Source organism: Gastrolobium bilobum, unplaced genomic scaffold (assembly GCF_033153095.1).
Source record: "Gastrolobium bilobum isolate Gb01-03AN ecotype WA unplaced genomic scaffold, APGP_CSIRO_Gbil_v1 utg25627, whole genome shotgun sequence".
Lineage (NCBI taxonomy): Eukaryota > Viridiplantae > Streptophyta > Magnoliopsida > Fabales > Fabaceae > Gastrolobium > Gastrolobium bilobum.
The window spans coordinates 17,358-89,446 of record NW_026899681.1 but is presented as its reverse complement, the minus strand read 5'-3'; the positions used below and the strand labels follow the sequence as shown (position 1 = coordinate 89,446).

The 72,089-nt window shown below is 39.3% G+C and overlaps 2 protein-coding genes across 2 annotated transcripts; both read left to right on the top strand.

Annotated features, from left to right (window-relative positions):
- The first annotated feature begins 4,458 nt into the window (after window positions 1-4,458).
- On the top strand, window positions 4,459-5,223 carry LOC133292547 (secreted RxLR effector protein 161-like). The gene has a single exon (XM_061490965.1). It carries the CDS (start codon window positions 4,459-4,461, stop codon window positions 5,221-5,223), a length of 765 nt encoding a protein of 254 aa, XP_061346949.1.
- A 21,898-nt stretch (window positions 5,224-27,121) lies between these two features.
- On the top strand, window positions 27,122-31,902 carry LOC133292546 (probable leucine-rich repeat receptor-like serine/threonine-protein kinase At3g14840). Its single transcript, XM_061490963.1, has 5 exons — window positions 27,122-27,502; window positions 28,216-28,672; window positions 29,425-29,685; window positions 29,799-30,647; window positions 31,328-31,902. The coding sequence occupies exons 1-5, from the start codon at window positions 27,122-27,124 to the stop codon at window positions 31,798-31,800; spliced, it is 2,421 nt and encodes an 806-aa protein (XP_061346947.1). The 3' UTR covers window positions 31,801-31,902.
- The last annotated feature ends 40,187 nt before the right edge of the window (window positions 31,903-72,089 follow it).

Genomic DNA, 72,089 nt, shown 5'->3' with positions numbered 1-72,089 from the left:
TAGAGTTCACAGGAATAAAATTCAATCGATGGATAAGTATGGGATAAAATGTGTCAGAGAGTGATAGTGCCTGTGAGGCACGAATTGTATTAGACTGGATATGATTCTATGTGGATATTTGTTGATAAGCTAACTAAGTTAGCACACCTTCCAAAAGAAATGATGGGCTCTATATGTAATATAACCCAACTTGTGAAAATGAAAAGGTAAAGCAGAGGAAATTCGCAACTGCGACGTATGCTCCGGATGTTCACATGTGGTGACACGGATGATATTGAAATTTGGGAGGACTTGAAGACTCCCATTGGGCCCTTTGAAATGCTGGGCCATTGTGAAAAGAGGCTGAGAAGCAAGAAAATTGCAATGTTAAATATTAAGTGTGGAGCCCGCACACCTGGGGAAGCTACATGGAAACGGGAGGATGAGATTCTCCGGCTGTATCCTGAGCCAACGTATGAGTATAACTTAATTTTGAGTACAAAATTCCAAAAAGGTGGGGTGAATATAACACCTCACATTTCTAAATATATATTTTATGTGATGATGTGGGTTAAAATGGTAGGATTAGCGAAAATCCTGAAACTGGGGTCAAAATGTGTACCAAGGGCAAAATGGTAATTTACCAAACACGTAAACCGGGGCATGAAAAAATGGTGTAGGAGACCTCAAATGACAAAAATAATGCCGGAAATGGATTCAGGACGAAAAATTGAGTGAATAGGCAAGTTTTGAAAATTTTGATGAATAGTGATTTTTCCCGGTGCGAAAATACTGCGGTATAATTGTACCGATAAGAGTGAAATTGTTATGAGGATTTTTAGGAAACAAAAATATGTCATGAACCAGAAAAATATGTAGATTATGAATTTATGATCGAAATTAGGTGATGGATTAAAGTTAAATGCGTGTGGGACCCGCCCCACCAAAACCCAATTAAGTCACTCTTTTTCTTTCCTCACCCACGGCTCTGTCTCTCTCTCTCTCTCTCTCTCTCTCTCTCTCTCTCTCTCTCTCTATCTCTCTTACCTCTATTCTTCTTCCTTCTCCCGTGAGCGTACCCTCCATGGAAGTTTGGGCAAGAAATTTTCTTGCCCTTTTTCCACACATTTGAGCCACCAAATCAATAAAGTTCCAACATCAAAGTTGTTTGCATTGAGATTGTGAGTATATTTCCGTTCTTGAGAGAGTCATGAAAGTGAGTGTGTGATGAGATCTTTTCCCACCTATTTTTTTGCGAATTTGAGGTGTTTGGGGGCCGTTGGTAGTGCTTTGGCTTGAATGGACACTTGATCATCAACCATTGGAGCCTTAGGAAGCTATTGGTTGTAAGTATTCCTAGTTTCATGGAGTTTTTGTAGAAATCATAAAATGGGTTTTGTGTTGAAGTTGTGTTCATGAATGTGATGTTTTTGGTGCTTTAATGGTGTTGCTCCTTTGCAATTAAATGCTTAGAATGATGTATTTGAGCTTGAAATGCAATAAAAATTATTGGTTAAATTATATTCATAATTTAGGAAAATTGAAGGATGCCATGAAATTGTGATTTTGGGATTGTTGTTAGTATGATGAAATTGGTTGTTTGTGTGTTGGTATATGTAAATGATAGGATTATATTATTAGTGTAAGTGTTAAATTGGATTGAGAACCTTGTTGGATGGTTCCTTGTAAATTTTGAACCATGTGATGTGGGAAGGAAGAGTTGAAGTGAAAATATGGTTTTAAATCAATGGTTGATACATTGGAAGATGAGTGAGCTAGATTGAAGATTCTAATGGTTGGAATGGTTGAATAAGTTATGTGATGGTCTTTGAACCTTATGGATTATTATTGAGCATAATTAGTATGAAATTGACGTGCTATTGCAAATGGTTTGGTGATCATGAGTGTTGATCATGCAGGTTGACTCTCACGGAGGCTATGGAAGCGGATTAAGCTTGGAGGTTACGTGTGGAGCATTGGCTTCGAAGTTGAGGTAAACCTTTGGAACTTGGGTTTAGTCCCTTGTGTGCTCCACCACACCTAGTGGAAGGTTGTGGTTGGATTTTGTGTCTTTGAACATTGTGTGAATATGTATGTTCATGCATTATTGCTTGATTGTGTGACATGCATGGAGAATGTTGTGTGTGAATTGTTTGATCTCTGGCCAGTAGATGTGTGTTGGTTTGGACTTCCGCTGGAGATATCCTTTTGGGATTCCGGTCGGGTTTTGCCGTGGGGCCGACTCTGGGAGCGGTACCAGGATGATCCAAATGTGGGACTTCTGCTGGATAGGGTTCATGAGGAGTTCCAGTTGGGTTTTGCCATGGGGTCGTCTCATCCATGGGAGAGGCACCAGGAAGATTCCGGGAGTTATACGATGGGGTCCTTGAACGGAATCCTGATGTCGATGTTCTTGGATTGTCCCCAGTTGTTGTGATATTGTAGGCCATGCATTTCATACTATGTTATTTGTTGCACATTGCGTGAGCCGTGGGGTGGAGTGATCCTCTAGTACCCTTGGTTTACTGAGATATATTTGTATATCTCACCCCGCGTTTGGGGCTATCATTTCAGGTTAGGTTGAGCCTGGAGGAGTGGAGCATGAGGCGCGCATGGAGGTCATAGCATGTTAAAGGATTTTATTGAATACACCTAGCATAAAGTTTAATGTTTTGGATTTAGGTCATGAACTGTGCATGTTAATAATGCCATGCTTTTGTATATGCATGACTATGTGTAAGTCTTTCGATAATGGATGTATAACTATGCTTTGATATATATGTATATTCTGTGTGAGCATGGGATTTTGTCCATAGCCACCTATGATGTATTGGAAGCATGTAGATGTAATGTGAGAGGCTTTAGGCCTAGTTTTTGAATTGATTATAATTATGGTTAACAAAAGCATGCAATGGAACTTTGGTGATTGAAACATAATGAATATCATATATGTAAATGGACTGTGAAGGGTTGTAAGTGCCCCAAGGCATTGTTGGTCCTTGTGTGTGCCACCCATACGATTTTACATACCTTGATGTCTTAGGTTGCCTTGGCAAATTGGGGATTTTTGTAAAAACAAAGGGAACTCTGGCGAATTTTCGGGAATTGTTGGAAATACAAACAGGGTGCTGCCCAATTTTCGTCTCCCATATGATGGAATTGGACCCCTTAGCCTTCTTGGAAGTTAGAGATCTTTCTCTTCGCTTTCCAATGAGACCGAGATTGTGTAAATCGGAGTTGTATAACTCAAGTTATGGGGAGAACACCTTAGGGAGGTCAGATTTCATGTTTTGAGTATACAACCCCAGTACCTAGGCGTTGTTGGCGCCAATCTGGCGCTGTGGGCGCCGTTGCCACTGTCTGCTGGCGCTGTCAGCGCGGGGGTCCCGCTGTTTCAGCACCCATTTTCTTTGAAATGTCATAACTTGGGCTACGGTACTCCACATTGGGCGCGGTTTGAACCCACGCGTAGCTAACATAGAATTCTATCACGTACTAAGAAATAAGAGGCATTTGATAGGCTTGAAAAATTTGAGTAAATAAAATGGTTAAGGCATTTAATGTAAAAATAATGGAATGTATGAGTCTTCAGCTTTGTTGGTTTATGGGAACTACTTAGCAACCTTTAAACTAAAAAGTGTATGGTATTAGGATATGGTATTTATTATTCCGCATAATGTTTTGGGTTATGATCACAATTAGTATATTGTCGGATACGATTATTTAGAAAGGCAAACGTTATGAAAAAGAAAAAGTTTTCCCGTAATTACAAATAACTACTGTGATTGTAACTGCGTTTTATATTATAATTAATGTTAACAATACCGGTGTACAATGGGCTGTTGCAGACACTCCAGCTTTTAATGGAGAAAAATATTTCATTACCTTTATTGATGATTTTTCACGTTATGGTTACGTGTATTTGCTTCATGAAAAATCTCAATCAGTAAATTTTCCAGAGACATTCATTAAGGAGGTTGAGAGGCAGTTAGATAAAAAGGTGAAAATCGTAAGGTCAAATGGATGTAAAAACATCCTTTCTTAATGGTGACCTAGAAGAGAAAGTTTATATAGATCAACCGGAAGGTTTTTCCATGGAAAGTGAAAGAAAGTTAGTGTGTAAAAACTCAAGAGGTCAATATATGAACTTAAGCAAGCATCCCAACAATGGTATATCAAGTTCAATACCATTATTACATCTTTTTGATTTGAGGAAAACATTGTTGATCAGTGTATTTGCCAGAAGATCAGTGGGAGTAAGTTTTTTTTCTTAGTTCTTTATGTTGACGACATCTTACTTGCAGCAAATGATTTGAGCATATTGTGTGAGACTAAAGATTTTCTCTCAAAGAATTTTGAAATGAAAGATATGGGAAATACATCCTATGTGATTGGAATAGAAATATTCTGTGATCGATACAAGGGTTGTTGGGACTATCTCAGAAAGGATATATTGAGAAAATTGTAGAGAGATTTAATATGAGTAAATGCTCACCTGGGGTTGTTCCTATACATAAAGGTGATAAATTTAGTCTCATGCAATGTCCAAAGAATGATGTTGAACGGAAAGACATGGAATCAATTCCATATGCCTCTGTTGTGGGCAGCTTAATGTATGCTCTAACATGTAGTCGGCCGGATATCAATTTTGCAGTCGGGATGTTGGGCAGATATCAAAGTAATCCAGGAATGAAACATTGGAAAGATACAAAGAAAGTTTTAAGATACCTTCAAGGCATGAAGGATCACATGCTCATATACAAAAGGTCCAATGAATTAGAAGTAATTGGATATACTGATTCAGATTTTGGTGGATGTCTTGATAGTAGAAAGTCAACCTTTGGCTACTTGTTTATGTTTGCTCAAGGAGCCATATCATGGAAAAGTGCAACATCCACTATGGAGGCAGAATTTGTGGCATGTTTTAAAGCCACAACTCATGCATTATGGCTGTGGAACTTTATTTCAGGACTTGCGGTTGTTGACACCATTAGCAGACCGCAGAAAATTTACTGTGATAATTCTACAACAGTATTCTTCTCTAAGAACGAAAGATACTCTAAAGGTGCCAAACATATAGAGTTAAAGTATTTTTCCGTTAAAGAGGAGGTTCAGAAACAGAGAGTGTCAATTATGCACATCAGAACTGAACACATGATGGCAGACCCTTTGACAAAAGGGTTACAACCAAAGCTATTTAAAGAACATGTTGAAAGTATTGGCCTTGGTTGGATTAAAGATTAATTATGTGTGATAGTCTGAGCTCACCTATGTATTTCTAACATACATTATGTTTTCTTGTTATTTTATAGTTGTATACACATTATGAATTTTGCAAGGAAGTCTTTGTAAGGCATTATATGGACCATTATGTTTCCTATATTATGAATTTTATATGATGGATTGTTGGTGAATGTACTGAATTAATAGCGCACTACCGCCATAACTCACACTTGACAATTTATCTTTTATGATGACTAACATTAGAGATGCATGTATATTAAGAATAATTGGGCCAAGTGAGAGAATGTTAGAAATATTAAGAATCAATTATAATATTAAAAATATTTTATTATAATTATAATATTAAGATTCTTGATATTACCCATTAAACGTTATATGGCCAAATTAATTACTAATACATTTAATCTCAATTATATCATTGATTTGGTATATGATGGACTTACTAGATTATAAGTTATAGAATATATATATTAGGGATGGTCCTCTCTCTCCTTCAACCCTAATGCCATTCTCTCCATCAGAATACATATCAAAGTAAAGAAGGCTTAGAGAGAGAAACTACCCCAACACAATTGCTCACAAGATGATGACTACGGTTAATCCTTCATCATCGTTTCCGGGTATATCTTTATCTCTTATGTGTATGTGAAAATCATGTATTCCTAAGATCCTTTATCATGTTCTTATTTTATGATTTATGAACATGAAGCAAACTAACATTTGAAGCTTGAACAATACACATATCCATTTACCTTGTGCTTAAACTCAACTTTTTTTATTAAAAAAATAGAAATAACAAGGATCAAACATGACATCAGAAACTCTATATATAACCACATTGCAATATTATGATAATGTTACGAATAAAAGAAGATGAATCATAGAAGTCAGATAATTATGACTTAACATGGTTACACTTGGTTAGGATGTTACGCGGTAGTAGGCTAGTTGAAAAAGGGTTTTATCAGTTCGTCATAATAATGGTCATATAAGTTAGTAGGAATAGGGTGGTTCAAGATATGTGTTTGAATCTCCCTAGTACCACCTTTGGGAGGGATTAAAAGACTTAATCCTGGACCCGCCCCGAATTGGATTAGTTGCGAAGCAATGAACCGATTGGAATATTTCCAACAAAAAAAAAGATTTGTGGTTATAAATAGTCATAGTGCATTAATATATGTCATTCATGTAAATTCGAAAAAAAAATTCATTCGCTTCCGCAAGTTCTTGATCTCGGAGTAATTGGTGCTTTCACTTCGAACCAATAATCACCTTTGGTGACCATAATCCGAATAACTTGATCTTCAAGGCAGAGATTTATTTTCACGTTGCCGACCAATATGTACTAGATAAGTTTGAGGTTCAACTTGCAGAATTAAAAATGGACAGTCCAACCAAAATGATAATAGCTCAGCTGGTGTATGGGAGCTGATCTAGTAGGGGTGAGAACATGTGTTCTATTCTCTTCCGTATCATTTTTGTGAGGAATTTAAAGCCTTAATCTGGGACCCGCTTAGAATAGGATTGCCTTTCATGGAGGATACCTTTGGTTTATCCCCAAAAAAAATAGATGGTCCTATAGCATGGTGCACGGTACCTATAAGAACCCGCACCGTTAAATTAGGAATTTAAATAATTAAATTATGAATTTAAGAAATAATTCCATAATTTACTTGGGATAAATATAGAAAGATTAGAATAGTTATTGATAAGCACAAATAATGTTTAAATCGTTGTTTTGATGAAAAGTAGAAATACCTGTTCCGCTTCACGGTATAAGTGCATACTGGTGAAGTATCTCGAAAAATTAAAATAAGTATATGAATATTCCTAGAATAATATCTAGGTCAAGAATACCAAGTTTAGAGTCATAATAATGAGTTTTGATGTCAGAACTTATACCGACTACGTATAAAACGCGCACCGGCAAAGTGCTGCGAAAATTATAATAAAAATATGACAAATCATAGAAAAATGGCTAGGTTCATAATATGAAATTTGAGATTAAAATGATTAGCGAAGCTACTAGAACTAATATCGACGGATTAAGTAAGTGCACCTATAAGTAGAAAAGTTGGCACAATAACCTAGGGCAACTGATTTGTCTACGTAGAGCTTCCTTGTGTTCTTTGCTTCTGAACTGTCCTCTCTTCTTGGAGACTTATGTATATGCACAAAACTTGAGCAAAACTTCAGCTTCCTCATTGATTCTTCCCATTTGGTCTTGTAAACACCTAGTTGAGTGCTTAGGGAGGAATGAAGGCAACCTTTTCTGAGTGGTAGGCTGCTGTTGGTTAAGGTTTGGGGCTGTCCACTTTGGTTGGGTGTTGTGGGAGCCATTTACATGTAACTTGTGGCTTCAAGAAGCCATCTTTTGGTATAAAAGGCCAAGCTTGAGGATCATTTTTGTGGCCTCATATTTGTTGCACAGTGGAGAGAGATAGAAATCACCAAGTCACTTCCTTTTTCTGTTTTCACAAGCCTTCGGGTAACCTTTGATCATTTCCCTTGAAATTTCGTGATTTTATCTTGTTTGAGTCATTAAAAAGGGGAACTTTGATTATTCAAGTTAATGGTTGATAATCTATGCCTAATAAGTGGTAAGGAAATTTTGTTTGTGGAGACATTGGACTCAAAATCGTTGGAGGACCCGTAAAATGGAGTTTATGCAGAAACTGCACGATTTTTTGCATTTTGTCCGAAAAGTATTCGAATACTTTTCATGGAGTATTCGAATACTTGATTGTTGTATTCGAATACTCATCAAGAAGTATTGGGATACCTTTCTTGGAATGGAAGTATTCAGATAATGTTGGGTCAAAAGTTTGTTGGGTGATCTCCATTGAGGATTATGGTTATGATCTTTCACTATGGTTCCTCTAGGATTCTGATTATTGTTGCTTCCTGCTTGCTGATTGTCTCTGGATTGGGTGAAGTTTTTGTTCCCAAAATTTTCTGCATAACACACCAAGGTAGTGGATGGGCAGTCTGCTGAATCATGGAGATCACCACAGGCTGAGCAAGGTTCACTCTCAGTTGCTGTGAGTTGTAAGACTTCCATCCTTGGTTGTTCTTGATCAGCTTTCAGATTCTTCACCTCAGTCATCAGTGTGGCCAGTTAGGACTCCATGGCAGTTTGTTTGTCTAATTCTAGCATGCCTGGCTTCCTTACTGGGCTCACCCTGTCTAGTGGCCATTGGAGACATCTTTATGCAGTGTCTTCTATGATTTCGTACTTGGATTCAAGAGTTCCTGTAAAGAAATATCCTCCTGCAGCAAAGTCTAAATGTGATTGAGAAGTATGATCAATCCCTTTATAAAAAGACTGTAAAATTCCCCAACATTCCACCCTATGGTTTGGACATTTTCTGATGATGTCCTTATATCTCACCCCAGCTTCATAGAGATTTTCTCCATAAAACATTCTAAAATTAGACAGCTCTGCTCTAACATCAGCTTGGCGAGACATAGGGAGAAATCTTTCTATGAACTTATTAGAAATTTCCACCCAAGAGTGTATGGAACCAGGGGTGAGGGTTTTCATCCATGTTTTTTTTGCTTTTGAGCCCAAGGAATGAGGAAACAGCCTCATTCTCATACTTTCCTCTATTACACCCTCAATTCTAAAATTATCACAAATATCTTAGAAGTTTGTGAGGTGTGTGTAAGGATCTTCTACAGGGAGTCCATTGAAGACTCTTGCTTCCCTAATCATGTGAAACATGATAGGTTTGAGTTCAAAGTTGGGAGCTAATGGGGGAAGGATCACTCCCTTTTTTGGTCTGTTCCTGAAAGGAGCAGCCAAAGCTCTAAAAGTTCTGTTCAGGAGGAATTTCATCATTATTATTGTTATGATCAGCCATATTTTCACAAATATTTTCCCTGAGACCTCTTCTTCTCCTATGCAAAGTACGTTCTGGTTCAGGGTCAAAGAAGAACTCAGGTATTTCAATGGAGTTGTGAGAATCTGTTTCAGACTCTTCACTCATAAATCATAAAACACAGATAATATGAACAGAATAAAATAAAAAAATAAAAATGAAATATACAGAGTATGTACTTAAAACAGTAATAAGGACAAAATTTAGTGTGTCATTCCCCGGCAACGGCGCCAAAAACTTATTGGGTCAAAAGCTTGTTGGGTGAAAAATATATTATGATGAAGAACGTTCTAGTTCGGTAAGAGAAAACACTCGTGTTCTCTCAACTTCAACCCAAGTGCGCAAGTGCATGCATCAAGTAATAAAGGGACTATTAGTGCCCATATTATCGTTCCCACGAAGATAGAACTCTAATTAATGCCTTAAACTATTTTTAAATAGAATGAAAATGAAAAGAAAATTTAGTAATTGACCTGTTTGGTCAAACGTTCCCTACTGTCTTGACAATGTTCCTCAAGAACAGTAGGTTCAATTTGACGGCAAACAATTCTTCGCTCTGTTATGTATAATACCCTTCTTATTGAGAGAAGGAACAACAATATTCATGAGAGATTTATAGATACAAGATTGAATAAAGAGAAAAATAACAAGAGTAATAGCAGTAATTAAGAGACAACAGTGTGGATGGTTTAAAACAGTTTTAACACAAGGAACAGATTAATCGTTCCATTCTTAAATAGTTATTTGCTCTACTCAAGACTTAACACTTTTGTCTTTGTTCCAGTCTCTTCACTGCCAACTCTGATTCCTCAGCTCATGGACTAAATGGCTCACAAGTTTCCATATTCCTATGGCTCCCTTGACTCCAACAGTTACTTAGCACAAGACCTTCAAATGAACGAGATGGTCCCTTATTCCTAAGGCAACCAGCAGTGTTGTTTCCACAACACTACCTTCCCCCCTCTGGTTAAGCTGTCTGAAATCCCTTCCTTATGGAAGATTCTTTCTCAGTATGTGTTCAATTTCCATTGATACACAATGAATATAGCTTACCTAACCAGAGAAACGCAAAAGCTCAGTACAAAAATTTTGAAAATAATTCTTTAAGAACTTTGCAGCTTTTTCGTTCCACAAATAGTTTAGCCCATGGCTACTACTTTAAACATAATTATTCTAAACTGAAATCCCATAGACCCGAGATTCAATTCAGAGATAACGAGTGGAAAGGAGAGAAATAACACTTATATTTAACTGGAAACAAATTAGGTTACAAAAAAATAGAAAGTGGAGAATATGGTTGCTTCTCGTGAGCAGTCTCAAGTGGGTGATACATAATAGAGAAAAAGTGTTGTCACTTAACTACAGCTAAAACTATACAAAAGAAAAACTACAAAATAAACTAAGTGATCTCTTCTTAAGGAATTCGATGATGTTCTTCGTGCTGGGACGTCCTATTTATAGCAGAAGAGTGAATGACAAAGCTTGTAATTTCCTTGGAGTTATTTTCTTAACTGCATGGAAGAGGCGGTGTGAACAATGCTTTGAGGGGTTGCAACTTGCTTGGATGGGACACTTATTGTTGAGAATTGTCGTTTCTTTGCAGCTCCCCGTGCCTTACTTTCCTCTTAGCCAATGAGAACTCTTTATTCTCTGCTGTGCATGTTTCTTCGTGCTAGATTGCTGCACCGCTTATGCTTTATGGAAACTTCTTTTCAACGTTTCCTGCAAAGTGGTCAGAGAGATTGAGTGAGTGGAGCAGGTGTATTTAATGTTCCCAATCCGTTTCTATTTTTATATTTTCCAAAGGATTACGTCATCATCCGTTCCCCACTGTGTTTTTGTCATAAAGATATTAAACATGTGCTTTTAGTGCTAAAGTTGCTCATCAGATGAGGGAACGAATGGTATTCTGCCATCAAAATGGGCTTAGATGGGAACGAAGTTTCGTCCCATCAGATACCTTAGTAAAAGTATTGGGATACTTGTGGTATTCGAATACTTATCGGAGAGTATTCGGATACTTTGTGGTATTCAGATATTGTAGTAAAAGTATTCGGATACTTTGTGGTAATTGAATACCTCAATGAAAGTATTGGGATACTTTCTTGGAACACGAAGTATTCGAATACTTATTGTGGAGTATTCGAATACTTCTGGCAGTTTGAGCCTAAAATCACTTAAAACAAGTTGGGAAGTCTTAAATACTATGTAAGACCTTAATGAAACTTTGGGCTATAAATATTAATGATATTTCTGGTATGAACAGACCGTGACCTTGCTGTTTGGTGATCCGAGGTTTTTAGCTTGAGATTGCTAGCTTGACAGGTAAGCTTCTAGTCCTCGGATTGATCTATTGCTTGTTCCACCGACCTCCAAGGAAGGGTGGTTTATGTGCATGGTATGCTTTTATGAAAATGAGATATGCATCGATATATGCCTGAGATATGTTGATATATCTGTTGATGTAATGTATGAATGTAATGTTAGTACTTGTATGATCAGGCAGCAACCCTGGTGTGCAAGGCATGAGGCAGCACCCCTCATGTTTTGTAGGTAGCAGACGTGCATAAACCCTATCCTATTCCCTGGCCAATTGAACCGCACTCGCATACATCACATGAGAAATGAGTCGTAGTACTTAACTTGGTGAGCATTCATTTATATATGGATATGTTGCCATGATTATACTGCTTTAACATGAACATGCATCGTACTTATCTTTTGAACTTATATTTATATACTTGTAAGTGAGCTTGGGGAAGAAGAGTCTGGAGAACCCCTTGTCTTACTGGGATTTCTTTTTAGAGATCTCACCCCGTGTGGGGCACATTTTCAGGTACAGGTACCTCTGGGGTCAAGACCTCTTGTGGCAGGAGGCCAGAGTTTAGCTAATTATGCTTTGCTATTAACGTATTGTTAGTTGATTTGAGATATTGTTTGGCTATGTTGCCTTATTTGGTGAGCATGTGGGTTGTCCATGCCACATTGGTATCAGTTATGTTTGTTTTATATTTGAGCTGTAATATTGTATCAGGATATTGTCCGGCCTACGAGTTGTAGTTCCGTGACTAGATACACAGATATTTATACCATGAGGTTATTCAGTGTAGTAATTGTTGTAATTTACATACAGGCTATATTTTGAAAAGGAATAAGTAAATCAACTTGGTTAATAATGAATGATTCATAATTGGAAAAAGTTAGCTTCCGCATTCAATTAGTTGCGCTATTACCATATGTATGTTTAATTCATCGGGTGCACACATGTTGTTACATTTTATGGTATCAATGCACTTTATAGGGAAAAAGCATGTATGTATTGCAATAACTTAAGATGCTTTGTTGTGTGATCCATCTTGTGAGTTTCTTTTAGGTTTTGCTATGATAATGCATGCAAGACCACATTTTGTGGGCCAGATCAACTCATCCTTTGTGTAACATTTGCAGTGTTACGGTACTTCCTAGGAGGACTCGAGAGATGACTGAGGGTTAGCCTGAACCGATCCTGACTGCATTAGCTGAGATGCAGGCGGCTAGACAAGCCGATCAGGAGGCCACTAGAGTTGCCAATTAGGCTATGATGGACGCTGTGAGAGAGGCAAATCGAAAAGCTACGGAGGACGTGCTCGAGGCAAACAAGATGACGAACATGACCATGATGAGGGTCATGTTGGAGGAGATGAGGGCTGGTCGCAACGAGGGCCAGTTTCCTCCACCACCGCCACCTCCATCTCCTCCTAGTCATCATGATGGGAATGGAGGAGGAGGAACACATATTCTTGACCACGATGGTCTGAGCCACATGGAAGGTGTGAGTCACCTAACAGGACTGATGCAACCTTATTACGAGCCAGTAGGAGACCAGGAGGCGAGAGACCATCGGCTGAATGCTTTCCGTAAACATAAACCACCTTCATTTGATGGATCCCATGATCCAAATGTTGCTTCCAGATGGCACCTATAACACCTCGTATGTTGTAAACGTATATTTACGTATGAAAATGTGGATTTAAGGGAAGGATTAGTGAAAATACTGAAATTAAGGTCAAAATACAAAGAAATGGCAAAATGGTAATTTACCAAACATGTATCCCTAGGCATGAAAAATTGAGTAGAGGGTCTCAAATGGTAAAAATAAGGCCGAAAATGGATTCAGGACAAAAAATCGAGTGGATAGGCAAGTTTCGAAAAATTTGGTGAATAATGATTTTTCGGTGTAAAATATTGCGGTATAATTGTACCGATAAGTGCAAAATTATGATCAGTATTTTTAGGAAATAAAAATATGACGCGAACGAGAAAAATACATAGGTTATGAATTTGTAGTTTAAATTAGGTGATTTATTAAAGTTAATTCGCATGTGGGACCCACCTATGGTCTTAAGTGACTTAAGTGGTTCAAAATCAGAATTTTTCCTCACTTTTCTCTCTCCTCTCTTTCCTTCCCCGTCGAGCAACTCCACCATTTTAGAGGGTTTGGAGCTTTGAATTTCCAACTTATTTTCTAGCCATTTTTAGCAAAAACTTCCAACTACAAAGTTGTTCCCCACACTCTTGTGAGTGACTTCTATGTAGAGTGCGTCTTGTGGGGAGCATTGTGGAGGGAGATAATGCCCTAAAACAGCCACGAATTTTGAGGGTTTATGGAGAAATTTTGATTACTTTTGGGTTGGTTCATTGCTTGGAGATCATTCCTTTGGATCCCAGGAAGCTATTGGTGGTAAGATTTCTCACTCTCACTTAGTTTTCAATGAGATCATAATTTGGATGAGGGTTTTGAAGTTGTAAATTGAGTTATGGTAGTTGGGAGCATTAAATGGTATGTCTCCTTTGGAGTTAAATGCTTAGAATGATAAATGATGATGATTGATGCAATAAAATTTATTGTGATTTGGAAAATTATAACTTAGTGAAAATTGGAGTTGATATTGAGGATTTTGTGAAATAACATGGATGTGGGATCGGATGAATGAATTATGGAGCATTGATATGAATTAATTGTATGATTATATGATGTGTATAAGTGTGGAATTGGATTGAAAACCTTGTAGTACCATTCCTTGAAGAATTCGAACCATAAAGGGTTTGGAGGAAAAATGATGTAAAAATTGTGTAGTTGAGGTTGTATGATTGTAAGTGGTGTTTAAAGGGATGGTAGGTTGGTATGATGTTGTGGAATTGGAAGGAAGAATGTTGGATGTATTGAGTATGTGGTAATTTGACCTATAATGATGTATAAGGAAAAATAAGTGTAAATAGCCCTTTGGCCTAAATTAATGAGTTTGTGTATGAGTATTTTGAAAGTGAATTAGTTGTCTTGAAATTATATCGATGATCATGTTGTTTGATCATTATAGGTTTCCTCTCTCGGACTCTATAGAGGAGAATTAAGCTTGGAGCTTACGTTATGGAGCATTTTGCTTCAGAGTTAAGGTAATCCTTTGGAACTTGGCGTTTTAATCCCTTGTGTGCTCCACCACACCTAGTGGAAGGTTGTGGTTGGATTTTGTGCCTTTGGACATTGTGTGAATAGGTATGTTCATGCATTATTGCATGATTATGTGACATGCTTGGAGCATGTTGTGTGTGAAATTGTGTGATCTCTCGCCAGTAGATGTGTGTTGGTTTGGACTTCCACTGGAGATATCCTTTGGGGATTCCAGTCGGGTTTTGCCGTGGGGCCGACTCTGGGAGCGGTACTAGGATGATCCAAACGTGGGACTTCCGCTGGATAGGGCTCATGTGGAGTTCTAGTTTGGTTTTGCCATGGGGTCGTCTCATCCATGGGAGAGGTACCAGGAAGATTCCGGGAGTTAAATGATGGGGTCCTTGAAAGGAATCCTGATGTGGATGTTCTTGGATTTGTCCCCAGTTGTTTGTGATATTGTATGTCATGCACTTTTACATAATGTTATTTGTTGCACATTGAGTGAGCCGTGGGGTGGAGTGATCCTCTAACATCCTTGGTTTACTGAGATATATTTGTATATCTCACCCCGCGTTTGGGGACACCATTTCAGGTTAGGTTGAGCATGGAGGAGTTGAGCACGAGGTGCATATAAAGGTCATGACATATTGAAGGATTCCATTTGATGCACACAACATAGTGTTTAGTAATTGGACTTAGGTTATGAACATATTGCCATGCTTTTGCATGTCATGACCATATTTAAGTCTTTGGAAATTGATGTATACATACATATATATATATATATATATATATATATATGCATCTTGTTTATATTTGTACTTTGGTGAGCATGGGACTTGTCCATGGCCACATATTTTGTGTTTTGAGGTATTTGGAGTCTTATGTTGTAAAGTGCCCATTTTGATGTTTGAATGGCCTTGGAATTAAGAATTATTGTAATTGATGCATTGTATAAAGAATATGCATGATGGAAGGGCCTAAAGCCTACATTAGTAATGGTACATGGGTTATAGTAAGTATTAAAGTGATAGGAATGAAATCATGGATCCCTTTTGAAATGAAAAAGCTGTCAAAACTGGTTTTTCACAGTAGGGAATCGGTTCTCTTCTGTTGGGAATCGATTCCCTGAAACAGAGCACGTGAATTTCAGCCACTGTGAAGGTTGGGAATCGATTCCTTGAGGTTGGGAATCGATTCCTTAAAACAGGGGAGCAAAAATTAAGCTTCTGTGTGTTACTGTAGCTGCTGGGAATCGATTCCTTGAGGTTGGGAATCGATTCCCACTGTGAAAATTTGGAAAAATTGTCGTTTTACAACCTAGACTTAATGATATTGCTTAGTGGAGTTATAATGAATAAGTTTTATGCTTCCGCGTGTCTTGCATTTACAATTACGGAGTTGTTTTAATTGATTACGGAAAGGTTTAATGTTTTAAAGTAATGATGTAATAAAAGAAAAAAAGTTTAACCGTAATTTAACTAACTCAATTACTGTGATTGTAACTGCGCTTAATACCATATGCAATGATAACATTTCCGGTACGTAATGGGCTGTTACATTTTATCGTATCAGAGCAGTTTCTTAGGGAACTCTAATTGTTGTATGATTGTGGTAAGTGCTGTATAGTTGGACGTAGACTCTTATTGATTATTGCACATCTGATTCCTTAGTGTGGGTCTGATCAGCCCATTCTTTCGTGTTATATGTGTGGTCATTATAAGATGCCTTTGTGGCAATCCTGGAGCACCTAATGCAAGTCGTAGGCTTGAGGTTGTGGCGGTAGTGTTGACTGCTCCATGGATAGAGATGTGGTAAGTAAATTATATGTAGTTGAGGACTTAGTGAGAACAGTTGAAGATATGTCTAACCCGTTTAGGTAGAATGCTACCCTAAGTGGATATGTGGTCGTATGGTTAGTAAGTATAATTGAAATGAGTTGATATCATGATGATAGTGTTGGTAAATACTCCCTATATGTATGGAGTAGAAAAAGTCATTAGGTACATATGGATTTAATGGTATAACTTTGACATGGTGGGTGACTTGGAGCCCCGATGAATTCTTGAAAATTTGAATAGGTATGCTTATATGTAAGCTTAGACATATGAAGGTTAGATAAGAATGTTATAAGTCCCTTGTGAGGGCATACACTTGAATGAATTAAGATGTTTGAATGTAGAATTAATTTGAATCTTCGAAATCTGAGTTGAGGAATGTGAGTACCTTGGAAATAATGTGACAGTGATGTGTTAGGTACTTCAATGTTGGAATATGGAATTTTAGTCCATGATGATTCAATATTGCTTGGACATAAGTGAGAATATCATAATGTATCGAGAGTACAATGTAGGAAGTTAAGAAAAATTGCCATGGATGGCATTAGACAAGGTTTATTGAGAGTATGGTGGTCCATAATGGAATAATGGTTTGACTTGACAAATGTGTCAAGAAGGAAACAAATGTGGTATAAGGAATTATGACTAAGAATTATGTACTACTAGTGGTAGTGTGTTTTAAATTTGGCAAGCAAGGCCATTTTGCTAATGAGTGTATTGTTAGGGCGGAGCTTGCTACAATGGTCCGAGTGACTGCAGAACCTCAGGAGGGAAATCAAATATATACCCTAGAGTCATTGAATAGAGGGGAAACCCTCAGACTAGAAAAAGGTATGAATTGATTGCGTGAAGTATATTATGTGATGGTTCATCTAGTATATTATGTGAATATAATTGCATGAAGTATATAATGTTTGTAAAAGAGCTAATGTATGTAAAATCGATAAACTTCATGTTAGTCTAAGTAATGTGAGTTGTTGCTTTAAAACAACGAAGTGAAAATGTTATGATTAATGAATAAGCTAAGGTACCATTAAGGGAAAGAGATTGTATGATTAGTGTATGAGCTAATGTGCAATAGAAATTAAAATTTCCATGGTTAGTGAAAGAGCTAATGTGCAATAGAGTGTGAAATTACGTGGTTAGCGAAAGAGCTAATGTGTAATGCAAATATGAAAATGATAAGATTAGCTAATGAGCTGATGTATAATTGTCAGTGCAAGGACTTACGTGTAATTATCAGCGCAAGAACTGATATATAAATGTCAGTGCAAGGAATGACGTGTAATTATCAGTGCAAAGACTGATGTGTAATTGTCAGTGCAAGGACTGACGTGTAATTATCAGTGCAAGGAGTGATGTGCAGTTATCAGTGCAAGGACTGAGGTGCAAATAGTTCTATGTGATTGGACGGTTGGGTTTAAAAAAAAAAAAATTCTCGTGTGATGGGAATTATATGTGGGAAATATGATATATTATATTAAGAGATGTGAGATGTGTACAAAACTTTAAGAAAGATTATGGAATCATGAGATATTGGTTGTGTTATGAACTAGGTCGGATGACTAGTCAAGATAAATGAGTAGACTGTTCATTGAAAGAAAAGTACACAGGAAGTCACAGTGAATTGTGCAAATATGAGATATAACTAGTATACCACTATTCCTATAATGAGGGTAGCCTCATGTGTTTATACAAAACACATTTTGTCGTTATATAAGGATATGTTGTATTGTTATCTCTGTGCGGCTTATGTGCCCGGAGACGCTTGTTATCTCTGTGCGGATTATGTTCTCGGAGACTCTTGTCATCTCTAGGCGGATTAAGTTCTCGGAGACTCTTGTTATCTCTGTGCGGATTATGTTCCCGGAGACTTCTGTTATCTCTGTGCGGATTATGTTCCCGGAGACTCTTGTCATCTCTGCGCGGATTATGTTCCCGGAGACTATTGTTACCTTCTATAAGGACTATGATTGTAACATCCCGAGCGCTGACGAGGGCGGGGAGTGATCGCCGGTGCGAAAGGGCATGGACAAGGAGCGACTCCTGGCAGGCTTCTAGGGACGGGGGTACATGAATGAATCCAATCCACACCCGAAAGAGAGGGATTCCAGAGACTGTGCTGGTATGGGACGGTATAGTTGGGAATGACTTATAAGAATTAATTGGTACTACCTATACTAACAAGATGCATCTACTTTTCGGTAGCCCGGAACGGAAGAACTCCACAGTTAAGCGTGCTTGACTTGGAGCAATTCTGGGATGGGTGACCTCCTGGGAAGTTTTCCCGGGAAGTGTGCGAGTGAGGACAAAGCACGCTGAAAAGTCTCGTGTTAGTGTGTGGGGACAGTCGTTAATCCTTGCAAGTTGCCAGGCGTTACTAGTGGTATCAGAGCAGGGCCTCTCATCCAGTACGGTGTGGTTCGAGGACGAACCAGGCGGAAGCTGGTGGGCATGTAACATCCCGGGCGCTGACGAGGGCGGGGAGTGATCGCCGGTGCGAAAGGGCATGGACAAGGAGCGGCTCCTGGCAGGCTTCTAGGGACGGGGGTACATGAATGAATCGAATTCACACCCGAAAGAGAGGGATTTCAGAGACTGTGCTGGTATGGGACGGTATAGTTGGGAATGGCTTATAAGAATTAATTGGTACTACCTATACTAACAAGATGCATCTACTTTTCGGTAGCTCGGATCGGAAGAACTCCACAGTTAAGCGTGCTTGACTTGGAGCAATTCTGGGATGGGTGACCTCCTGGGAAGTTTTCCCGGGAAGTGTGCGAGTGAGGACAAAGCACGCTGAAAAGTCTCGTGTTAGTGTGTGGGGACAGTCGTTAATCCTTGCAAGTTGCCAGGCGTTACTAGACTTCGCTTGACTTGGAGTTCTTCCGTTCCGGGCTACCGAAAAGTAGATGCATCTTGTTAGTATAGGTAGTACCAATTAATTCTTATAAGCCATTCCCAACTATACCGTCCCATACCAGCACAGTCTCTGGAATCCCTCTATTTCGGGTGTGGATTCGATTCATTCATGTACCCCCGTCCCTAGAAGCCTGCCAGGAGCCGCTCCTTGTCCATGCCCTTTCGCACCGGCGATCACTCCCCGCCCTCGTCAGCGCCCGGGATGTTACATGACTGCGGAGTTCTGATGGGATCCGGTGCATTAGTGCTGTGAACGTACACTTCTGGCGTGATATTCGCAATATGATATTATGTTAGTGATACGTGCACCGTAGTGCTATGAACGTACACTTTTGGCGTTATATATGCACTTTGATCATGATTAGTATTTGATGGATCTGAACTGATGATGCGACTGTTTTGTAATTCTGTATCTGGTTAGTACTGTTGCATTTGGTTTTGTTATCACACTACTGAGATTTTTCTCACCCCTTTGGGGCTGCTATTTTTATCTAGTAACGCCCGGCAACTTGCAAGGATTAACGACTGTCCTCACACACTAACACGAGACTTTTCAGCGTGCTTTGTCCTCACTCGCACACTTCCCGGGAAAACTTCCCAGGAGGTCACCCATCCCAGAATTGCTCCAAGTCAAGCACGCTTAACTGTGGAGTTCTTTCGTTCCGGGCTACCGAAAAGTAGATGCATCTTGTTAGTATAGGTAGTACCAATTAATTCTTATAAGCCATTCCCAACTATACCGTCCCATACCAGCACAGTCTCTGGAATCCCTCTCTTTCGGGTGTGGATTCGATTCATTCATGTACCCCCGTCCCTAGAAGCCTGCCAGGAGCCGCTCCTTGTCCATGCCCTTTCGCACCGGCGATCACTCCCCGCCCTCGTCAGCGCCCGGGATGTTACAATGATCCTTGGAAGTACCCTAAATTGATGAGATGACTGGTATAAGAGAAATGTTGTATATGAAAGAAAATGGCCTTGAAGGTCGATGGCACGTGAGGATGAAAACAAAAATTTTTCAAAGCGGAATCACACATGCTAATCAAGATACGTGCTTTAAGAAAGTATGATGTACCTTGTTCGTGATTCAAAACTCCAAGATGATCAGTGTTAGGTTTGAAGGTTCAAACCCTCTAACGTTGATCCACACCACCCTACGTCAAGATGCAAGAACCCTTCTTGAAAAGCCACCAAATAAACACCACAAGGAAGGCACTTTAGGCATCCCAGTAGGAGAAGAATGAGGCAAGGTTAATGTATTTAGATGAGTGAATTTTTCAGCATGAAAAACTCACAAAGTGGCGCACGGATTCTATGAGAAAAGGCTAGGTAATTTTCAAAAAACCCTAAAGAGAACCTCACAAAAGGAAGCACACTTGGAGATGAGAGAATGATTGAATTGAATCAGATTTTTCTCCCAAAAATCTGACCTATGTAGCGCCCAATGGTGGAGGAATAAGTGGAGTTGTTGCAATTCAAATCTAGCCAACAACCTCCCATCATATCCTCATGAGACTAAGTCTATACCAAGTCAAAAATCAGACTTAATAACCATCGTATGGCCAGCCATATGGTGCGCCCTTGTTCAGCCCAAAAAGAGTCCAAATACATTGAGTAGTTGCATTCAAATTTGAACCAACTCACTCATTTATTCTCTCAACCAACCAAATCTGATTGGAGCTTATTTGGTTGATCATATGACCATCATAAAACCCAAAATCAGCGCCCCAAATCAGCCTTGGATGATGCCCAAAGATCTCCTCTTGATACTTGGGATTTGTTCCAACAAGATCTTATCTTATCCTTTTGTTATGAAACAACTTTTCATAGCCAATTCAAATTCGAATTCAAACATTTAAATTCAAACGTTCAAATATTTAAATTCAAATTCAAAATTTAAATATTTGATAATTAATTTAACTAATTAAATTAATTAATAATGTCTTGGACCATCCAAGTCCATTACCATGCGCCCTTTCCCTTTTAGGTGGGCTTCCAAACTTCTTCTTGGGCTAACAACCTTTATTAGACCCAATACCTTTAATGCTATATTCATCAACACAATAAGGTGTTAGTGTGTGACCCATTAGGCCCAACATAGCCACTGACATAAATGGGCTTGGGCCCAACAAGCCCACAACCCATTTAATGACATCACAGAGCACTAACAATGCTTTGTTGCCCCAGAGCTAGTTAGGTTAATGATATGATCATCCTATTAGATATATTTGGTTACCGTATGTATTTCCTTTTATCTCAGTTACCTTCCCTTTAAACCTAGGGTGAGGAAATGTATAAACCCTTGCGGTTTAGGGTAAGCTTTAATTCGAAATAGGGAATCTTCAATTTACTGACTCTAAAGGCAGATCATCTCATGATCTCTTTTAATATGCATAGATTCCCGAGTCCTGTAAATGTCATCCCGATTTCTCCGGTTTAGAGATAACCTAATCCCTTACAGAGATTTGACGAATTCCTTCAGCCTATCACCCTAGGCCTGTGCTCTTTCGGGACATGCCCAAAAGTATACCTATAAGTCTCCATGTTTCAGGCAGACGAGGTATACAATCAAAACATGCCTTCTAGAACACAATCTAGGTGACAACTTACGGTCTAAGGAAAGACATACCCAAATATTAAGAGAACGCTCTAATGATACTTTTGTAAGATTTCCTCATGGAGTCTCTTTGTGGGTCTGTTCAGTGCGAGCTATACCCTTATACATCTCCATATCTGTAGCTCATGAGGTATTTACCTTGTATCCGAATACAAGTAGATAAGTCGTGCTAGTCTTACCCGAGATTACTGATCCCCATTCTCAGTGTCTCTAGGCTAGGAACATAAAATTATGAATAAACATCTGCTATGCTTAAATCCTCATGATCGTGATCTCATCACAGATACTCAAGAGATACCTATTTATTCCAAGGGGTTTATCCAGTTACTCATATAATATATTAACAATAATATTTAGACAAAATATGAAACAGGATAAAGAGTGCTTATTATTTATTTGTGACAATATAAAAAGGTCCACATATGTCCTAATCTAATCAAAAGATTGTCTCTAGGACATCCATATACTAACAAACTCCCACTTGGCCTAGAGCCAATCTGACCTAAGTCGTATACCTAAAGCCTTATAATGACTATCATGTTTTCTCTGAGAAACAACCTTCGTCAGAGAATCGGCTAGGTTATCATCTTTGGGAACATAATCCATCTTTACATCCATTCTATCAATGATTTCTCTAATCAGGTGATATCTACGGAGCACGTGCTTAGATCTTTGATGAGACCTAGGTTCCTTTGACTGCGGAATGGCTCCTGTGTTGTCGCAAAGCAACTGTATGAGCTCATCCACGCTTGGAACCACCCTTAGTTTAGATATGAACTTCTTGATCTACGCGGCCTCCTTAGCCGCTTCTGAAGCAGCTATGTATTCAGCTTCTGTCGTTGAATCTGCTGTTGTCTCCTGCTTGGAACTCTTCCAAGATATTGCCCCACCATTTAAGGTGAATACGAATCCTGACTGTGACTTACAGTCATCTTTGTCACTCTAAAAGCTGGCATTAGTGAATCCTTTCACTGAAAGCTCATCAACCCCACCATAGACCAGAAACGCATCCATAGTTCTTCTCAAGTACTTAAGGATGGTTTTGACTATTGTCCAGTGACCCTCTCTAGGGTCAGACTGGTATCTGCTCGTAATGCTCAAAGCATATGATACATCTGGTCTCGTACATATCATGGCATACATGATGGATCCAATAGCCGAAGCGTATGGAATTTCACTCATGCGATCCTTCTTATGTTGTGACTTAGGACACATAGCCTTTGAAAGATATACCCCATGACTGACGGGAAGAAAACCCCTTTTCGACCCTTTTATGCTAAACCTCTTTAGCATCTTGTCAACATATGTGGATTGAGATAAACCCAGCAGCCTCTTGGATCTATCTCTATAGATCTTTATACCAAGTATAAAGACTGTTTCTCCCAAATCCTTCATGGTGAAGCTTTCTGAAAAGCCAGTCTTTCGTTGTTTGTAATGTGGGGATGTCATTTCCTATTAGCAATATGTCATCTACATAAAGTACCAGGAAGACGACATTACTCCCACTAACCTTCTTGTAAACACAAGGTTCATCCTCGTTCTTGATGAAACCGTTACTCCTAACGACTTCATCAAAACGAATATTCCAACTCGAGTGATATTGTGGAGTTTGTTGGGATTCTTGCTCGATGTGTAAGAGATAATAACTTGATTAAGTGTTGATAGACTGAGTAAATGTCCTTCTAGGAAGGCTTGTGGTGATCGCGATTTAAGTTAAGGTGGTGAACCGTTAGCCTTTAATGAAAGGTAAATTGTGTCGGAGCCATCTACGAATCTATGATAATAGCTGGTACCTAGAAAATGTGTTGGTTAAATAAAAGGTTGAGAACGTTGCCTTAAGGGTAGAGTGACTTGTGGAATATTGTATATTGCATATGCAACTTATGGCGAAAGATGTGTTGAAAAAGCACAATGTTGATGTAGTTTTGGCTAGGTACTAATGATGTATGGTCATGTACTTGTAGTAGCCTTGAATATGTTGAGAGACCGGTATATCCACCGATGTCGAATCTTAAAAGTAATGGAAATTATGGATTTAGTTCCATATGATAGGATAAGTAAGTTTCGAAAATTCCTTTATGATGAGACTTGTAGGTGAGAGATATGATATGGTACCTTCGAATGGTACATCATGGTTAAATGTAATGATTATGAAATTGAGGTATACAGGAATGAAATATATGTGGAAATTGATAGCATGAGTATGGAACGATATGTAAACATAGTTGTTGGTGGAAATCTTAGGCATTGTGCCTTTAATGTGAAAATCAATGATGAATTGTATGTTAAGCCTTGAGATGGCTAAGTTAAATTGTAGGTATGACCTTGTATATAGAAATTCATGAGTGGATTCGTGGTTGAAGGCTTTGAAATGGCCAATATGATATATGAACTGTAATGTGTGGTCCATTAGGTAACAATGAAATGCTTTGAGAAATTGATTCACCGATGTGTTTTGGTGGAATTGAGTAAACATGTAAGGTTAGATGTTGTATTAAGGTACAAAAAAGGTGCCTGTCCTGTATTGAGTGCAGAAGAGGAATTGCACGTTCTTAGATCAAGAACATGGTTAGAAATACATGTAGGTACAACCTGGGGCTAAAGGCCGTAAATGGGAATTATTTCATCTGCGTAAACTATGAGCGTAAACTATATGACTAATCGGTAACATTGCACTGATGAACTGTTGAGATACCGCAAGGGTATTTAATGTGGATTAAGATAATTACAAACTGGGGTTGTATATGTAAAACTTTGTGATAAGTGGTACTGAAAAGGATTTAATGATGAAAGTTCTAGAGTTCGCAGGATTAAAGCTCAATTGAAGGATAATTACTGGATGAAATGTGTCAGAGAGTGATATGTGCCTGTCAGGCACGGATTGAATTGAACTAGATAAGATCCTACGCGGATATTGTTGACAAGCTAACTAGGTTAGCACATTTCCAAAAGAAATTATGGTCTCTATAGGTAAGATAACCCAACTAATGAGGATGAATTGGTCAATCAGAAATAGTTCGCAACTACGGCATTATGTTCCGGATGAATCACATGTGGTGATACCGGATGATATTAAAATTCGCAACTACTGCACCTGTGTTGGTCTTTCCTGATCCTGCGGAGCAGATTGAGTGTTATTGTGACGCCTCTGGGAAGGGGCTGGGCTATGTGCTGATGCAGTTGGGCAGAGTGATTGCATATGCTTCGAGGCAGTTGAAGCCTCATGAGGAGAACTACCCGACTCATGATTTAGAGTTGGCAGCGATTGTTTTCGCTTTCAAGATTTGGAGGCATTATCTGTATGACATGAAGTTTTCCGTGTTCAGTGACCACAAGAGTTTAAAGTATCTGTTTGATCAAAAGGAGCTAAACATGAGACAATGGAGATGGATTGAGTTCTTAAAAGACTACGACTTTGAGTTGAAGTACCTTCCCGACAAGACCAATGTGGTAGCTGATGCTTTGAATTGAAAATCTATGAGCCTATCGAGTTTAATGATGGGTGATTTTGATGTCATTGAAAAGTTTCGAGATCTGACAGTGACCTCTTTGTTTGGGGGTGCACTTCTCGAGATGGAGACTGTGAGAGTCGAGAATGAGCTGATTGAGAAGATCAAAAAGGCGCAGGTACAAAGATAGTGCCTAGATTATGTGAAGAACCAATATGGTGTGTCTTGGAATGAGGATGGTTTGTTGACATTCTAGAAGAGGTTTGTGATTCTTCGAGGTCCATTGACCGAAGATGTGATGGTAGAGGCTCATAAGGGCCAATTCACTGTCCACCTGGTGCGATAGAGATGTATCCGGATTTAAAGAGAAATTTCTGGTGGCCGGGCATGAAGAAAGATATAGTTATTTATGTGTCCAAGTGTTTGATATGCCAGAAAGTGAAAATAGAACACCAGAAGCCGTCTAGTAAGCTTCCACCTCTTCAGATACCGCAGTGGAAATGAGAGAGCATTTCTATGGACTTCGAGGTGGTTTTGCCTAAGACTCAGGCTGGTTGCGACTCTATATGAGTCATTGTGGACAGATTGACTAAGTCTGCCCATTTTCTTCCAGTAAAGGTGAGCTTCACTACTGAGCAGTTGGCCAGACTATATGTTCGCGAGATAGTGAGGCTTCACGGGGTGCACTAGAGTATCATCAGTGATAGGGACCCAAAGTTCACATCTCGGTTCTGGTAGGCGCTGTAGGGAGCTTTTGGTACTCAATTGAGATTGAGTACAGCCTATCACCCTCACACTTATGGACAGACTGAGCGGACCATCCAGACCTTGGAAGACATGTTAAGGGCTTGCACTTTGGAGCAGGGTTCAGCATGGGATAGGTACCTGCCATTGGTTGAATTTTTTGTACAACAACAGTTTTCATGCTAGCCTGGGCATGACACCCTACGAGGCATTGTATGGTAGGAGGTGTCGGAATGCTACCTATTGGTCTAAGGTTGGAGATAAGGAGTTGTTTGGCTTGGATTTCGTCCAAGATACCACCTAGCAGATCCAGATGATCAGGGAGAAGCTGAAGCAGGCGCAGAATCGCCAGAAGAGTTGTTATGATGTTAAGCATCGACCACTGGGGAATTGGAAGACCTTGTGATGGGGGAAGAACCCGGTCAATTTACCAGAATTGGTAAGACCGTTAATCCCAGTATCAAGGAAGAATTAAATCAATTTCTTAAAAACAACACGTATGTCTTCGCGTGGAAGTAATCCGAGATTCCAGGCATTGATCCAACATTTTGCTGCCATAAGTTGGCAATTTATCCTGGATCAGCGCCAGTAGCACAAAAGAAAAGAAAATTGGAGCCAAAAAGGAAATAGGTCTTCGAAGAGCATGTCAAGGAGTTACTAGATGCTGAGTTCATACGTGAAGTCCAATATACGACTTGGCTCGCCAACATCGTTATGGTGAAAAATCCTAATGGAAAATGGAGGGTCTGCAGGGATTATACAGACCTAAATAAAGTGTGTCCGAAGGACTCCTACCCTATGCCTAACATAGACTAGCTAATGGATAACTCGACTGGATTTCAATTGTTATCTTTCATGGATGCTTATTCCGATTACAATCAGATCCCAATGTACCCGGAAGATCAAGAAAAAATAGCCTTCATTACTTCGGGCTCAAAAACTCTGGGGCTATATACCAGAGGATGATGAATAAAGTGTTCAAGGATCAACTCGGCAAAAACATCAAAGTATACATAGACGACATGATTGTTAAGTCGTTTGATATAGCGAATCATGTCCAATATCTGGAACAAACATTTCAGAAGCTCAGAGACTACCGTATTCGTCTGAACCCGATAAATGGAGTCCCAGTAGGAAAGTTCCTGGATTTTATGTTGACCCATAGAGGGATTGAAGCAAATCCTGACAAATGCAAAGCGGTACTTGATATGAAAGCTCCTCAAAGCAAGAAGGAGGTTCAGCAACTGACTGGTAGACTGGTTGCTTTAATCCGGTTCCTACCCAAGTCGGCTGAAAATGCCCTGCCATTCTTCAAGTTGTTGAAAAAGGAAGTTGTGCAAGGTTGGAACCCGGAATGCCAATCCGCGTTCGATAAAATTAAGAAATGTTTGGAAGCATCACCAGTACTATCTAAGCCCATTAGGTTTCTATATATTGTAGACACATGTACCTATTCAATATACAGATTATTTCACAATTCCTTTCGTCTCTTGTTATTCAATACGATTATTAGGTTATTTTCGCCGGAATCTATTATTCGGAACAGTAACCAAAGTGCCACATTTTTTATAATTTTTTACTCAAATGCCACGCGAATAATATTTTTTACCAGACTACTGCGCGTCGAAGTTCATTACAACTTGTAGCTAATTTGGTTAGGCCATATGGCATGTTTCTATTAGCGTACAACATACCAAATTCGCTATCACTAGTAGTAAACTTAGTCTAGTCAACTTTTCCTGTAAAAGTATGTCACTTGTCATGAAATTATAGACTAACCAAGTTCACTACCAGTCCTAATAAATTTTGACGCGTAATAGTCTAGTCAAAAATACTGTTCGTGTGACTTTTAAAAAAGAAAATTAGAAAAAATATGACATTTTGGTTAGTGTTGCCCGTTATTTTGCATTGATTAAAGATAAAATATTATTTAATATATTTTCTCCGTATATTAATGTACAACTAAATCCTTATAAGTTTAACCCGACGTGCCACTTCTTACACGCTTTCACACGCCCTTATGAGTCTTAAGACTACCAAGACCTCCCTAGTCCCTACTCCAAAGAAGCACAAACCTCTGAACCATAACACATCAATATTAAAATTTACTGGGAAGTTCACAGCATTATCTCTTGAACCAAACATGTCTTTGTTCCTGTACCTCTTTCTGAAAGTGCAAATCTTCCTCATCTGTGCTTCTCCATCTCTTTCCTCTATCACTGAGCTTGACACTCTGATGGCAATCAAAGACTCCATAGACCCAGAAAACCGTGTGTTGATATCATGGACACCCCATTCTGACCCATGTAGTGATGCTTTTGAGGGTGTGGCTTGCAATGAGCAAGGTCTTGTTACTAATATTTCATTGCAAGGAAAGGGTCTATCTGGGAGGATACCTGCTGTCGTGGCTGGTCTCAAGAGCTTGACGGGTCTGTATTTGCACTTCAATGCTCTGAATGGGATATTACCAATGGAGATTGCAGGTTTGACTGGATTAAGTGATTTGTATCTCAATGTGAATAATCTGTCTGGTGATATCCCTCGTGAGATTGGCAATATGTCAAATCTTCAAGGTGGGTTGCTGATTTTTCTTGTAAATTTCTTATCTATGCTCTTTTCTTGTCTCTCTAGCCTTGTGCTTATGTTTTTGAGTATGTATATTCTATATTTTTTTGACAATTTAGGTCCTATAAAATGGACTTTTATAATTTTTTAGTTTCATTCTCTGCTTCTTATCCTGTCCATGAAAATTAAATTATTAATAGAGGAGGAACTTTTTAGTACTCAAATTTGGTCCTTCTTTGGCCATGTGGGTATTTTGGGTCACTCTACATTTTATCATGACTGGCCATTTCAGTACTCTCTGGAGGTAAATCTTCATTTCTCTCTCTGTCTGTGTCTTCTTAATGTATTTCATTTTACTTTTCTCTTTTGGTTGAAGTTAAACTCATGAACTTATATTTACTTGTTTGTTATTTACTCTGTCATTTTGAACTCTGTAGCTTGGTGGATGAAAGAGGATGCCTTGTTTACTTGAGGTGAGAGAAGAAAGATGAAATGATAACAGGAGCGAAAGAAAAAGAGAGGGTAATAAAAGATTGATTGCTTTAGAGCAAAAAAACTCCGAGGAACTGCATATGTATTAACATATTCTATTCTATGAGACGGATCATTTGTTTTTAATTTCTACACTCTTTGTTTTCTTCTTGTGTGAATATTCTCGTCTCATCTATTTGAAAGTTGTAACAATTGTGTCTTGCATTTTATTTTTTTATTTTTTTTTGAAAATAGCTCAAAATTGTTCTAATCTGTTAGGAGCTCGCAGTTTTGCAGCTTTGTTATAACGAGTTTACTGGGAGTATACCAAGAGAAATGGGAAAGTTAAGGAAGCTGAGTGTTCTTGCTCTGCAGTATAATCAATTAAGTAGCGCAATTCCTGCAAGTTTGGGTGAACTGGAGACATTAACACGACTGGATCTGAGCTTCAATAGCCTTATTGGTCCTATTCCAGTGACATTGGCTAATCCACCTAAACTGGAGAGTCTAGATATTCGAAACAATTCTCTCTCAGGCAGGATTCCTATTGGTAATCAATTTTATGGGGCTATGATGATTTTTGGCTTTCTATCTTGATTTATTTGTGGAAAACTCAAGATTTTTATGTTAATCTAATTTGTATCCTTTTATGTATTAAAACAGCTCTAAAGAGACTGAAAGGTGGGTTCCAGTACATCAACAACCCTGGTTTATGTGGGACTGGATTTTCCAATTTAAATCTTTGTAAAGTAGTAAGCAGTTCAGACCCAGTTAGACCTGAACCATATGTACCTAGTAATCTTCCAGCATCAGTTGAACCAAAAGCTAATAACTGTAATGATACTCATTGTAAAAAGGAATCAGAATCTTTAAAATTTGGTTTGGCTTTTGGGGTGATTGGAGTTATTGTTCCTTCAACTGTTTCTGGACTTTTTGTGTTCTTATGGTACCGTCATCAGAAGCAGAAAACTTTAAGCACTGCTGACGTTTCTAATAGCAGGCTTAGTTCTGACAAGATGAAAGAAGTATGCAGGAAAAGAGCATCTCCTCTTATAAGTTTGGAATATTCTAATGGATGGGATCCATTAGCCAAAGGTGGAACTGGTTATTCCCAGGAAATGTTGGAAAGCTTTATGTTCAATCTTGAAGAGGTAGAACGAGCAACTCAGTGCTTCTCAGAGCTTAATTTGTTGGGAAAGAGTAATTTTTCAGCTATCTACAGGGGAATCTTGAGAGATGGATCAATTGTGGTTATAAAATGCATCGCCAAGACAAGCTGCAAGTCTGATGAGACTGAATTCTTGAAAGGTTTGAAGATATTGACCTCATTAAAGCATGAAAATCTAGTTCGGTTCAGAGGCTTTTGCTGTTCAAAAGGCCGCGGGGAATGTTTTCTGATTTATGATTTTGTATCAAATGGGAGTTTGTTACAGTATCTTGATGTGAAGAGAAGCTATGCTAAGGTACTTGAATGGTCCACCAGAGTATCCATCATCCATGGTATTGCCAAAGGTCTGCTTTTATTTTCCTTCTTTGTTGAAAATTTTATTAAATATATTATTGAACCTGGAGACTATGTTCTAATTCTCCTTGATACATTTACCTAAGCATACTTATTTTCCCCTTCATGGAAGGAGAGCAACTGGTCCATGGAAGCCTACCATGATTAAACCATAGAAGCTCATAGTTGTTAGTGATTCATGAGGGCCTTAGATGAGATTAAGTTAATTGGCCTTTGCCCTTTTAAGCACATCCCCTTTCAGTGATCATTTGTATGTAAATACCTATTTTACTTATCAAATTTCATGTTCTATTAAAATTTAAAAACTAAAAAAAACATAAAAAGAATGTGAAGTACTCATTTTTTGGATTTCATGACCCTAATTATTCCTTTAGGTCTAGTTAGGTTCCCCCTGTATTCCCAGGACCTAGCAAAGAAAGGGACCTGCACGCCTGCATAGGTATGAGATTAGTTCCGAGTCAAGTTGCATGTCAATTATCCAACTCTAGCCCCATTGGTCCTCTCCAGGATTTAAACCCCTTCTCTTTTGGTAGTTTGTCCCTCATATTGCCACTTGAGCCAACCCTCGGGTTGTGAAGTACTCATTTTTTGTGCTATTTGGGTCACTATCATGCAACACTTTTAGTGTCGTCTGCAGAAGTAACACATTTTCTGATTCTTTCCTATCCAGGTATTGGTTATCTGCATGGAAGGAAAGGAAGAAAACATGCTCTAGTTCACCAGAATATATCAGCTGAAAAAGTACTTCTTGATGCTCGGTATAATTCCTTACTTGCAGATTCAGGATTGCACAAACTCCTTGCAGATGATGTTGTTTTTTCTTCCCTCAAAGCTAGTGCAGCCATGGGATATCTGGCTCCAGAGTACACATCAACTGGTCGTTTGACCGAAAAGAGTGATGTGTATGCATTTGGGGTGATAGTTTTCCAGCTTCTTACTGGAAAGCGTAATATCAGTGAGTTAAGTCACCAATGGGTAGAAAATGCTAGTATTAAGGATATAGTTGATGAGAATCTTGAAGGGAAGTTCTCAGAATCAGAGGCAGCCAAACTGGTTACAGTTGCTTTGCTTTGCACCCATGAATCACCCCATCACAGACCATCTATGGACAATGTAATGCAAGAGTTGGATGATAAACTGTAGCAGTTCTTTACACGAAGAAATGATATTTTGCCTTGCATTTGTGGTTGAAATGGGTATAGATGGAGTCATTGTAAAATATTATGATTTCCTGAGAAGTGAAGTATGTTGAAGTTGCTCTGTATGATAGTTGAGAACATGAACTGTAAAGGGGAATTAATTCCTCATGTAAAAAAGGAAGGTTGTCTATAGTATATTAGAGTTGTCTCAAAACAATTCCGTTTTGCAGTTGATAATTTAGTAGCATATGTTGAAGTAATATGAAATTACTACGTGGAAAATGAAGAGTGATAAAAAAAAGGGGTTGTTGACACATCTTGGAGGCTATAAAAGAAGGCATCTTGAAGAAGAAAGAGATCTCCAAAATTACAAAAAATTTCCAAATTTGTTTATTTCTTTTCTTTCTCTTTTAGCTTTCTTTGTTCTGAGATTTATTTTTCTGTCATATTTTCTTCGTCATTTCTGTTTTTTCTTTGTTGTCATAAATGGCAAGAGTTAAGCTTCTTTTTGGTTGAGGAATACAAGTATCCAAGTTGATATTTTTAGTATTCTATTTTCTAGGTTTGTAGTAATGAACCGTGTGTTTATTTGAGTGACAATATGTTCGCTATTTTGACTAGTGTTGGGTAGTAATCTTAGGGACTTGTTTACAGAAAAATATTTTACATAACTTGATTTAAACTGTGTGTTCTGATTTTTGTCTTTACAATTATTCATAAACATCCTTTCGAAGGTGTTGCAGCACATACTCACAAGGGGTTTTAAGCTTTGAACAAAGAATTGATGGAGATGGATCTAACATAGAAATGTGTTAAATGGAGTTCTAAGGGATTAAATTAAGTTGCTTGGAAAAATTTGCATTTATGCTACTGTAACCTGAGAAACGATTTCATTGTTATGACACGGCACTGAAAATTCTTGTTCATTTTAGCAATAATATTGTTGCTTTCTAACTAACTTTTTGTAGCATCATCTTGGGAATTTGTTTGCTGAAAAGTAATAAGTTTTGTAACTCGAGATTGAAGTGTGTGTAGTGGTATTTGTCTTTGCACTTATTTCACTAAATGAGTTTAAGTCATAAGGTTTGAACTTGAATTGAATTCCTGGAGTTGAATCTAACATATAAATGCGTTAGATAAAGTTTAAAAAAAGTTAGATAGGAAACTGAATTGAATCTAACTTGAATTTCTGGAGTTGAATCTAACTTGAATTGAAATTCTGGAGATGAATACCAAGAGGTTAAATTTTTTTTTTACTAGAGAAATGTAATTACCAGGGATCTGCAGAAAAACTGAGATAGATAGGAAAGTTTAAAAAAAGTTGTTTGGTTGGACAAAATTTTATGAAGAAAATTGAGTGAAATTTCTGAATCTGTGTTTGGTTGAAGAGAAAATATTGATGAAAAAATTTATTAAAATTACAAAATAACCCTTTTAAAAATATCCACATAGCCACATAACCCTTTTGAAATTACAAGCAAGTGTCCCAACCACAATATCCACATATCTCGTCTTTGACTTCATATCAGGAGCTCCCTCTTGGACCGGCATCTAATATGCACAAGAAAAATACAGTCAGAACTTAAACATGACAAAAAAATGGATAGAGCGGAATGAAAGAAGCACACACATTATTGGCATATCCAGGTTGAGATAATGGACCACCACCAGATGGCTGGCTGTTGGGATTCTCTATATCAAGGAAGTTATTCTCTATATCAAAGGAAGTTAAATGTAGATCCAATATTCCCAATATGTTGTTGTGTGCCTTGTTGATGTGGAAGATGATTGCTAATTGTGTGAACAGATACAATAAGATACAATATCACGTATGACGGTATTCTTGTCAATGTTTTGTACCCCAAAATAACTTATTCGGTTTTCAGAAAAAATACCACCTTCCAAGTTGTTTTCTGGAACAGTGTTTTTGTTGCTTTTTACATGCAATTGTCGATAGCTAGACAATTGATATTGATGGGTAAAATTCATGACATCCGTGAACCAAATGTGGAGAATGGAAAATGCAGGAATCACTTTGCTGGGAAACTGTAAGAGCCCAATGTGAAGGATCAGGCCCACTTCCACTACTGGATGAGACCTCCAAACGTAAATGCAGGCAACCCGGCTATTTGAAGGAGTATGAGACAAACTAAAAATGTTATTGGACTTTAAGAGATTTCTTTTAATACAGTGTTTGTAACAGACCCTTTTCAATTTCTATGTTTACGTTAGTAAATGGGTGGCCCAATAGGAATAGGGCACTATATGTAGCATGAACTGTGAATTAAATGCAAGAAGAATTTGACCCACTTCTCTCTCTATTCTCTCTCTTCCTTATCTCACTCTCTTCTCCGATTTCTTCTCCTCTTTTTTCCTGAGATCTGGGTTTCTAAGCATTACATTTGGTGCTCTCGTTGCTTACTCCACCTCCTTTTTCCATGGCGGAAAACACCCGTATGAGGGATATCAATAAAAGATTGGACACATTGGAACAACAGACACATCGCTTGGACATCCTTGAATAGCAATTGCGCTCTGCTGAACTGGTACGTGAACAACAACATTTGGACCTTCAAGAGTCCAATGCCAATCTCCATGAGTTCCAAAATCAAATTAAACAAGCTTTACAGCGGATTCTTGACGGACAGCACATTGGGGGTTACGCTAATTCAGGCATACTGGGTTCTGGACTAGGTTCAAAATCTGGCACTAGCAACTCAGATCTGACTAGGAAACGTCCATTTAAACTTCTTTTCCCCAGATTTTCCTCTGGTGATCCCACTTCATGAATTTTTGCTGTAGAAAAATACTGCCAATATTATCAGATCGGTGATGATGAACGTTTATTAATTGTTTCCTTCCATTTAGATGACCCCGCAACTTGTTGGTTTAGGGGTCGGCTTCTTTTCTCACCGCCATACATAGACGATTTGGTCCGTCTGAGTTTGAGGAACCCATTGGTACCTTAGCCAAACTACAACAATTGGGTTCAGTTATTGATTATCAAGCTGCATTTGAAGCTTCTGCAAACAAAGTTCCTGGATTGTCAGCCACTATGAAACGTGGTCTCTTTATTTCAGGAATCAAACCCCGTATTCGTCGTTCGGTACTTACACAACGACCCCTGGATTGGCATGAAGCCTTAGCCTTAGCCAAAGTTTTTGAAGATCAGCTTGCGGAAGACAAACCTTCACGACAGTGGGCCCCAAGACAGTCTACCCCCACATATTCCTACCCCCAATCCCAAATCCAATTCCCCTCACAACCTAAACCCTCTAATACTTTAACCCTATCAACCAATACTCAACCTAAACCTATCCCAGCCATCCCTATACGTCGTTTGTCCCCAGCTGAGATGCAAGTACGGAGAGAAAAAAATCTCTGTTTCAATTGTGATGAGGATTGAAGCCAAGTGTCCCATACCCTGGTACCGGAGGGATGCCTATATAATGCGTGCTCATTCATATGATTACTTATATTATAATTCGGTTTCCAAACTGGATGCACAATGCTGTATGCCATGATATGCTTCGCACACACAAAAGAAACAGATGAATTATGTATTTATGCATGACTAGATCATCATCATAATAGCATATACTTCATGTACTTTTAATACCAAACTGCCGCATAACAATTACTTATCATAACAGAAGTTCCATCATATCAAGTCCATAGGCAGAATACATATAACATATAACAGAGTACACATCCAAGGCACATGTGAGCAACAATTCACAATTCCATACACTAGCTAATAGTCACAATAGGTCTCACCACCAAACACTTACCTCGCGTGCCACAAATATTACCAAACAACAACAAAATAGTCCATGATCTTAAGGGTTTAGTGCACCTAATATACCATTGTACCAAGTCAGAATTTTATATAATTTTTACTATAAGTCACAAATAATTTCAAGGCTTCTAATCCTTGTACCATAATCGAGTTATGATGCTACTAATGTCAATTATTTTTCTGCCCTTAATGTTACCTCACCCATGTCTAGCAAATAAAATTTCCCAAAGTATCATACAAGTATATAGGTGCGGTCCTTAGCATACCAAAGTGTTCAGGATTTTATTTTCATAACTCATACCATTACTTGCTAACACATAAGAATTTTCCAGGGTCCCCACACACACACGCAGATTCGGTTTTAGCCAACAATTTGATGCTTTCTATTTTTCCTTTACCCAAAATCCTACTCACATCATTTATGCATGAAGGTTAACATTATAACATGCTATTTTCAATCTTTCAACACATACAAGGTTGGATATTATTGTCTATTACAAGAAACGGTCCAAAACCGTTGAGGAGCACTATTCCAAGCTCCCAAAGGGATCAATTTCAGTTTACCTATACTACTTTCATGACTGTTCACACAATTTCATTTTAAGGCTTACATGCATTACATCCTAGGGCTGTTCTAAAAGGGCAGAATCCAATGGAAGTAAATGACCAAAAATAATATGTTCCCTAACATGCATATGCGGCTGAACGGATAATAAACAAGGAGAGGTTATTTGCCTGACTTACATCTACTTGTAAAGAACCCAAGTTTTACAAATCGATTATAGAGGGCAGTGGCTCCAAGCTGCGCAAGTTCTCCCTTTTCTACTGCTCCAAGGAACCGAGTTCTGTGGCACGCCATGGAAGGAAAGACCCAATCAAAACTGGATTGAGGACATGCAATGGAAAAATTCCTTTAGAACCAAAAGGAGCAAGATGAGACAGAGAGGTAAGGAAAACACCCTACCTCCTCGCATGAAGTCAGACTCTGTGCACAAGGGAGACGGAAGAATGATGCTGGGTTCTAGTCGCGGTCTGCATGCAGTGGAAGGCAGCACCAAATCGGACTAAGTCATGTGTATACAGGGAAACTTGGTCAGCACCTATCGTGTAGGAAGGAATCATAAAATGGATGAACATCTCACCTCCTGGTTGATGACTGCTCGGCCGAAAGGGGAAGGGAATGGCAATGGGACTTAGGTGATAATTTCCCTCTCAAGGGACTCACGGTCGTGGGGGAGATGATGGAGTGGCTGAAACGGACATGCAAGTTTGGCAGTGGTTAATCTGGTCGAAAATGTGGAGGAAGATGAACTCAGATTAGGTGTTAAGGATTGTCTTGGGTTCTGAATGGTTGAGTACTGTTTCTGGTCGTACTCCTTAGTATTATGCGCAAGGGAGAATTAGATTCCTTGTTCAAGAGAGGCACTTGGCCGTGACATAGCATGAGGGATCAAAGTGTTTTCTTAGCTTAGGTGTCGAACATGCAAGAGGATAGGAGAGATTTTGTTTGACACTTAATAAACATGCATTGGCTGAATTTGGTTTGGATTGATAAAACATGAAATCAGAATTCTTCCTCTATACTATGCCCATGAAAGGAAGTGTAAGGATAAAATGAGATTTGGGCTACTTGATTTCCATTATCGCCCTTGGACCGAGTCCATTAAGACCCATTGGTTCCCTAAAATTTATTTCCTAAGAGATCATTTATCTCACTTCATATAGTAATAGCTATTATATATATTTTATATCCACTAGGTATCAACTAAGATTTTTACATATTTTGTACCTAATATTAATCCCATCCTCTTAACTAGAATTTCAATTTCTTAAAACACATACTCACACATAATTATAGTTGACATAATTTTCATGACTTGAATTAAGTCCACCCTATACATGTATATTTCGAATTCAAGGCAAGCTTCCATGTTCCTAGCTAACTTATATAACTTCCTAAATTCGCGGGATTTTGCATTGTTTATGACCATAAATGCAAAGGTCGTGCGTCCCTATTATTTTTAGAAGGAATTGAAGAGGATGAACCTCTTGACCCCAGTGATTTACCTACTGCACTTGAATCACCATTGGAGGAACATGAGGAAGCCCCAGAGATAAGTTTCAATGCTTTATTTGGTACTTATTCTTCTAAATCCTTTCGTTTGTTAGGTACGATATTGGGCCAATCTGTCCAAATTCTTATTGATGGAGGGAGCACACACAATTTTATCACCCCAAGAGTTGCTACTTTTTTGCGCTTAACTTTGCTGGCTATTTCACAATTTAAGGTGCAAGTAGGGAATGGTGACTCATTAACTTGTGCGGCCATGTGCCAAGCTGTTCCTTTAGACATTCAGGGTCACAAATTTCCATTGGACTTATTTGTTTTGGAATTACAAGGAGCTGATCTTGTATTGGGTGTTCAATGGTTGGCTACCCTAGGCCCGATTTTGACAGATTACCATAACATGACCATGGGCTTTACACACCAAGGCACAAAAGTTATTCTTCACAGTGATCACCGTATTACTCCAGCCTTAATCACACCATCCCAACTCCACAAAATGCTAGCCCAAAAGTCACTCGATTCATGCCTCATATGCCTATCTGTTGAATCTACACCAACTTCCACTACTTTGCCAACACCAAATTGGTGGCCCATACACCAGAAGTGCAGCACTTATTAGCCCAGTATGCAGATGTATTTTCCTCTCCAACATCTTTACCACCTAATCGACCCAATAACCATAAGATTCCATTATTCCCTGATGCCAAGCCTGTCCAAGTTAGGCCATACAGATACCCGCATTTCCAGAAAAATGAGATAGAAAAATTAGTTTCTGAAATGCTCCAAAGTGGTTTAATTCGACCAAGTCACTCAGCTTTTAGCTCTCCGGTATTATTGGTAAAAAAGAGAGACGGCACTTGGAGTTTTTGTGTTGATTATCGTGCCTTAAATGCAGTAACAGTGTGTGATAAATTTTCAATCCCCACGATTGATGAATTGATGGATGAATTACATGGTGCAACCATATTTTCTAAGCTGGATCTCCGTTCAGGCTATCATCAGATTCGGATGCATCCAGATGACATACATAAAACAGCTTTCCGCACTCATCATGGTCACTACGAGTTTTTGGTTATGCCATTTGGGCTGTCGAATGCACCTTTGACCTTTCAGACTACCATGAACCAGGTCTTTTCTGAATTTTTACGTAGATTTGCAGTGATTTTTTTTATGACATTTTGGTGTATAGCTCTTGTCTCCAGGAACACATTAACCATCTCACACAGGTTTTATTAATTTTACGGGAGAATTCCTTGTTTGCAAAGCTGTCCAAGTGCCTCTTTGCCCAATCCTCAATTCAGTTTTTGGGGCACATCATTTCGGGTGAGGGAGTAGCATCTGACCCAGGCAAGACGCAAGCTATTAAGGAGTGGCCTATTCCCCAATCTGCCACACAAGTACGAGCCTTTCTAGGCCTCTCAGGGTATTATCGTCGGTTTATCCGACATTATGCTTCTATTGCGGCACCGTTAACGATCTCCTCACAAATGAGGGTTTCCGATGGTCTCCAGCCACTGAAGATGCCTTCTATAAACTCAAGGCTACTTTAACAGCATCTCCACTTTTAGCTTTACCCAATTTTAAAGAACCCTTTATTGTGGAGACTGACGCTTCTGGAATCGGTGTAGGAGTAGTTTTGATGCAAAACAGCCACCCCATTGCTTTTTACAGCAGAAAGTTAGCACCAACTATGCATACCAAATCAACATACATCCGTGAGATGTTTGCTATAACATCTGCAGTGGCCAAATGGAGGCAGTACCTGTTAGGGGTACCCTTCATCATTCGCACTGATCACAAAAGTCTGCATAACCTCATGAAGTAGGTTATCCAAACTCCGGAGCAACAATCGTTCTTGCCAAAGCTCCTCGGCTTTGATTTTTCCATTGTCTACAAGGCTGGTAAAGCCAACACTGTGGCATATGCCTTATCAAGACATCCAGACGGGGCCCTTAACCATTCTTCAACCCAGTTGGCTGCTTTTAGCGGTCTAGTTAGTGATTACAAGCACCTACTGCTACAATAATTACATACAGACTCATACTATGCTAACATATTACAAGGGTTACAAGTTGAACCAACAAAATGGCCACTATGGAAACAGAAAGAGGGATTGCTATTTTTCGCAACAAAATAGTCCTTCCGGCTGCTTCTTCCATTATTCCTCTGTTGCTAAACAATCTCCATGCTTCAGTACAAGGAGGTCATTCTGGCTTCATGGGTACCCTGCAGCGGATCAGCCAAAACTTCACCTGGAAGGGAATGAGAAAAACAATCCGTGAGTACGTGGCTAACTATGAAATATGCCAAAACTTCACGTTTTCATTAGGGTGAGGGGCATCACATTTATGCTGGCACCAAGATCGCATAAGACTTTCTCTATGGTCGTCTTGTCGATGGTGCATGGAATACTGAAGCTCCCTGGATCCTTCAACTTGGGAGGAAAGTTTTTCTGTATGATTGCACTGCACTCCTCTGTTAGTGTAATAGGTTCATCCTCTGTGAGCTTCCGCTTCTTAGATAATGTCTCCTTCAAGAACTTTGCATACGAATGCATTTTCTCCAGAGCTTCTGCAAAAGGAATGTTAATTTACAATTTCTTAAAAATATCTAAACATTTAGAAATTTGCTTCCTTTGCTCTTGTTGTTTGCTACCCATGGGATATGGAGGTTTCTCAAAACGTGAGAAATTCCATTGCTTCTTTTGAACTACGGGAGGCTGCTCCTTTGCTTCTTCCTTGCCTTCTTGAGTGTGCTCATCCCTGCCTATAGGAGCTTCTAATTTTTCCAAATCCCCACTTTTAGTAATGATGGCATTGCAGTTCTCCCTTGGGTTGATTATAGTGTCACTGGGGAATGTTCCTGGAGCTCTTTCATTCAATTGCTTGGCCAACTGTTCAATTTGAGTCTCAAGATTTTTGATTGAAGCCTCGTGATTCTTGAAATTTGATCTTGTCTCTTGAATGAAAGCATTGGTAGTTGAAGCCAGGGTCTCCACCAGTTTTTCCAAATCTGGATGGCTCCTGAAGTGGAATAGGATGAGGTTGTAAATAATTGTTGGATTTGTAATCCAAACCTCCCCCTTGAATTCTCCTTTGGAAGTTGTTTCCTGGAGCATTGTTCTGGTTTCTCTGGAAATTCTGATGTGGTCTTGGTTCATACCAGATTTCATTCACTTGTAAAGCATCTGTTCCTACCAATGTTGGGCAAACGTTAGTATCATGCTCACCTTGGCAATACTCACAGTTGACCAAGTCAACTTGAGCTGTAGAGAGTTGCATCTTGTCCAAATTTGCATTCAGACGAGCTATCTATTGAGATAGGATCTTTTGTTCTGCAAGTGATGCATCATTGTGTCCCAACTGCAGGATTCCCCTTCTTGGTTGAACTGGTTGAACTGTCATTGATGCGTTCTCAGCCCTTGCCATAAAGTCTATCAGCTCCAAAGTTTGAGCTATTGCCTTCCTTGATATGGTCCCACCGGCTGCACCATTGACAACCATTATAGAGTCTGGTATCATTCCATTATAGAAGATGTTGAAATATGTAGTCCCACATTAGTTGTATGAGCAACTAATGTGGCCTTTATAAGGCCTTGGACACTCTCACTCCTTGAGGTAGCTTTTGGGGTGGTGTATCCCAAGGTTCTTTACATGGCATCAGAGCCTCGCCACCGCCCTCCACTTTCTCTTGTGGCGTTTCTTAGCACAGGTAGGCTGGGCCTGTTGTATGTCCACTCTTCAAGCCCAATGGGCTCTCGTGTGAGGGGGCGTGTTGAGATATATAGTCCCACATTGGTTGTATATGCAACTAATGTGGAGTTTATAAGGTCTTGGGCACTCCCACCCTTTGAGCTAGCTTTTGGGGTGGTGTATCCCAAGCTTCTTTACATGGTATTAGAGCCTCGCTGTCCCCCACTTTCTCTTGTGGACTTTCTTAGCACAGGTAGGCTGGGCCTGTTGCATCTTCCACTCTTCAAGCCCAATGGGCTCTCGTGTGAGGGGGCGTGTTGAGATATATAGTCCCACATTGGTTGTATGAACAACTAACGTGGAGTTTATAAAGCTTTGGGCACTCCCACTCTTTGAGCTAGCTTTTGGGGTAGTGTATCTCAAGGTTCTTTACTCAAAGTTTGTTGAGATATATAGTCCCACATTGGTTGTATGAACAACTAATGTGGAGTTTATAAGGCTTTGGGCACTCCCACCCTTTGAGCTAGCTTTTGGGGTGGTGTATCTCAAGGTTCTTTACTCATGGTATCAGAGCCTCGCCACACTCCACTTTCTTATGTGGCGTTTCTTAGCACAGGTAGGCTGGACCTGTTGCATTGTCCACTCTTCAAGCCCAATGGGCTCTCGTGTGAGGGGGCGTGTTGAGATATATAGTCCCACATTGGTTGTATGTGCAACTAATGTGGAGTTTATAAGGCTTGGGCACTCCCACACTTTGAGCTAGCTTTTGGGGTGGTGTATCCCAAGGTTCTTTACAGAAGATTCTGACCTTCTTCCCGTCTGGCAGATCATAAGCGAGGCACCTTCTGATCAATTCTTGGAATCTGGTCCAAGCTGCACATAGAGTTTCTCCAGGTTGTTAAGTGAAGTTGGTGATTTCATTAACCAACTTGTTGTATTTCTCCCTGGAGAAGTGCTCAGCAAAGAATTTAGCCGACAATTGATCCCATGTTCTAATGCTGTTGGGGGCTTGTCTATCCAACCATCTGAGAGTTTTCCCTGTTACAGAAAAAGGGAACAGTCAGAGTCTTATTACATCATCTGACACCCCGTTATGTTTGGTGGTGTCACAGATTCTCAGAAATCTGTCCATGAAATCATAGGGGTCTTCATAATCTTCTCCGCCAAATGGCTTTTTCTCCACCAGAGTTATCAGTGCTGGTTGGAAATCAAAATTATTGGCGTTAATTGGTGGTCTGATGATGCTAGAATTTGGCCTCGTGAACTATGGAGCCAAAATTGACTCCATCAATTCCTCCTTCGGTGGTGGTTGATTATTAGCTGCCATCTCGGGTTCGGCTTTTGGCTCTGAACTCGAGGATTCCTCTATCTTCCTTTGCTTAGTTAGCTTCCTGTTCTTCTTTGCAGTCTTCTCGATTTCTAGATCAAACTATAAAGGATCTTTGTTAGCTTTACCTCGCATAAAAGAGAGAAATCAATTAGTAACAAAATCAAAATAAAAATTCCAATCTCAAAGATCGAAAGTTAAATTTAATATTGGCGTAATTAATCCCCGGCAACGGCGCCAAAAACTTGTTACGAAATCGGCAAGTATACCGTTCGTTTCAAGTAATAAAGTGATAAGTAGAGTATCGTTCCCACGAGGATTAATGCACCAAGTACTAGTTTAACTATTCCCCTTAAGTTGAAAAATAAAATTTGTTTGCGTTGTGAAGATAGTTGATTTTGGAATTTAAAAAGAATTAATTTCTAACGCATGCAAGAAAAGATCAAGAACGCGAGAAAGTATTGATGAAAAATTTATAAAAAGGATGTAGCCAGAATGCACTTCACCTCTAATCCTCCCTTATATTCCTATATTGTATTTTATAATTAATTAATTCGTTTGCCCAGACAATTCATTATTTCCCTATAAAATAGTTGAACCCTAATGTCTTAGTGATTTCAACTCTTTAATTCAATTAGAATCCTAATATCTTAGTAATCCCTCTTGAACTAAGCATTAAACAAATGAATTATGAGTCTGCAATTTATGTAAGCCTATGTCTAGATCATACACAAATTGTTATTCTACCCTTGTCCAGACTAAAACCCTAATATGTCTATTGTGAGTCCTAACCCTCAAAACCCTATAATTTAGAGTGATCAGTTCTAAATAGGATATGAAAAATTAAACCAGGTAGAATAAAACAAACTAACTAATTAACTTATAAAATATCAATACATAAATTATAAAGGATTCATATTGGGTCTGTGATCCCAACTACAAAAACAAACTAGCCAGACATAGCTGGTTTAAACAAATTAAAATAATAAAAACAATTCATAAAAGCAATAAAGAAAAAGTAGAAGAAGATGATGAAGGATCAATGATCGTCGATCTTCAACTCCGTTGGAATCCTGATCTCCAGCGCGAGTCTCCAAGAGCTCCCTCAATTCTCTCCATCCAAAGATTATTTTCTCTGGGAGTCTAAGCCTCTATTTATAGACTTTTTCTCCTTGTGTAGAAATCTTGATTAAATCTTCATCGTGAATCTCTGGTCAATCTTTTTCTGATACAAAATAGGATTTAATGCTGATTGTCTGCACCTCCCACGCTACTAGCGTGGATCCCACGCTGATAGCGTGGGAGTTTTGTTCACATTTCTGGAAGCCCACGCAACTAGTGTGGTTCCCACGCTGTGAGCGTGGGTTGTGGAGCAACTAGCGTGAGTTTCACGCTGTGAGCGTGGATGTCTATGGTTGATTTTTGCTTCTGGCGCTACTAGCGTGAGTTTCACGCTGTGAGCGTGGATGTCTCTGGCTGATTTTTGCTTCTGGCGCTACTAGCGTGAGTTTCACGCTAGTAGCGTGGGACTTCGATTTCTTACTTCCAAATTTGGCTCTTTATTGTCCTGTTTTTCCTACAAAATTGAAAGAAAATCAGTTGTACAATCTTTGATTGAGATTTTAACAAATCAACAGTAAATATTTCCTTTTTATTCAAGATTAATCAATATTCTTTCTCTTTTTAGCTTATATTTATATATATGCTGGAGGCATATCAAGTTACCACCTGGGTTACCACCTGAAGAAATTCATATCAATGAAGACGAAGTAGATTCGAGGGCGGATCTTTTTCAAGTAGAAGAGAATGATGCACCCGAGATGACTCGCTTGGATTGAACTTTTTCATTATTTATTTCTTTATTTAGGGAATTTTAAAAATTGCTAGTTATTTCCTGTTTGTTTAGATTATGTTTGAGTGTGTGTTGATTGTGCGTATCTCCTTTGATTGCGCATGATTATAGTTATTTACTTTTTTTTTATTAAGTGAATAGAGTTTAGTACTGAACTTGAACAAAATAAGAGTATGATGTTAAGCTTAAGTTTCATTTATTCCGCAATATCATACAGTTAATTCACGTGATTGGTGTTAGTATTTGGGTGTCCTAGAGACAATCTTATGATTAAATAAGGACATATCTTGTAGACCTTTTTAATATTGTCGCAAATAAATAAAAGCACTCTTTATCTTGTTTCATAATTCTGTCTCGATATTAATGTTAATATATTATGAATAACTTGATAAACCCCGTGGAATAAAATAGGTATCTCTTGAGTATCTGTGATGAGATCACAATCATGAGGATTCAAGAATATCGGATGTTTATTCCTAATTTTATGTTCCTAGTCTAGAGATACTGAGAATGGGGTCAGTAATCTCGGGTAAGACTAGCACGACTTATCTACTTGTATATGGATACAAGGTATAGACCTCATGTGCTACAGATATGGAGATGTCTTAGCTAAAGTCGTGGGTGGACCTATAAGGGTATAGCTCGCACTAAACAGACCCACAAAGAGACTCTATGAGGAACTCTCACAGAGAGTATCATTAGAGTAATCTCTTTATATTTGGGTATGTCTTTCCTAAGACCAGAAGTTATTACCTAGACTGTGTTCTAGAAGGCATGCTTTGATTGTGCACCTCGTCTGCCTGAAACATGGAGACTCATAGGTATACTGTTGGGTTTGTCCTGAAAGAACACAGGGCTAGGGTGATAAGCTGAAGGAATTCATCAAATCTCTGTGAGAGATTAGGTTATCTGTAAACTGGAGAAATCGGGATGACATTTACAGGGACTCGGGAATCTATGCATAGTAAAAGAGATCATGAGATGATCTGCCTTTAGAGTCTGTAAATTGAAGATTCCCTATTTTGAATAAAGCTTACCCTAAACCGCAGGGGTTGATACGTTTCCTTACCCTAGGTTTTATGGGAAGGTAACCGAGACGAAAGGAAATATATACGACAACCAAATTTGTGCAATAGGATTATCAAGTCACTAATCTAACTAGTTCTGGGGCAACAAAACATTGCTAGTGCTCTGTGTTGTCATTAGATGAGTTGTGGGCTTATTGGGCCCAAGCCCATTTATGTCAGTGGCTATGTTGGACCTAATGGGTCACACACTAACACCTAATTGTCTAGATGCTCTAGCATTAATGGTATTGGGCCTAACAATTGTTATTAGCCCAAGAAATAGTTTGGAACTCCACAGATAGGATGGAGGGCGCATGGATCTAAGTAATGGGCTTGGATAGTCCAAGACATTACTAATTAATTTAATTAGTTAAATTAATTATCAAATGTTTAAATTTTGAATTTTGAATTTGAAATTTGAATTTTGAATTTTGAAATTCGGATTTTGAATTTTGAATTTGAATTTTGAATTTTGAAATTTGAAATTTGAATTTTGAAATTTGAAATTTGAAATTTGAATTTTGAAATTTGAATTTGAATTTAGAATTTGAATTTAAAATTTAAGTGTTTGAAAGTTTGAATTCAAATGTTTGAAATTCGAATTTGAATTGGCTATGAAAAGTTGTTTCATAACAAAAGGATAAGATGAGATCTTGTTGGAACATATCAAGAGGAAATCTTTTGGACATAATCTAAGAAGATTTGGCTGTTGGTTAGTCATCAGAATCAGCTCCAGAAGATACGATCTGTTGGGATAATATTTGAGTGATTTGATTCAAGTTTGAATGCAACTACTCAAATGTATCTGGTCATTATTTAGGCTATATGGGGCGCACCATATAACTGATTATATGATGATTTATGATCAGATATTTGATTAGGTTTTGAACCTAATATATCATAAAGATATGATAGGATGTTGTTGGAAAGATTTGATGAGATTTGATTTGCAACAAATCCTATTCTCTCTCTCTTTGATGGAGCGCCCTTTTGGAAGGGATTTTTATTGATTAAAAATCTGATTTGTTTTTAACAAATAGGCTCCTCTTGTGCGCCTCTATATATATGTTCCTTCTAGGGTTTTTAGAAAACCAACCAAGTCATTCTCTTCTCCTCTCCTGCACCACTTTTATGAAGTTTTCACATTGAAAGCTTCACTCTTTCAAACACTTTTACCTAGCCTTTCTCTTCACACAGTGTGCGCTTAGCAAGCCTCATTGTAGTGATCACTTGGCGGTTTCACAAGAAGGAGTTCTTGCACCTAGACGCAGTGGGTGGTGTGGATCAACGTTAGAGGGTCTGAACCCTTCAGACCTACCTTGATCATCACAAGTTTTCACGAACAAGGTAACATCATGCTTTCCTAAAGCATGATCTTGAATGCATGTGTGTTCCGCAATGAAAAAGTTTTATTTTCCCCTCCAGCATGCATCGGCCTTCAAGGCCATTTCCAACTTTCAATTGGTTATTTTAAATTCGGGTTATTAAAAAGGAAAATGAGTAAGTTTTAAAAAGAAAAGAAAAATCCATCCGTGTTTTTAATTGAACCAATGTGATTGTAACTGCGCTTAATATCATAAAGCAATGATAACAAATCTGTTCTAGAACGGGGTGTTACAATGAATATCCCAAAATAAATGTGATTTGTTAAGCCTATGAATGTATGCGTGTATGTCAAAGCGATTAGTATGCATGTAATAAAATCACGTATGTATGTTTCTATTATGCATGTCCAAAAGCAACTAGTATAGTATATTGTAGATGTATGACATAGGGCAACAACTAGCATGATAGTACAATATACCCATTTGATGGGACTTGGTAAATCCATAATAAAAATAAAAAACAACCCTTAAAAGGAACAATTATTAAGTTCATGATTGCCTCCCGCCATCGGTACAAATTGAATCCCTTCGATGTGGTGGTGCTCTATAACTCAGTTGGACCCACTGTTTCATTAGGTAAGATGAGTGCTTGAAGTGTAGAGACACTTAGGATAGTTGTTTGTGCTTGACCGGGTGCATAAGTTGCAAGCTCAGCCGAGCTTATATACTTAGGGCAATAGTGCTAGGTTGGTTGCATGAGATGCACCACTAAGTGACAAGAAGTTTTCAACCTAATGTTAAGAGAAGGTATGAGATACTGTTGATAATGATCAACCCATCATTTACTTTGATTTGCGGTCTCAGACCAGGATTAAAGGAAACGATCGTTCTCTTTACCCACTACGGAAATTCTTAAGAAGAATAGCCCTAAGTCAATAAGGATAAGGGTCATTGACTTAAATAAAATAGTGGTAGGGGCTATTTATTTCAAGTCTTTAATAATATGGTCTAATTTATAACATTATTAATCTTTACATCCTTTTCAGCTTAATATGGCAGATCATTTGTCTCTGCGTAGTATTCTCGAAACGAACAAGTTGACCGATCCTAATTTCATTGACTGGTATCATAATGTCAAAATTGTTTTACGAGCCGAAAAGGTTGCTTATGTCCTCGATGCTGCTTTACCTGTTACGCCTAATAAAGGGGAAGATGGGTTCACGGAACTTGATTTTGAGTCCCACAAGCAACACATGGGTGATAATGTGTTGGCTTGTTGCATCATGCTGGCATCTATGTCGCCTGAGCTGCAAAAGCAGAATGAGCATATGGGTGCCCCTCCATTATCCTTCATCTCAAGGAGTTGTATGATAAAAAGTATAACACCTCACAATTCTAAATTAAGTATTAAAATATTAAACGAGTAATTAAGTGAAGGATTAGTGAAGATTCTAAAGATTAGGCCAAAATACAAAGAAATGGCAAAACGGTAATTAGCCAACACGCAACCATAGGAAGATAAAAATTGAATAGGTCTCAAATGGTAAAAACAACCCTGGAAATGGATTTATAACGAAAAATTGAGTGGTTAGGCAACTTTCAGAAAAATCAGTGAATAGTGTTTTTACCGTGTAAAAATACCGCGATACGATTGCACCGTAAAACGTGTCGAGTGAGTTTTGAGCTCTAGATTTCAAATATGAGTTATAAATGGTCTATAGAACTAGGAAATATGATTTCTGATAAAATTTGATGGAAATAAGTTAGTTTGGGGAAGCGTGCCAACGGCACGCGCAACAGCTTAAAACAACATTTTCTCCGAACGACCGGAGAACTCCGGATTCATCTGATTAAGTATAATTAAAGGACAATGGTTAATATTAAAAATTAGAGTTTCTAAATAGGTTGTGAATTCACGGACATTTAGAGAAATTCGGATGAGTTTTAAATCGCGTGAGGTGGCGTGAGACCCACCCCACTCAAATCCACTTAAACCACATCACCTCCCCTCACTATTCATCATCTTCTCTTCCCTTCTCCCTCATAAAACCCGCGCCCAACAGCCCACCATCACCCACTTTCATCCAAAAATTTCATTTCACCATAACTTGATCATTCCTTCACCAAATCCATCGATTTTTGTCTTGAAACTTGATGAAAAACACCTTTTAAAGCCATTTGTAGTACTCTTAAGCATTGAAACCGTCTCATTGGTGAGATATATGCCAAAGTCAGTTACAAATTTGTGGAGGAAAATTGATGTTCATGGAGTCATTTGGCCTTCCATAACTTGATCATTTCTTCACAAAATCCATCGATTTTTGTCTTGAAACTTGATGAAAAACACCTTCTAAAGCCATTGGTAGTACTCTTAAGCCTTGAAACTGTCTCATTGGTGAGATATGGGCCAAAGTCAGTTATGAATTTGTGGAGGAAAATTGATGTTCATGGAGTCATTTGGCCTTCCATTGCTTGGTTAAGTCTTGGAGGAGTATCAAGCCTTGATTGTGAGTATGTTTCTACATCATTTCGGTGGTTAATTTGGTAGATCATATTTATGAACCCTAGACCTTGTCTTGTTGATTTGTGATGTTAGAGAGCTCCAATGGAAAATGTGTATTAGATGATAATGTCTTAGAATAATGTGTTAGAGCTAGAAATGCAATGAAAATTATTAGTGAAAAATATGGTTTTGTAACTTAGAAAAATGTGATGGTGTCATGACTTTGAGTTTTGGAAATGTGTTAGGATTTTATTGGTGAGTTGTGGTATGATTGTATGATGAATAATAGGATTGTATGAGGTGTTGGATGGTTAAAATTGATTGGAATTCCTTGGTTTGGCATTGAGGCACAATTCAGCCATTTAGAGAAAAATACGGATTTGATGTTGTTGGAAATTATTTGAGTGATGTTTTATGTGTTATATGGTAATTGGATGGGTTGTGTGGTGGTTTGAGTGGTTGGAGAATCAATGAAAAATAATAAATGGTGTTGAGAGTCATAAATGACCCTAGAGTGAAATATTAAGCAAAATGACATTTAAGACGTAAAATGAAAAACGAAAATTGATATGGCCTTTCGGCAACCTAAGGATACTTAAGAAAATGAGAAAGAAAATTTAGAAAAATAAATCTCAAAAATACACATGTTTGGCTAAACATACAAGGGTGTAGGGGGATCTTTGACGTTTTTCGCGTTTTGATAGAATTGTCGTGTACTTACGATTCGTACTTGGTTATTGTAGGTTGCCGTACGTCGATTTGAACCCCGAACCGTGAGTCGGTGTATTGCCCTTGGTCCTGGACCAAGTGGGAGTGAGGTAAGTGATTGGAATCATGCTGTATAATTGATAATTGCATGTATTCATACGAGTTTTAAGTAATTGGGAATGTCCTCTGTGTAGGCATTCTGTTGAGTAGCGAGCTCGGAGAGTATATTCTGTGGAGCTAAGTGAAGAGGCTCATTGAGGTAACCTCTTGGTACTGGGGCTTGATCCCCTTGTGTGTTCCACCATGCCCGTTGAGGGTGATGGTAGGAAATGTATATGAGTAATGTAGAATGACATGTGCATGCATTGAGTATTTAAGAGGGTACTTATGTACCGGGTCTCTGGCCAGTAGACAATGTTGCCTTTGGGCGTTTCGGACTTCCACTAGATAGGTCTATCAAAGGGAGTTCCAGTTGACCTAGGGTCGTGGTGTGTGATCCGGATAAGAGTACACTAGGAAGTCTCGGGTGTATGCGGATGGAAGGGGTACCTTGGTTGGATGTTCTAGGAACACGCCTTGGATGAGACCCATAGGCTTATATGCCGAGGACGTCGCGTGGTATTGGTAGCTACCATTCCCGCTTCGTCGTATTTTGTATTCCTATATTCTCCAGTTTCTCTAAATCCCTTGCTTTATCCCGTTTTGAAAAGAAGTTATTTTATATTATTTATATGCATCGAAGTGAGCTATTGGGCAGAGTTTTCTCCAGAACCTCTGGGTTACTGAGATATATCTGTATATCTCACCCCGTCTTGGGGGCTTTATTTCAGGAGGTAGCAGTGGCACCGGAGCGGCGGACAAGAAGCCCGTAGGATGAGTGTTGGAAGATCTTTTCACTTTTTGCATTTTGATGGCCATTTGGCCTAGGCTAGACTTAGGACATGAACATTCCATATGTATGTAGGATGAATTTCATAGTCATATTTGTTCATGTCATTTTGCCTAAGTCTAGTTATTTGTATATGTCATTTGAAGTTTATGTTTCAAGTTGTAATTTAAGGTCATGGAATTGTAAGTTGTAATATGTTGTAATTGCACTTGGATACTTGATGTAATATGATGGAAGGGCTGTAGGCCTATTTTAGGATTATGATTAATTGTATGTTGAGAAATTGCATGTAAATGGACATTGGTGATTGAAACTAAGTTAAGGATTTATAAAGTGAGCCATATGGTATAAATTGTGTAATAACTATAAACTGAGTTGGGTTGTAAGTGCCCCAAGGCATTGTTGATCCTTGTGTGTGCCACCCATTGGTTATTAGGTACATTTGAGGTATTAGAAAGCAATTGCAAATTTGGGGATTTTAGGAAAAACATAGGAAACTCTGGCGAATTTTCTGTAGAATTGGCATAATTTAGATGAACTTCGGGAGATCATATCTCCCTCCATAGAGGTCCGATAGGGACGTGCCATATGTTATTTTAAATTTTGAGATGTCCCCTACATTGTGTTAAAATCTGAGAAATTTCTGGGTTGCACGCAGCTCTGTAGGAACCTGTGAACACGGACTGTCCAGAACACCCTGTGCAGGGGCTGTTTCTGGCAGTTTTTGGGAATTTTTTTCCTGCTTCCTTCCTCAGTCAAATTAAGTTTATGATATGTCAAATTGAAGCTTGAGGTGTCTAGTTTATTGAATAAAAATTTGAGAGAAATTGGTAGAGTGTATTTGCTGCAGTAATTCGTGGAGTGAAGGATGTTTGGAGCTGTTTTGGGGTTGGTTGGCAGTTTTGCTTGTCCAACTTCAAACGGCGATATCCGGAGCAAACGAGATCGAAATGACTCGTGTGATGGCTCATTGTAAAGGTATTTAAGTAAGAAAAAAAGATAGCTAAAGATGAAGGACTGGTTTTGTGCGGTGTATCTGCAGAAAAATAATAACCGAACCATGTTCGGATGGGTGGAAAACATAAAATCGAGAAATTAGCTAAGTGAGTTTATGGGAACCCCTTAGTGACTTGTATTAAGTAAAATAAGTTATAAAAATAGTTTAAACAAGTATTCCCCAAGAGTTTACAGTTATGATCACAGCTTTTATTTATTACGCTTTTTATGGTCTTAAATCCTCGCGTAATAAACGGAAAAAGTTTACTCGCATTTTTATAAATGAATTGCTGTGATTGTAACTGCGCTTAATATCATAATTAATGTTAATAATACCGGTGTACAACGGGCTGTTACACTTTATGGTATCAGAGCAGATTTGTAAGGGAACTCTGATAATGCATTACTGTATTTTGTGTTGCATAGCTATCTGTGAACTATTTATGATTAATGTGTATGTGATTCCTCAGTATGAGTCTGATCAGCTCATTCCTTTGTGTTACATGTACAAATATCATGAGTAGGGCACGTGGTCGCCGTGGAACTCGAGGTGCAGGCTGTCTAGCCGCACCAGATCCTATTATTGCAGTTCTGAATGCTCTGCAGGAAGAGACTGCTGCAAATAGAAACATGACCGAGACCCTAATGAAAAATAATCAGGATATGATGCTTGCCTTCATGAATGAGATGAGGGCGGATAGGGCTCGAAACAGGAGGGATGATTCTCTTCCACATACAGCTACGGAGACTCATACCTGTACGCCATCTGTTACACCTCACCAGGAGAGGAGTGGTGCTAGTCGTCAGTCTGGCGAGGCTAGTCAGCATACTACTGATCCTACTTATATCCCAGAGCCTTTTGTGGATCCTTCTGTTGCTGCACAGTCTTCTGGGATTGCTGGGCAGGTATTTGCCGGTACTGATGAGCAGAGGCTCATTTTTTTAGAAAACATAAACCATCAGCATTTCAGGGGTCAAGGGACCAGTTCCGAGTTTATACATCCGGGTATCAATGGTCAAGGAGAAGAGTTGATAGAACCCGGATGGGGTTTTACCCGGAAGGGAAGCCGGCCAAAATACTATAACCCAAAGTGGGCCCTACCACGATTACATGATGGGTTTCTATAACTACCCACGTTCACAATAACCACCTATGGAAGGGTTATATATACTGTAACACCCTCCCTTGTATGCATCCAAGAGAGTTGTTTGCTAAGCGGATTAGAGTTTGTTAATCATATTTTAGAGACTGAAAGTCACTTTTACAATGCCAATAAAAAACTTATAATTGAAATCGGGTTCGTAACAAAAATCAGAGTATACTTTCAAAATTTCTCAACTACTGAAAATATAACTTTCCTGGCAGACCTTGCTGTCTTTAAAAATTCGTCTAAAATTCACTTCAACGATTCAAAAAATATTCTTTGTAATCTAGAAACTAGACATCCGGGGCTTCACATTCATATAAAATAATAGTAATTTGAAGGTCGTTTTCCCCTTGAAACATAACTCGTAAGGCGAGAGTTAAAATCAGTGAATTTATATCAAAGGACTTGACTTGCAAAAATCATAATAAATCGAGCTTTCAGAATTTCATTGAAATGTTTTTATAATATGAAACTAGACACCTGGGTCTACGCGTGCATATAAATTATAAGAAAATCGGAGGTCTGTAGCCCCGGGACGCCAACCTACAAAATGCTCGCACAAACAGTTTTAACTTAGCTTTCAAAACGTCATGAGTCAGTTTTCGTAAAAACGTTTCTGAAATCCGTTTCAAAACACTTGCTGTTCTTAAAAATCTTAAAACAGAATGCAAACATAGTTCACTAATAATTTAAAAATCCACAATCAGTACAGTCATCGATGAAATTAATACAATAACAGCAGCATGCCCAACAGTAGAAACCAACAGCAAATATCCAAGTCCTCAAAAGCTTTTACGTCCTCCTGCCATTTTATAAAAATAGCAGCCCCAGAGGGGTGAGAAAAATCCAAGTAGTGTGGTAACAAAACCAATAATGCAACAGTATTAAACTAGGCACAAAATTATAAACAGTCGCTTCAAACATGAAATCCTTTTCATCATATAACCTTTTCATCATATATCTTTTTCATCATATATCATATTGCGAATATAACGCCTTCATCACGCTCATAGCACCGTCGTGCGCGTGCATACACAGTGGGAATTCCATGCAACGGCACCCTCATTTATTGAATCCCACTGTGACCTATGCGGACGGATGCCAAGTGTCCCATACCCTGGTACCGAGGGATGCGTATATGATGCGTGCTCAATCACATGATCCTGTAGATAACTATTCTAGACTTCAAAGCTTACATGACTTAGGTGTATAAATGCCATGAAATGCGGTCACACACAAAACAGAAAAATGCATCATGATGTAAAAATGCATGCACATATCATTATCATCATTTCATATTCTTACCATTGCCATATCATCATCATAAAATAAGATTGAACATATGTGAGCAACACATCACAATTTCATACACTAGCTAATAGTCACATTAGGTAATACCGCCTAACACATACCTTGTGTCCAAGCAATAATCAACAGCACCAAAATTCAGCTCACTCAATAAGAGTTACGTGCACCTAAGCAAGCAAAATCAAAACAGAATTTCAAGCTCTGATTCCCATAACCTGCAATTAATTTCAATACCCCCCTAACCCATGTATTTAATCGGTTTTCATGATTAGTAAATCAGATTTATTTTCTAACTTAACGTTTAGTTTTACCAACCGTTAGCAAGAAGCACAATTAACACTTCCTAAATATACTGATTCAAATTTTAGCATTAAAAGGATGCTTGTGATATTTATTTACATTCCCAACTGTATTTATCCTAAGGGTGCGCTAAAGGAGGCATTTAAACACTGTATACTTAAATTCAACACATGAAAAACACTATTAATTTGTCTAACCCAAGGGCAGCCCAACAAAGTTACAAGAGCTATCTTCCAAGACTTACAATACTAATGGTAATTTTTATAAGTTCCTAATTTTCATGGGATGTTACACCCTCCCCAACTTGTTTGGAAGTTTGTCCCCAAACTTCGTCTTACCATCCCAAAATCTGTCTAAGTCTAACGTTTAACACCATTACACTATGCCATACAGTTCACTGTATTCCTACAACCAGTTATAGAGGTCATCAACATCTCAGAGCATTACCAACAAATTTGTACTTACCTGATCATTGAATAGTATATATATACAACACAATTTGCTCATACCAAAGGAAATAAAGTAAAAAAAAAATACATCTTCCTAAGTTTGATCATGAAACAAGCAATTTCCCGAGTTCTTTTTAAACATCAATAAATACCACAACACACAGGTGGGATGAAATGGACAAAAATTTTACTAAGCCAAGGAACCCCGACTATATATAAAAAAAAAAACTGTAATAGGGCTCAAGGTTTTAGTGCTCAATGAATAGACAACTAATCAATCTGTTTGCCAACCATTTCATTACACTATAAATTTTAAAAATTATTACTAGTGTAGGCATAAGTGATTAACCTTCTATTCACCCGCTTCAGAATTACAACTTGTGAAGTAAAACATGACAATAAATGAGGCTTTTCAAACTCCTATGTCATCGCTCACCCTTCAAGTCCCACTATACTATTACTCAACTGATCACAACTTACAAGTTTCTATATAAAATTGCATTTAACAAGACAATGGCCTAAATGAAAAGGTTCTTTAGACTATAGGGCTCCATTTAATGATAAGTAATATTACCTCTCATTCCCTGCGCAAGGATAAAGCTAATTAATGAGGATCTCAATCTACAAAGGTTTCATCTTTGCATTACATATGTTACAATTTAAGAGTGCCATTACTTCCTACTTAATCCTTATCTATGATAATGGGTCAGTTCACTCGCCAAACTTATCACACATTTACCTCATATTAAGACTTCTACATCAATCACCTTGCCAAATACAATCACAAACAGAATTCGATATATTTATTATTCTTCAGGAATTCAAACAAATAAAATAGGACACATCTTATTCCAATTTTCAAACTAACGAAGTCTTCATGAAATCACAAAACTTCTATCCTACTTTACAGTCATAGCATGTTAAGTGGTACCCTTCATACAGCTCGTCAAAACACCTTTATGAAGAAACTTCCTCGAGCTTTCCGATGTCCTAGGTACCTCAGATGTAATTGACTCCACTGATCAGAGGATCCATTAACCATGTTATGACTTTCCAATTATTGACACATATTACAATCATGGCATAGTTATCAAACATATTCCACCAAAACAGATCAAGCTTTCATAAAACAAGTTCACAATGCTCACACTCAGAATTCCTAGCTGTAATTAAATTTGCATTCAAAGGACAAATAATATTTTTTTCGGTATGAGACCTCATGCATGAACAACACCGAATTCAAAACTCTTCAAACCAATGACTAATCACATCAATTCATGCAGCAATAAATTTATCCGATGAGAACCTTTCAAAAATAATAATAGTAATATTTCATGATGTATTTAAACAATTTCAGAATAAATATCAAACTTTTAAACATGAGATTTACAGCAGCGTATTTAAGTCGCATGTTGGATATCGTTTTGATTAAAAACCAATTAAACAAAAATCATAGTGTTCAAGTTAAATTCAACTTTTACATCATGCACTCAGTTTTTATAATGAGGCGTTCATGGGACCATGCCGACATAACAACAACAAAAATAATTCTAAGTGATACTAGCTCGATTGGCTTGTACAAAATGATTATCAGTTCTTAACAAACATGTGCAGAAGGTAAGGAAGGTTCATATGAATTTATATTTAGAATTTGGACATACATGCAAATTAATCAAGATAATGATTTATCCCAAAATTTAACCTAGAATAATAGAACTATAGACCCACTGTTTTTCCGTTTATCGTTCAATCAAATCATGAAATGGATAAATGCATTTTAAGGGTCAATACTTATAGCAGCTAAATATGTATAGGGAATTCAGATACCATGTAGCTCAACTAGAAGATAATGAACATCACTAGTAATTTGGATTATGGCATAAACAAAGTGCACAAAAATACTTTTTGAACAACTTATACGTCAGGCACAGAGTGTTTAATCAAAACATACTTTCTTTCAGTTTACTTTAGCTGACCAAGGAAAATCAAATGTACTTCGGACACTAATTTAACAGTGTATACCCGAAACAATTAAATCAATGACCAAGTACAATGCTTTGCTCAACAAGTTCATCTCTAAGTCACTCAGCAAGAAAATAGAATCATATAGTGTTAAGGAATATTTCCAATGACCAAGTGTTTGACAATTTAAATGCAAATATTCATCAGAAGTAGTGAATTGACTTAACCAATTTAATATTATAGTATTCATAAAATAAACCAAGCTTAAAGTTCTATGTACCAGCAGACATCAGATTTTCGAACCCACAATTTAATGAAACTAACAGGTGTGAACTCATAACAGTTAAAGCTTATAAACAGTCAAATTTCAGCATCTCATTTAATCCAATTGTATCTTCAGTGCAGATTATCCATACCCATGCACGATTAACAGAATCATAGTGACCAGTTAGAACTTTCTAATGCTTACTCGAATATTAATTTTAGTAACGTGTCAATTAACCAACATAATAAAACAAACCAACGAGGTGTAGTTCCATGGTAGTCTCAATTTTCCTGTTCAGTCCACTACATTTTAATTTCAGTTCAGATAACCTTTCTTTAATTATGCATTCAGTTCCAATGAAATGTTAAAAATCTAAACTATTAACTTCAAGCAATCACCTCATACAATTTGTTGTTATAATCAGAGACCATAAATTTTATATGCAAGTCTAAAAGTGGTCCAAATCGCACAAGGCAATCCAATACGTACAAAGTAAAATTACAAGTATCACTCTTAAGAAGGACACAGAGATAGGAGTCAGTACCCTACCCTACACATTACCACTTTGTGTAACAGCTTCTTTCTCAAGAATTATGTCTAGTGCCAATTCACCATTAGAAGATTTGTAAGTGCTTAGGGCCCACATGTTTGAGCCTTAATTAATTCCAATTCTACCTTCTAAGGGTATTAACTGAACCTACTTAGATAAGTGATCTGTCCCTACGTAAATCTGTCTCCGTACAGTTTTAAGGTCAAACAACGAGTCTTCCTAATGCTAGTTAACTACATCTATTTTCAAGGTTATATCACTGCTACATTACTCAATTATGGAATCTGACGGAATTAATGAAAAGAACAATTGTTTCTACTATCCAGTAATACAATACAATCACAACGCACAAGAACATGTCATGAATCAGAATAAAACAAACATGTATCAGTAATCATTATTTAAATTTTACATGTTATCATCACAAAATCTTCACATCAAGCATATATATATATACTAAAATCTTCCTTACAATCCATAGAAATCAAATCCATAATCAACTCATAATGTGAGTAGTACTTTAATAGTTCACACATAGCATTTCAAGCACCGGTGTACTCGAGGCCACCATGATTGTGCACACTCTCATGCGTGGCAGTGAGTTGATCAGGCTCACCCCTAGCATTGAAGAGTGCATAATCATGCTAAACACCGAACACCACAAGTACCATCACGCATAGAACATAATCTAAAATAGCTTGCAACCTTCCAATAATCATATTCCAACAACAGTAGCGGAACAGTGTAATTTTAACATGCAAGAAAGCAACCAATTCACAGTTATATCCAAATGGCAATAATTCAGCGAAACTATACCAACATCCAACATACTCAAACAGCAACCATCCAACAACCAGGCACAAATAGCAAACATTTCATCAAATGCAGACACCTTGAATCAAAACTGCTCTGATACCAATTAGTGTAACACCCTCCCTTGTATGCATCCAAGAGAGTTGTTTGCTAAGCGGATTAGAGTTCTTTAATCATATTTTAGATACTGAAAGTCACTTTTACAATGCCAATAAAAAATTATAATTGAAATTGCGTTCGTCACAAAAATCAGAGTATATTTTCAAAATTTCTCAACTACTGAAAATATAACTTTCCTGGCAGACCTTGTTGTCTTTAAAAATTCGTATAAAATTCACTTCAACGATACAAAAAAATATTCTTTGTAATCTAGAAACTAGACATCCGGGGCTTCGCGTTCATATAAAATAATAGTAATTTGAAGGTCGTTTTCCCCTCGAAACATAACTCGTAAGGCGAGAGTTAAAATCAGTGAATTTATATCAAACGACTTGACTTGCAAAAATCATAATAAATCCAGCTTTCAGAATTTCGTTGAAAGGTTTTTATATAATGAAACTAGACACCTGGGGATACGAGTGCATATAAATTATAAGAAAATCGGAGGTCCATAGCCCCGGGAAGCCAACCTACAAAATGCTCGCACAAATAGTTTTAACTTAGCTTTCAAAACGTCATGAGTCAGTTTTCGTAAAAACGTTTCTGATTTCAAAACACTTGTTGTTCTCAAAAGTCTTAAAACAGAATGCAAACATAGTTCACTAATAATTTAAACATCCACAATTAGTACAGTCATCCATGAAATTAATACAATCACAGCAGCATGCCCAACAGTAGAAACCAACAACAAATATCCAAGTCCTCAAAAGCTTTTACGTCCTCCTGCCATTTTATAAAAATAACAGCCCCAAAGGGGTGAGAAAAATCCCAGTAGTGTGGCAACAAAACCAATAATGCAACAGTATTAAACTAGGCACAAAATTATAAACAGTCGCTTCAAACATGAAATCATTTTCATCATATAACCTTTTCATCATATATCATATTGCGTATATAACGCCTTCATCACGCTCATAGCACCGTCGTGCGCGTGCATACACAGTGGGAATTCCATGCAACGGCACCCTCATTTATTGAATCCCACTGTGACCTATGCGGACGGATGCCAAGTGTCCCATACCCTGGTACCGAGGGATGCCTATATGATGCGTGCTCAATCACATGATCCTGTATATAACTATTCTAGACTTCAAAGCTTACATGACTTATGTAAGAACCCGCACCGTTAATTAAGGTATTTAATTAATTAATTATGCAAAATTAGGAAATGATTTCATAATTGACCCTAATAATTATTATGAGGCTTTAATAATTATAGTAAGTGAGTAATAATGCTAAGAGTCGCTTTTCGGAAGAAAAGTGCAGATACCGGTTCTGCTAGTCGGTATAAATGCGTGCCGAAAAAGTATCCCGGAAAATTATAGTAAGTGCATGTTAATTACTAGAATAATATGTAGGACTTGTAAAACAAGTTTCAAGTTCAGATAATGAGAACTGGTGCTACAAACCGGTACTGGCTTTGAGAAGCGCGTACCGGAAAGGTACTCAGGAAATTATAAGAAAAATATGATAAATCTTAGAAAATTATGTAGTTTCATAATCCAAAGTTGGGGATTAAAATGCTAAGCGTAGCAATTAAAGATAATACTGTGTGTTTAAGTGGCTTGGGCTATAAATACCCATTTTTAAGGGCACAAAGCCCTAGATACCAGACTTTGAACGTGAGTTGTTGGTGGAGGCTGACCAGTTTCTGTTCCTTTGGCCTTCTCCCTCATTCTTGAGCCAAGTTGTGACCTTTATTGGTTTTCTTCACCCTTTCTTCTTGTATACACTTGGGTGGTGACTTGTGAGTGTGGAGAATGGGTTTGGGGGAGTGCTCAGCCACTGTTGGTGAGGGGTTTTGGGGCTGACTTGGTTGGTTTGGTTGTGAGAAGCTTGGCTTTGGTTTTTGGAGGTCCAAGTGGGGAACTTTGCTCTAAGGAACCAACCTTTATGGTGCTATTTTCGTGCACATACTTGAGTCAGAATTGAGGGGCTGTGTTGAGCTCCAAGAGCACCTCCGTTCTCTGTTTTAAGCCTTTGGTATGTATACCAACCTTTGATCATGAGTTTAATGCTTAAAAATGAAAGCTTGATGCATGTTAAGGCTTAAAGATGATAACTTGTTGTTGGGTAATGTTGAACACACCTAGAAATGCATGTTTAGGTGCTTTAAATCGTTAAAAACCCAACCTTGGAAGGATATCTTCACGAAATGCATTTTCTACATTCTGTCGTGAAATATCCAGATATGTGCCCGATGAATATCCGGATATGTGATATCCGGATATGGGTTTTGAGTATCCGGATAATAGATATCCGGATATGGGATTCTGGATATCCGGATTGTAAAGAACCTTGAGGTCACCACCCCAAAAGCTAGCTCAAGGGGTGGGAGTGCCCAAGGCCTTATAAAGGCCATATTAGTTGCCCATCCAATCAATGTGGGACTATATATCTCAACACGCCCCCTCACGCAAGAGCCTTTTTAGGCTAGAAGCGTGGAATTGCACAGGCCCAATTTTTTGTTTACCTTTTGTGCTATTTTTATTTATTTTAATTCCACTTTAAAGCGGGGGACGGTGAGGCTCTGATACCATGTAAAGAACCTTGAGGTTGGTATCAGAGCGGGTTCGTTCCTACCCTAATTCAAATCTGAAATAACCATCCAAACACTTCCATCACCGTCAAACACCTCCTAAACACCGCCTTGAATCTGTCCAACACAGAAACCTAGTTTACTGACCTCCGATCAAAAAAGTGAGGTGACCATTCGACTCAGAAGGATCCGACGAGTCGACCGCCGCTGGACCCATCGCCGTCAGCCGCTGCACGCGCCACCACGCGCCGCCTTCCAGACGTTTTTTTTCCGTCGCGACTTGCACAGACCTTCTCGCCGGCTTCTCCCCTTCCTGTTCCAGAGGTCAGATCAAAAGTTTACAAAACTTGATTTTTCATCAACGGTCAACCCTTCTTTTTTTATTCATGGCTTCCTCAAAACACTCTTTTTATTACCACGAGCAACCTCCTAAGGCCACTAGTCATGTGGTCTAGCAAGGTACAACTTTCCATGTTGATAGTCAAAATCATTGGATCCTTGATTCTGGAGCCTCTGATCATATGACAGGTAATCTTGGCTTGTTTTGTTCATACACTCCATATTCTGAACCTTCTCGGGTCAAGATCGCCGATGGCAGTTTTTCCCAGATTGCGGGACACGGAACCATTAAACTTTCTGAGCTGATTACTTTGACATCAGTTCTTTATGTTCCTTCTCTGACTTGTAATCTCATTTCCATTAGCAAGCTCACCTCTGAGTTGCATTGCTTTGCTAAATTCTTTCCACATGGTTGTGTTTTTCAGGAACAGGACTCGGAGAGGATGATTGGCAGTGCTAGAGAGGATGGTGGACTTTACTACTTTGAGGAGGATGTGACTCATGAAGCTGTTTTCGTAGAAAAAAACTCTATGTTTCCTTTTGATTCATGTAATGATGTTATGCTGTGGCATCGTAGGCTAGGCCATCCAAATTTTATTTATCTTCAGAAGTTGTTGCCAAACTTATTTATTAATAAAAGTCCAAGTTTGTTTTCTTGTGATATTTGTCAACTTGCCAAGCATACTCGTGCTCATTATCCTTCTAAAGTTCACCATGACTCTTCCCCATTTTCCTTAATTCATAGCGACATATGGGGTCCAGCCCGTGTTAAAAATATTTCAGGTACTCGATGGTTCATTACCTTCATTGATGACCATTCTCGAGTTTGTTGGGTGTATCTTCTAAAGGATAAGTCCGATGCTGCATCCGTGTTTAAAAAATTTCATGCCATGGTTCAAACCCAATTCCAAGTTGCTATACAAATTCTTCGTACAGATAATGGCAAAGAGTATTTTAACTCTATTCTTGGAGAATATCTTTCCCAACATGGCATCCTTCACCAAAGCTCGTGTCCTGACACACCCCAACAAAACGGAGTTGCGGAAAGAAAAAACCGACATCTCCTTGAAGTTGCTCGGGCTCTTATGTTTACCACGAGTGTTCCTAAATATCTTTGGGGAGAGGCAGTTCTCACTGCCTCGTATCTGATAAATCGAATGCCATCTCGCATTCTGAAATTTCAGTCTCCTCTTTCTAGTCTTGTTCGTATCTTCCCTTCCTTCCGAGGTGTCTCCTCCTTACCTCTCAAGTTATTTGGTTGTGTTGTATTTGTCCATATTCCCTCCCATCAACGGTCTAAGCTTGATCCTAAGTCTCTCCAGTGTGTCTTTATTGGTTATTCTCCTACTCAACGTGGCTATAAGTGTTATTCACCCTCTCTTCGTAAGGTCTTTGTCTCTATGGATGTCACTTTTTCTGAGAATGACCCTTTCTTCCCCTCGACTTCTCTTCAGGGGGAGTCTATAGGAGTAGATGAAGATCAGTCATGGGAACCTATTAATGCCACAGTATTACCTCTACTTTTGGAAACAGGGGGAGCTACAGAATCCTCTGATACCATGTAAAGAACCTTGAGGTCACCACCCCAAAAGCTAGCTCAAGGGGTGGGAGTGCCCAAGGCCTTATAAAGGCCATATTAGTTGCCCATCCAATCAATGTGGGACTATATATCTCAACACGGATATTGCATATCTGGATATGTCCAGTGAGATATCCGGATATTGAATATCCGGATATGGTCCCGAGGAATATCCGGATATTATGGGATTTCGAAGAACAGTAGCTGTGCTGTGAGGACAGTAGGCTATTGGGGGTTTGGGGACCCTAGATTGATGAAGTTGAACTTCTGTTTTTATTAAACTAAGTCAGAATCAAGTGATTAAGGACTTATGGCTTGGTATGGAGCCTTAAGACGTTAAACGTAAGGAAAGGCGTTGTCTTTAAGTTTTATGCTTGTGTTGCATTTTATTGATATAGTATTGGTCCATAACAGATCGTGAATCTGTTGTGTTTGGACTTTGAGCTGTGGACTCTTGGCTTTTGGAGTTAGCTTGCAAGGTAAGCTTTCGTGTCCTCGGTTTAGCCATGTTGTGGTTCCACCATGTCCCATGGGGGTATGATTTATGCATGCTGTGTACATGCTTTTGGATATTTGAAATGTTGATTGAACTTTACATGTAATGGCTTTTAATATGCATGTGTTGTTTCATCTTGACGGGAAGCCTGAGTATGTAGCGCCATACAAGACGGTGTATCGGGGTGAATGCAAGTGGTACTTGCACGGTGTGTAGGTGATAGACGTATACCTGCACAGTCTCTGGCCAGTAGATTAGTATTGACACACATGGCATGATTATCTGCTGCATTGCATTGTTTTAGAAATGATAAAAGATAAACTATTTTTGAACTTATATTGCACATGTAAGTGAGCTTGGGGTGGAAGATCCTTGAGGACTCACTGACTTACTGAGATTTCTAGATTAGAGATCTTACCCCACGTTTGGGGAATGCTTATTTCAGGATCAGGTAGTATGGGTACTGATGCCTCAGGCGGCAGGAGGTCGGAGCTTAGCTGATTATGATGTTTCTGCTTATTTGTTAGCATGACTGGATATTGATGCTAATTATGCTTTATGCCTTTTATAATTATGTTGTTGTTGAGATTGTTGTTGGGCATGTTGCCTTATTTGAGTGAGCATGGGGATTGTCCATGACACTTTCTGTTAGTACTTGTAGTTTGGAGTTGTATAAACTGTTAGATGGTCTGGTCTACGTTGTTGTAGTTCCGTGACCAGAGCCACACTTATATTATCTATGTTATGAGGTTTTTCAGTTAGCTGTTTTATTGCAATTACATACAGGCGATGTTTTATTAATTGATTATTAAGCAAGTTGGTAATGTTAATGGCATCATAATTGAAAAGAAAAAAGTAATTCCGCATTTTAATTAAGCGTAGCTTAATACGATATTATGATAACATTACCGGATATATACGGCGTGTTACATTTATGGTATCAGAGCAATGGTTCGAGGGAAAATCCTGTATGTATTGCAATTGCTAGGTTGTTTGGTTGTGTCTGTCTTTGTGTTTACTCCGTCGAATTTTATTATAATGATGTATATGTGATCACATTGCGTGGGCCTGATAAACTCATAATTTGTGCAACTTGTGCAGAGTCATGGTAAGGTCCGGGAGAACACGAGAGACTTCTGAGGATCAATCCGATCCTATCCTGACTGCATTGGCTGAGATGCAGGCAGCTAGGTTAGCCGATCAGGAGGCCACTAGATTGGCCAACGCGGCAATGATGGAAGCTATTCGCGAGGCGAACCGGATAGCCGTAGCTGAGGTTCGTGAAGCGAACCGGAGGACCACAGAGGAAGTCCTCGAGGCGAACAGGATGGCGAACATGACGATGATGAGAGTCATGTTGGAGGAGATGTGAGCTGGTCCTGCTATTGGCCAGGCTCCACCACCACCGCCACCACCGCCACCGCCTCCACCTAGTGTTCAGGAGGAGAGCCATAGTCACATCGGCAGTGCTACTGATGCCGCTGAGACGGGGGAGCCCTTTGTGGGGATTGCTGAGGATCGTGATGTGATCGATCGCCGGCTGAATGCTTTCAGGAAGCATAAGCCACCTGTGTTTGAGGGGTTTCTGGATCCTATTGCTGCTGCGAGATGGCTAGAGTCGCTGGACAAGATTTTTCGGGTCATGCAGTGTACAGACCCACAGAAGCTGATGTTCTCGACCTACATGCTGGAGGGAAATGCCCATGAGTGGTGGACGCACACCTCTCGTGCTTTTGAGAGGCAGGGCTGTGTCATGACGTGGCCATTCTTTGAGGAGTGCTTTCTGGGCCGATACTTTCCCTATGATGCGCAGGAGAGGAAGCAGGGGGAGTTTGAACGTTTGGTACAGGGCTCGATGTCTGTTGATGAGTACCTGGCTAAGTTTAATGAGCTAGTGAAGTTTGCACACTTCCGGATGGTTCCTCCTACTCCGTTATTTCTGGCAGCTAAGTTCCGCAGGGGACTTAGTGAGGTGATTGCTGAGCATCTTGCTGGTGCTGCTTGGAGGGAATTTGGTACACTGGTTCAGCAGTGTAAGGACATCGAGGATGTTTGTGTGGCAAGCAAGGCCAAGAGGGCCAAGGTTGAGGAGAGCAAGGGAACAGGTGGTTCCACTCCTGCTCCTACTTCTTGGAAGGACAAGAGGTTTGCTGATAAGGGCATGGGAAAGCAGTTAGCGACTAGGCAGGCGCCTGGTCAGTTCAAGAGAGTTGTTTCACATCAGGGGAGTTCTGCTAGGCCTCCTACCACTCCGAGATGTTCGGGATGTGGGAAGGAGCATGTGGGACGCTATGCTACGGGGCAGTTGTTGTGCTTCAAGTGTGGCAAGGAGGGCCACTTCTCTAGAGATTGTCCGTCATTGACGGCGAGAGCTGCAGCTGTTCAGGCAGTTCCTTTGCAGATGGTTCCGATGGCATCTTCTTCGGCACCTGCAGTGCCACCTTCTGTTGGGAGAGTGTATACACTGGATAGGCAGCAGTCGGACCGCACTCCGAACCTTGTCAGAGGTACTGTGTCTATTGGTGATTCTTTTGTCTATGCTATCTTTGATTCCGGGGCTACTCATTCGTTTGTTGCTACCCCGATTGCTTTGGGGCTTGAGTTGCCTAGTGCTGTGCTTTCTCCACCGTTGCGGGTGACTACCGCCACCGGAGAGATTTGTGATTCTACCACTGTACATCGCGATGTAGCGTTTCAGTGGGATGGTCGTGAGTTCTCGGTAGATCTGATAGGGTTGCCGATGGCCAACCTTGAGATTATTCTGGGCATGGATTGGTTGTCTAGAAACTGTGCATTGATTGATTGCTGTGCAAAGCGCGTGGTGATGTCTCTGTGGGATTCCACAGCTAGTTCCTCGCCATACATTTCACTGCTGCAGGCTAGGAGAGCGCTGCGAGCAGGGGCATTGGGTTATGTCATGTTGGGTGGTTTGGTGAGTGGGACACAGAAGGATATCACTGGCATTCCTGTGGTGGGGGAGTTCCTCGAGGTGTTTCCTGAGGAGATTCCTGAGTTTTCGCCACAGCGGGAGATAGAGTTCTCCATTGACTTGTTGCCCGGTGTGGGGCCGATTTCTTTAGCTCCTTATCGGATGTCGCCACCGGAGTTGGCTGAGCTTAAGAAGCATATTGAGGATCTTTCGGCGAAAGATTTCATTAGACCGAGTGTGTCTCATTGGGGAGCACCGGTTATCTTTGTGAAGAAGAAGGACGGGACAATGCGATTGTGCACCGACTACAGGCAGTTGAACAAGGTGACAATCAAGAACAAGTATCCCCTTCCTCGGATTGATGATCTGTTGGATCAGCTCAGGGGTGCTTGTGTGTATTCCAAGATTGATCTCCGGTCCGGATACCATCAGATTCGGGTGAAGCCGGAGGATGTCTCGAAGACCGCATTTTGTTCGAGATACGGTCATTTTGAGTATTTGGTGATTCCGTTTGGACTCACAAATGCGCCGGCAGTGTTCATGGATTACATGAACAGGATTTTCCAGCCGTATCTGGATCAGTTCGTGATTGTCTTCATTGATGATATTCTGATCTACTCCAAGACTGAGGAGGAGCATGCGGAGCATCTGAGGATAGTTCTGCAAGTGCTGAAGGAGAAAAAGCTTTATGCTAAACCTTTTAAGTGTGAGTTTTGGCTCAAATCAGTCAAGTTTCTGGGGCATGTGATTTCAGCAGATGGAGTTGCAGTGGATCCCAACAAGATTGAGGCCGTGTTGGATTGGGAGAGACCCAAGACAGCTACGGAGGTGAGGAGCTTCTTAGGTTTGGCAGGTTACTATCGGAGGTTCATCAAGGGTTTTTCCACGATGGTTCTCCCTTTGACTCGCCTTACCCGAAAGGAGACTCCATTTGTGTGGACTCACGAGTGTGAGGCGTGCTTTCAGGAGTTGAAGGAGAGATTGACTTCTTCACCTGTGTTGATCCTTCCTGATCCTGAGGAGCAGTTTGAGCTTTACTGTGATGCTTCTGGAAAGGGGCTGGGCTGTATGCTGATGCAGTCTGGTAGAGCTGTTGTTTTTGCTTCGAGGCAGTTGAAGCCTCATGAGGAGAACTACCTGACTCGTGATTTGGAGTTGGCTGCGATTGTGTTTGCTTTCAAGATTTGGAGGCATTATCTTTTTGGTTTGAGGTTTGTGGTGTTCAGTGACCACAAGAGTTTGAAATACCTGTTCGACCAGAAGGAGTTGAACTTGAGGCAGAGGAGGTGGATGGAGTTCATAAAGGACTACGACTTTGAGCTAAGGTATCACCCTGGCAAGGTCAATGTGGTAGCTGATGCTTTGAGTCGGAAATCCAGTAGTTCATCCAGTTTGCTACTTGGTAACTTCAATGTGGTTGAGAAGTTCCGCCACTTGGCAGTGACCGCTCCGTGCGCGAGCGTACTTCTCGGGTTGGAAGCATCTGATGTTGTGAACGAGCTGCTAGAAAAGATCAAAGAGGCACAAGTTCAGAGAGTGTGTCTGGATTATGTGAAGAACCAAGACGGTGTGTCTTGGAATGATGATGGATTGCTTTTGTTCCAGCGGAGAATTGTGGTTCCTCGAGGTCCGTTGACAGAAGAGGTTATGGCAGAAGGCCATAAGGGTCAGTTTTCTATCCACCCTGGTGCTACTAAGATGTATCAAGACTTGAAGAAGAACTTCTGGTGGCCGGGCATGAAGAAAGATGTTGCCATCTTTGTGTCCAAGTGTTTGGTTTGCCAGAAAGTGAAGATTGAACACCAGAAGCCGTTTGGTAAACTTCAGCCTCTTGAGATTCCAGAATGGAAATGGGAGAGCATTTCCATGGACTTCGTTGTGGGTTTGCCGAAGACTCAGGTTGGCTGTGACTCGATATGAGTCATTGTGGACAAACTGACGAAGTCTGCCCATTTCCTTCCAGTGAAGGTGAGCTTCACTACAGAGCAGTTGGCCAGATTGTATGTTCGCGAGATTGTGAGGCTTCACGGAGTGCCCGTGAGTATCATCAGTGATAGGGACCCGAAGTTCACATCTCGGTTTTGGGAGGCGCTGCAGGGAGCTTTTGGTACGCAGTTGAGACTGAGTACAGCCTATCACCCTCAGACTGATGGACAGACTGAGCGGACTATCCAGACCTTGGAGGACATGTTGCGGGCTTGCACGTTGGAGTAGGGCTCGGCATGGGATAGGTACCTGCCATTGGTAGAGTTTTCTTATAACAACAGTTTCCATGCTAGCCTGGGCATGGCACCCTACGAGGCGCTCTACGGTAGGAGGTGTCGTACACCTACCTGCTGGTCGGAGGTTGGGGATCGTGAGTTGTTTGGCTTGGATTTTGTCCAAGATACCACCCTGCAGATCCAGATGATCAGGGAAAAGCTGAAGCAGGCGCAGAATCGTCAGAAGAGCTACTACGATGTCAAGCATCGACCACTGGAGTTTAATGAGGGTGAGCACGTGTTTGTGAGACTTTCACCTGTCACCGGTGTTGGACGGGCACTCGGAGTGAGGAAGCTGAGCCCGCGCTTTATTGGGCCATACCAGATTCTTGGTAGAGTAGGACCTGTTGCCTACCGGCTTGCCTTGCCTCCGAACCTGGCCAACATCCACGATGTGTTTCACGTGTCTCAGTTTCGGAGGTACATAGCAGATCCTTCGCACGTGGTGCAACCGGATGATGTGGAAGTTCGGGAGAACTTAAAGACTCTCGTAAGTCCACTAAAGATTCTCGATCGTGGCGAGAAGCAGCTGAGGAGCAAGATCATTCCGATGGTCAAGGTGCAGTGGACCGGAAGGACTCCGGAGGAGTGTACTTGGGAGCGTGAGGATGAGCTTCTCCAGCAGTACCCCGAGTTTCGACCAGGTATGTTTCTGATTTTGAGGTCAAAATCCTAAAAAGGTGGGGTGAATGTAAGAACCTGCACCGTTAATTAAGGTATTTAATTAATTAATTATGCAAAATTAGGAAATGATTCCATAATTGACCCTAATAATTATTATGAGGCTTTAATAATTATAGTAAGTGAGTAATAATGCTGAAAGTCGCTTTTCGGAAGAAAAGTGCAGATACCGGTTCTGCTAGACGGTATAAATGCGTGCCGAAAAAGTATCCCGGAAAATTATAGTAAGTGCATGTTAATTACTAGAATAATATGTAGGACTTGTAAAACAAGTTTCAAGTTCAGATAATGAGAACTGTTACTAGAAACCGGTACTGGCTTTGAGAAGCGCGTACCGGAAAGGTACTCAGAAAATTATAAGAAAAATATGATAAATCTTAGAAAATTATGCAGTTTCATAATTCAAAGTTTGGGATTAAAATGCTAAGCGTAGCAATTAAAGATAATACTGTGTGTTTAAGTAGCTTGGGCTATAAATACCCATTTTTAAGGGCACAAAGCCCTAGATACCAGACTTTGAACGTGAGTTGTTGGTGGAGGCTGACCAGTTTCTGTTCCTTTGGCCTTCTCCCTCATTCTTGAGCCAAGTTGTGACCTTTATTGGTTTTCTTCACCCTTTCTTCTTGTATACACTTGGGTGGTGACTTGTGAGTGTGGAGAGTGGGTTTGGAGGAGTGCTCAGCCACTGTTGGTGAGGGGTTTTGGGGCTGACTTGGTTGGTTTGGTTGTGAGAAGCTTGGCTTTGGTTTTTGGAGGTCCAAGTGGGGAACTTTGCTCTAAGGAACCAACCTTTATGGTGTTATTTTCGTGCACATCCTTGAGTCAGACTTGAGGGGTTGTGTTGAGCTCCAAGAGCACCACCATTCTCTGTTTTAAGCCTTTGGTATGTATACCAACCTTTGATCATGAGTTTAATGCTTAAAAATGAAAGCTTGATGCATGTTAAGGCTTAAAGATGATAACTTGTTGTTGGGTAATGTTGAACACACCTAGAAATGCATGTTTAGGTGCTTTAAATCGTTAAAAACCCAACCTTGGAAGGATATCTTCACGAAATGCATTTTCTACATTCTGTCGTGAAATATCCGGATATGTGCCCGATGAATATCCGGATATGTGATATCCGGATATGGGTTTTGAGTATCCGGATAATAGATATCCGGATATGGGATTCTGGATATCCGGATATTGCATATCCGGATATGTCCAGTGAGATATCCGGATATTGAATATCCGGATATGGTCCCGAGGAATATCCGGATATTATGGGATTTCGAAGAACAGTAGCTGTGCTGTGAGGACAGTAGGCTATTGAGGGTTTGGGGACCCTAGATTGATGAAGTTGAACTTCTGTTTTTATTAAACTAAGTCAGAATCAAGTGATTAAGGACTTATGGCTTGGTATGGAGCCTTAAGACGTTAAACGTAAGGAAAGGCGTTGTCTTTAAGTTTTATGCTTGTATTGCATTTTATTGATATAGTATTGATCCATAACAGATCGTGAATCTGCTGTGTTTGGACTTTGAGCTGTGGACTCTTGGCTTTTGGAGTTAGCTTGCAAGGTAAGCTTTCGTGTCCTCGGTTTAGCCATGTTGTGGTTCCACCATGTCCCATGGGGGTATGGTTTATGCATGCTGTGTACATGCTTTTGGATATTTGATATGTTGATTGAACTTTACATGTAATGGCTTTTAATATGCATGTGTTTTTTCATCTTGACGAGAAGCCTGAGTATGTAGCGCCATACAAGACGGTGTATCGGGGTGAATGCAAGTGGTACTTGCACAGTGTGTAGGTGATAGACGTATACCTGCACAGTCTCTGGCCAGTAGATTAGTATTGACACACATGGCATGATTATCTGCTGCATTGCATTGTTTTAGAAATGATAAATGATAAACTGTTTTTGAACTTATATTGCACATGTAAGTGAGCTTGGGGTGGAAGATCCTTGAGGACTCACTGACTTACTGAGATTTCTAGATTAGAGATCTTACCCCACATTTGGGGAATGCTTATTTCAGGATCAGGTAGTATGGGTACTGATGCCTCAGGCGGCAGGAGGTCGGAGCTTAGCTGATTATGATGTTTCTGCTTATTTGTTAGCATGACTGGATATTGATGCTAATTATGCTTTATGCCTTTTATAATTATGTTGTTGTTGAGATTGATGTTGGCCATGTTGCCTTATTTGAGTGAGCATGGGGATTGTCCATGACACTTTCTGTTAGTACTTGTAGTTTGGAGTTGTATAAACTGTTAGATGGTCCGGTCTACGTTGTTGTAGTT

Excerpts from the sequence above, each read along its gene's own strand:
- LOC133292547 (XM_061490965.1), top strand. The coding sequence starts at position 4,459 with ATGAGTAAATGCTCACCTGGGGTTGTTCCTATACATAAAGGTGATAAA.
- LOC133292546 (XM_061490963.1), top strand. The coding sequence starts at position 27,122 with ATGATTGTTAAGTCGTTTGATATAGCGAATCATGTCCAATATCTGGAA. Across the intron at positions 27,503-28,215 it reads AATGTTTGGAAGCATCACCA|TTCACAGCATTATCTCTTGA; the intron begins GTACTATCTAAG and ends TTTACTGGGAAG. Across the intron at positions 28,673-29,424 it reads CAATATGTCAAATCTTCAAG|TTTTGCAGCTTTGTTATAAC; the intron begins GTGGGTTGCTGA and ends AGGAGCTCGCAG.